We start from the raw sequence: 69,629 nt of genomic DNA on the forward strand, positions 1-69,629 counted from the left end.
GGCATTTACGGGCCCAGGGGGGCAGCTCTGAAAGCTCCAGCTGCTCCCGCCTAACAGGAATTTTACACCAATCAAGGCCTGTCTCACCTTACAGCTCCCGCAGGATGCCGGACCCCGTCTGTGTTTGTTTACGCACTCATTACACTGAGCTCAGAGTGAAATCCACTCCTGTCCTACCATTCCCACACGCGTCCCCTGCACAGCACCGAGGTTTAACCCTGGATCCCCGACTGACACAGCAGCGCACTGCCAGTGTGGACTGAGAAAGTGGTAAATGGAGATTTACTTCATTTTCTGATCCATAAAAATGTCACTGCACACGTCAGCTGATCAGTTGCCCTTTTGACGATCACCCGAGGCTTGCTTATAGAGTGTCAACTCTCACCCAAAACTCTCTCTCTGAGAATTTTCAGGCCACACCTAATGCACGCATGTGAAGAATGCTGGCAACAAGTCCAAACTGCAGCGTGAGGCAGCCCACAGCCCCGATGCCACACAGCCACAAACAGAGGTCAGAGGTCGACCGGGTCTGAGGCGCTGGTGCCAGGAAACCCACGTCGCTCCATCGACCACAACAGGAGAGCCACCAATCACAGACACTTCGGGCTCCGGCTGCACCAATCACAGACATGTCGGACTCCAGCTGCTCTTTAACATGACGGGATTTCCCAGCAGCACCACCCACACGAGCGTCGATGTCACCGTCTCTTCCCAGGCCCTGCTAACACACACACGCCATTTCCTGTCATCTCTCGTCGAGGACTCCGCTCCTCCTCCTCCTCCTCCTCCCTGCTTCCTCTGACCCCATTACCTGCTGGGATGTCTATCCCACAAGCGGCACTATGCCGACACACACAGCCAACAAGGAACAGGAAATCCATGTCAGAGTGTCTTCGATGAAAGAACCGCCTACATTAACTTTGGAAAATGCAGCCAGCCCACCTCAGTGTCCCATTCACACTCATTTACTTTTTATATCACGGCACCTGCTTCCTGAAGAGGGTTGGGGACATTTGGTGAATTCTAATACTCGGTGCACTTCATGACTCCAGAAAGACTGCAGGCCTACTTCAGTAACACTAACATGAGGTTTTTCGTGACAGCAGCCGATACCACCAGCCGAGGCCGAATGAAACATGACCACGAGTGAAATTGCATGAAGGTTTATTTGTCATCTGCCTTGTTAAAGAAACAGTAGTCTCTGGTTCTGGTGTCCTTTTTTCCCCATTCTGACATCAACAATATACAGCCTTTAAAAATCTCACAGTTAGAAAAATATATGCTGATACAAGGAGGAGCTGTAAAATTAAAATTCAGTGTTGTTTATTCGAATAGAAATATTTTTGCATTAAAAATTGTAAAAAGACAAAAGAAACAAACACTTTAAGCATAATTTATCGATAGGGTAGAAGAGGATACGATTCACGAGACCAGCTTCCCTGTTATGTTTGTGACCCCCGAGACCCATCGCTTTAGCTGAGCAGCGAGAGTGTGGCTGTCCTCCCGGACGTGGGGCCAGTCGCTGTCGGCCGACTGCAGTACTTCCTGCTCTCTCCTGGTCATCATGTGCCTCCCATCGAATGGAGGAACTGTCCCAGGGATGGCCTCAAAACCCCCACTCCTATTCATTTATACAAAGTTCTGGACTGTTCACTCCATTGCAGATACAGAGAGGTCTTCAGACTGATGGAGAGAGCTTCTGGGAAAGCACTACAGCAACCTGCCCCACCCTCTGTCCTTAGAGCAAAGGTAGGGACACCTGTGAAGAAGATATCGCCATACACACACAGTCAATCCATACAGCTGCTCCCACTCAAATCTCTCGGTTTCACATTCCCCCGACAGTCCTGATAATTGACCATGCTGATGGGGCTTGAGCCTCTGCTACAGCGTTTCCTGCTTTCCCATAATCCAACTTGCTTTGCCCTCGTCACATCACGTCATCCTCCCACCTTCTCACGACTTTCTCGAGACCCTCCGCCCTGCGCGAGAGGGAGTTCAGTTCCTCTCGATCTGCTCAATGTCCAGCTCGCCCCCCAGCTGGTACATGTCCTTCTGGGTCTTACAGGGCGCCTCCCACAGGGTGTCGCCCTCCTCTCCATTCGCTGTCCCTCCTGTCAAGTCCTCACTGTCCAGCTCCTCATTGGATGAGTCGTCCCTGTTGTCCCCGCCCTCGCCAGGTTTCTGCTGAGGCTCCGCCCCTGCAGTCTCACACTGGCTGTAAGAGGAAGGGGCGTGGCTTGGCTGGCAGCAGTCCGCCCCACTGATCCCAGTACAGCTGAGACTCTGGAAGTTCTGCAGTTTCTGTGAGAGGAGGGGGAGAGAGAGGGGGGGGGGGATGTCAGAGTTTGTTCGGTGCATTTTCTCGCCAGTGAAGGCCAGGCCGCAGAGAGAGAAACCGCAAAGTCACAGGGACACTGTAAATGCTTAGGATCCTCGGCAATGTTTAACTAGGGCAAAACTTCACGAGGCTGGTGTGCGCATGTGAAGTCACTGTCTCCATAGTGATGGTGCAGCTGTGTTGTCAAACACAAACTTCCTGTCTCCTGGCTGTCATTTCAAACAGAGGACACGGCGATTTGATTGACACTGCCATTCCTTTTCCGTAAATAAACCTGCCGCTCCCGGGTGCGAGTCACAGTTCTGCCCAACCGGCCTACATGTATCTGCACGCAGTAAACAAATTAGCAGATGGAAAAAACGACTCAAGGACAACATTTTATTGCTTGTTGGAGCAAGTGGGGGGGGGTGACAAGGTGTTGAGCTGGTTCATGTCAGAAAAAATGCCCAGAAAAAATGCCCAGTTGATATCCTGCTATCGATGCAAACTCTGCTCAAGTGGCCTGAGCCAAAATCTCCTGCCAATGTGTCTAGAACAGCCTGTACACCTGTCTGAGCGCTGATGACACTTCCAAAAGCCTACAGGCAGGAACAGAGCCAGTGAGTCCGGTTTCCACAGGCCTCCACATCTCAGAGCTGCAGCACACAGCAGCCTCATCTGCAATCAAACATGGCCACCCGCATTCTCATTCACTCTCAGAGCTGAGCAAATTCAACCGCATCAGCACACCAGGCAGCCCACCCTATATGTGTGCTCAAGACCTTGTCTTTTTACTGCCATTTCCAGTCTATAGTATAATGACACAAAGGTTTGTGCACACACATCACGTATCTCATGGAGAGTCCACCCCACAATGCCAATACATTTGAGGATTTTCCTAAAGTTTAGATATCCAAATTAAGCAAATCTATGGTAGAGTAACTCTTATGAACCAGGTAGTGAGAATGACACACTAACTTGAGTACAATAGCCTGAAATTCAAAATTATGCAGTGTGAGCAGGCCACTAGAACCTACATGGGAAATGGCATCAATTACTAGAACAACCTTTTTTTCTGCACAGAAATGTTATGTGGGGCTACAGGCAAATGCTTCTGCCTTGTTTACTCAGGCTGGTCTTTTTTCTCGCTTGATTTAAGATGCACTCTGCGGCTGCAGGCAGCTCTGGGTAGGCAAACACACCCAGCATCCACATGGATGTGTGTTTAAACAGCGGTAGAGAACATTAGGCAAAAGTCAAGAGATATTTGAAAAGAAACCCCCAGGGAAAAGGTTTGTTTGGACGCATCAACCCACCAGAGGTACTAATGGGTCAGATTTAGGAAAGCTTTGTTTGAACAACCAAACACTTACCCTGGAATTTATTTTCTCACAGAACAAACCCCAGGCCCTTTAAAGCCGGTCCCGTAAGGCCAGTCTGCACGGGGGAAACCCCCTGGCCAGCATATGAGACTTCTGCACTGCGAAACCCAGCACCTCCCCACTCTCCCATCATGCATCTGTGCTGACCTGGGAACGGAAGTGCCAGCCACTCTGCGCTCAGAGGCCTGGGATTGGTGTCTGTGTGTGTGCGCGTGTGTCCGTGTGTGTGTGCGTGTGTCCGTGTGTGTGCGCGTGTCCGTGTGTGTGTGTGTGTGTGTGTCCGTGTGTGTGCGCGTGTCCGTGTGTGTGTGTGTGTGTGTGTGTGTGTGTGTGTGTGTGTGTGTGTGTGTGCGCACGTGTCCGTGTGTGTGCGCGTGTGTGTGTGTGTGTGCGTGTCCGGGCATGGCAACCAGTGGCAAGGCACCCTACAGGAGATCACATGACTCTGCGGCTTCCTTTGGCTCCTCTCCTGCCTGCCTATCCCACAGTCCCCCACAGTGTCGGCCGGATCCTGTTTTTCCAGACCCCCCACGTACTGCCACCCCTGTTGTGATTAGCGGCCCTTCGGTGCTTCCCTGATGCCCGAGGGGGAGGCTGAGGAGAAGAGCCGCGTTTTGCAGGCTGACCGCAGGGAGCCGTGCGCTGGTGCTGTGCTGCTGCTGACACAGGGAGTGCCCTCCCTCCAGCAGCACACGGTATGCACACTGCAAACAGCGGCAACACATACCCAGCTGCCCACAGCGTGTGTGTGTGTGTGTGTGTGTGTGTGTGTGTGTGTGTGTGTGTGTGAGTGCGTGCGCGTGTGCTGCGCTCGGCGCTAACCTCAGCAGAGCAGGGCATGACCTTCCACAGGTACCCACACCACACCTGCGGCTTGTTCTCGTTTACCTGTCCAGTTCCACGCCAAGCCACGCCCACTCAGTGCACTTTCAGATGGTGCTCGTTTTCCAGCCCCCGAGCGGCTGCTGGGAACGTCTCGGAATATTTCACAGGCTGTCTCCGTCTCTGCGGTCAGAAGACCCGATGACTGACACCGGGAGACGAACAAAACTCACGTTAAAATGTGAGATGCCGTTTGTCACCACGGTACCCACAACGGACACGGAAGTGACATCGTTTCTGTCCCAAGCTGCCACATGTAACCCTTTAGGGCTGTAATTACAGATACACTAAAAAGCCGTAAACTTTTCTCTCACAAATGCTTAACTAGTTTGGAGAGCAGCTGCTGGATAATCTGTGTGTGGGTTAAAATCACAGTGAAAGTCAGCGGTGACAATGCAACAGAAATGAGATTCCTTCGGCCTACCTGCATGCTGCCATGGGGAAGTCTGACTGGGCTAATGGAGTTACTGTCCCTGTTTTGGGAGAGTAAAGCAGCTCTAATTCTCAGCCTTTCACTCCCTTTTTCAGTTTGTTACAGTTTGAGTTTTTCTCCCTGTAATCCTTGCTGCCCTTACTGGGAACTGGCGGGGTTTGTCTCAGCTGAGAAGCTGCAACAGCTGCTGGTGTAAAACACACAGCAGACTTAGAGAAACATCCTCACACACACAGACACACGCGTACGCACAAACACACACAGACACACACGGGTGCGCACACACAGACACACACAGACACACACGGGTGCGCACACACACATGCACACACATGCACACACATGCACACGGGTGCGCACACTCACACTCACACTCACACACAGACACACGCGCGCGCGCACACACACACACACACACAGACACACGCAGGTGCGCACACACACACACCACCGGCTAGGAAGGTGAGTGTTACACACGTGCACACACAGCTATTACCCAAATTCCTGTCATAGCTGTATTTGTTCCCCTGTGTACTTATAGGCATGTGTTTTCAGTGCAGAATGCTGCTGGGTGTTGTGAGATGGAGCGGGGGCTGTGGTGGCGGGAGCTGTGGCGGCAGGGCCGGGGGCGGGGGGGGCGGGACCAGGGGCTGAGCTGACCCCACCCTGACCTCGGAGCGTCCCGCTGCTGGAGACCAGTTGCGGCATGTCCTCCGGCGGCCCCTGGGATCCCGCGGAACGCAGCCGTGCTACGCGCGAAACGGCAGCCATCCTGAGAATGGGGGCGGGGGGCAAAATGCCCATCCTTTACAATCCTGAACCCCTGCCAATCAGGGGGTATTAATAGCCCAGGGAGCTCGACTGTGCCAGTCACCCCCCCAATCAATAAACCCCTGAAATTACCCCACTGAGCCTCGTCCACCCCACCCCCCCGTCCTGCTCAGCGCCAGGGTTATGCATCTCACTGGGGAGAAAGCCGAGGGTCTGCAGCTGGAAAACACTACAGTTACAAACCAAAGTAAACAGCTCACCTTTTCACTGGGGCCTGAGTTAGCCTCTACAGCACTAGCTCAGCGAGTGGCCCCTCGGCCCACAGCAGGGCATTCTGGGAGCCCTGATGGGCATCGCGTGAACACGCATTCACACGCACACACCCACACCCACACCCACACCCACACACACACCCACACACACACACACACACAGTGGGCTGTGAGTAGGGGAGCAGGCTGAGAGTGTCCCTGGCTGCCGCTGTAACCCGCAGAGTGTCCCTGGCTGCCGCTGTAACCTGCAGAGTGTCAGTGCTGCCACTGTAACCCGCAGTGTGTCAGTGCTGCCACTGTAACCCGCAGTGTGTCAGTGCTGCCGCTGTAACCCGCAGAGTGTCAGTGCTGTCGCTGTAACCCGCAGAGTTTCAGTGCTGCTGCTGTAACCCGCAGAGTGTCCCTGGCTGCCGCTCTAGCCCGCAGGGTGTCAGTGCTGCCGCTATAACCCGCAGAGTGTCAGTGCTGCCGCTGTAACCCGCAGAATGTCCGTGCTGCCGCTGTAACCCGCATAGTGTCCCCATAGTGTCCCTGGCTGCCGCTCTAACCCGCAGAGTGTCAGTGCCGCCGCTCTAACCCGCAGAGTGTCAGTGCCGCCGCTCTAACCCGCAGAGTGTCAGTGTTGCGGCCCCATTAACAGCACAGACAGCCGCAGAATTCACACCCCCCCACCACAGCGTTGCCGCGGGATCCTGCTGACCCAAAATCAGCATGGCCCTCACACAGAGGCCGTGACACCCTGCCGAAGCACAGGCTCACTGGCACAGAAGGGCCACTCCAGACAGCCTTTCCAGGGCTAGCTTCTCTCAAAGGAGCTGAGAGGAATTCATACCAAGATTACCTTCTGCAACAAAAGAATTAAATCTTAGTTTCAGGTAGTCAGCCCTCCCGCCATTCAGAAGAACCTTAAACTGATTGAGTAAAACAGCCAGCAGAAACCCAGCATGTTGCTGAAACTGCGGGTCTGCCTCAGTGTGCGTGTGTGTGCGTGTGTGTGCGTGCATGCGTGCGCATGCGTGTGCGTGTGTGTTCTGCCCGTCTCTGCACACTCAACCGGGTAAAGGCTGTGCACAAGCAGGTGGCTCCATTAATCAGTACATTGTTACGAGCAAAAGTTACACAACAGGTTGAGACAGGTGCGTAAACTGTCATGTTTTTGTTTGACGTTTATCTGAGATCAATAGGAATGCACTCCGGTCAGAGAGTTCGGCTGCTCTCCAGCCTACCCCGCTGAGAACACGAGCTGAGGGAGTCCAACGGCCCCCACAAAATCTCATCTGTCCTCAACCACGTCAGACATCCAGACTGCCCCGTGCGGATCGCAGCCAGACTCACATTTCCACAAGGAATTCTGGGATTGTACTCACAGCCGGCCTCAGCTTGTCATCACTTCCCCTCTCCCCTCCTTCCATCCCCAACCTTGAGATTCTATCCTGCTCCGTCAGCACCGTGCGACCTTTCACACCCCCCCGGCCCCCAGCGGAGCAGGCACCACCATCGGGGGGGGTGAGAGAGCACATGAGCACACGCAGGTAGACTGCCTCTCGCTTGATGTGCGTGAGGCCTTTGAAACTGAAGATTCTACCTGTATGACCAATCTGTGTTTACAGTAACGAGAGCAATCAAGCGTGTATAACCACAACACAGCAGCGAAAAAAAAACAGCATGCTTTCAATTTAATACAGGGCATTAACCACCCAAAGATAAACGCAAAGATTCACACATTCCTGCTGACAACTCAGCTGAGAGCAGGAGTACAGGTACTCCCACCAGACGGGATGGCAGCGGCTCTGTTTCATTACTGGCACTCGAAGTGGTAAAACTTTATTACAGGGGACGAGTTCAGCAGGTAGGAGTCTGATAGCCTGTGGTTATTTGTTGAGCGCGATAAGGAGAGGGAGGGCTAGCAGCACTCAGCTGGGTAATGGAGGGAGAGAGGGAGTGAGGGAGAGAGAGACAGAGATCGGGGGGACAGATCAGGGCGATTCATCGGGGGGACGCTCCTCCATCCCCAAGGCAGAAGGCATGAAACTGGAGGCCCACCGGGTCGAGCCCGCGGTCATGCCGATAAAGTGTACCATCTGCTCCTCCAAGCCAAAAGCCGAGCTCTGTGTTCCTGTAGCACACAGAACACTCCCACACTGAACACTTCCAACACTGAACACTTCCAGCACTGAACACTGAGCTTTTCACCATGCAGGCCTCAACATGGATGCAGCTCCGGAAAAAAAGCCTAAGTTTAAAAACTATGTCCACTTACCAAATAAACACGCATCCCCCCACAGGCTGGCGTTAAATGAAGTGTGAGGGTTTACCCTCTCAAACGTTTGTTTAGCCGACTGAGTTAACGAAACGGCTGTCTCAGCACAGCACGCTAGCCCACGGCCATGAGCGCAAAACCGTGCGGCTGAAATTTCGTTAACTATCCCCCCGTCTCATGGGACGCCCCCGCGTTTGCCCTGTCATTCTAAGCAGTGACCCAGAAATCCTAAAATCGGCAAGATTACATTCCCCGGTCCACGGAGACGGAGAGAGAGGCCAAGCAGAGTTTAAGGAGCTCTCGAGCTGCAGCGGGCTTCGCTTGCTTTCAGTGTTTATTTCAGGACGAGGGGGCCAGAATGTCAGTGGGAGGCAGGCTCAGACTGTTCTGGGGTGTAACTGAATGAGCTCAGGAGTGGGGAGACTACACAGGCACAGGATTAATGTTTAACGGCACCGAGACCTGGCGCATTCAGCTCGTCTGGTGCCTGACCACGACCGCGCGGTCAGCACAGTCACACCGTCCTGCTCTGGTAAAGACCAATCCTGCTGAACTCCAGAGAGGATGCAGAAATGAGACACCCCCTTACTTTCCTGTAAACAACTCTAAACAAACCTGTGTCCCAAGAGCAGACTTTAACACCACAGAGCAGGAGTGTCTACAGTGATCGGAGGTAAGGAAGGGTGTTTCCGGCAGGTTGGTGCAGACCCGAGCAGCCTGGCTCAAACACACTCACCTGGGTCATCTTGGCCAGGTCCAGCGAGGGTCTCTGCTCCATGGCGTCCTCTGGCCGCCTCCGCTTCATGCCGATCTTCTTGTCGTTCAGGACGCAGGGTTGCGAGCGGCTCCGGGCCAGCCCCCCCGCCCCCCTGCGCCGGCCCAGCTCCGGGGTGGAGTCGGGTGAGCTGGCGGCCGACGGGCCCCGCAGGGTGCACGGGCTGATCTGCTCATGGGACAGGGAGAGGGATAGAGGGCGGGGGGGCTCGAGGGCGGGGAGGGCAAGGCAGGGCAGGGGTGGGGGCAGGGGCGGGGCGTTGGAGCGCGCAGGGAGGCTGAAGCTGGAGCTGCGCTGCATGGGGGGGTACGATGCCCCCCCGCTGCCCCGCACGCTGCCGCCGCTGTGGCACCTCCGCTTCTCCACCGCCGCCCACACCCGGGAGCCCTGCGGTCGCCACGCCGACCGGCACCCGCCCAGCTCGTCCGGGAAGGACAGCGAGCGGCACTGGCGCTTGCTGGGCGGAGCCGTGGGCGGAGCTTCACTCAGGCTCAGGTCCCGGATCAGGCTGGTGATGGCGCCGGCCGTTCCCGCCTCCTGGCCCCACCCGCGCTCTCTCTGGCACGCCTCCGGCAGGACGTCCCACAGGCTGTCCAGGCTGGCCCCCGCGGGCTCCGCCCGTACCGCGCAGCCCCGCCCCAGCGCACGCCACCTGTCGGCTTCTGCAGAACACACACACACACGTGCCAATCAGCGCCAACCAGCGCCAAACTCACAGAGCTCTGAGTCTGAGCACACGGGAAAACCCATAAAAACCCTTATTAACTATATCATGTACAGTTTAGCAAACCCTCCACCCACAGGCATTTACATTCATACGGCACAACGAGGTCTTGGAAGAAGAAGGAAAACATTCACACAAAGCAGGCAGGAAGCCGGGCTGCGGCCAGGGCCCAACACCTCATGCCTCCAGACTAACTGCCTGTGAAGTGGAGCTGAGGAGTCAGAAACAGCAGCCACGCCCTCGCTGCTCTTAGGAGCCTCCGGACAGCGGCGGTACGCTGCGTTCAGCGGGAGGCCCATGCCCCTGCGGAGCAGCGGGGCAGGAGAAGCCCACCTCAGCACAGGCACAGGAGGCTGCAGAGAGATACAGCTCAATGCAAGGACACCACGGTTAGCAACAGAAGCAAAGCTCAGTGCAAGAGCAGCCATGCTCAGCACAGGGAGCTCAGGAAGAGCACAGCTCAGCACAGGAGACCCACAACAAGGCCTCTGTGCTCTTCACAGACCGGTCAGGGTCTAACGCCACGGCAACAGCTCCGAATATGAGCAACTGCCAAATTAATGATTAAATAAATGCTAAAACTTGCTAACCTAAACATATTTTACTGAAACCATGTTCACTAGCAACCTTTTCAGACTTTCAAAACATACACACTGCTCCAGGTCAGTGAATACTGGCCTACAGAGAGCCCTCACCAACTGAGGCCAAACACACAGCTAGCCGGGCCCCTCAGCTCTGACCAGGGCAACTCCATCCTCACCTGGATTTTCACCTGGATAACTGTCTGATACTCAACAGCAGGCCACCTGTGTGACATGCATGGTGCATGAGAGAAAACAGTGCACGCTCTCAGAATCAGGCAGCGCCCCTGTAGGTTCGGCTGTGTGTCGTGAGGCCTTCAGGAGCACGTGTCTGGCCTCCAGAGCACAGCGCTGAATCCGCCCCTGGGTCCCCTCCGCCCAGGGAACCAGCTCCCAAAATCTGATATAAAATCTCAGCTATGCCCATTACGTAGGTGCGTCACAAAACAATGACACTCTGAATAACACCTACCACAGTGGAAACGGGCGGCCAACGGCCAGCCCAGAACCAGCACAAAACCCTATTGATTTCCGATGGGCCTGTGTGCGCCCCGGCGCTCCTCACATCCAGCCCGAAGAATGCCCTCCACAGCTCTCCCTGCATTGGCTTTGTGCTCATGTGAACAGAATTCATCGTTTCAGCCAATCAAACAATGTGCCCTTGATCCTTCCAGGACATATTTGATTACAAGGGGGCGGGGAACTGATCTGAGAAGAATGCTACACAAAAAAAAAGGAATGAGAAAACCACCCAGCTTTTCTCGAACCCATTCAGCGCTGCACAGGTGCGCGGGTCACTTCCCTTCTCTAAACTGTATGTTTGCGACACCCAGCTAACAACAATAGAACGAATCAGAGTCTGTGAGAAAACCAGGCAGCTCAGTGAGAGAGGCCTCCATATCAGCCACCCTGTGCTGACAGAGTCATCATGCACGTTTTTCATGTCCAGTTCAAAAATGGATCCCAGAGCAACAGCCGCGTCTGACGGCGATGTGGCGTCTCTCCACAGGGACAGCAGACGAGGTGCGAAGACACGCCCCCTCCTCTCTGTCACCCTCCAGTCACATGCTAATGAGTGTGACATTTTCTGTGCCGCTGAAAGGCGCGCCAAAAACTTAATAATAGCCCATTTCCCAGGAGCCCCCACTGCAGAGCACCGTGACACCAGGTGCACACTGTGTGAGTGAGCGAGGGAGAGAGAATGAGTGAAAGAAAAAGGAAGAGAGAGAGTAAGAAAGCGAGAGAGAGAGAGAGAGAGAGAGAGACTTTCCTTTTTATTACTATGGCACGAATATTATATATCAGTTGTCTCACATATTTAGCATCTGGTGACACTACACATAGAAAGGAGAAACTTGAATTGGATTTGTAGGGAAGAAGAGAGAGAGGGGGAGAGAGAGGGGGAGACTTACCCACAGTGCCGCAGGAGAAGAGGGTTGTCCCTTTGCTCATGGTCTGCGGCTCTCGCTGTGGACAGAGAGAGTGTTAGAGGAGCGGCCAGGCAGCCCTGAGGCCGGCAGGCTGCTCAGGGGAAATCACAGCATGAAAAAGGAGCTTTTCTCACACAGCACTCTCACTGTGAGAGCCGAGAGAAAGCCTCAAAGAGCGCTCTCTCCTGCTCTCACAGCCTGCAGGAACAGCTCGCACCTCACAGGCCACTGGCAGCTGCCAGCACGGCTCACAGACAGACATGTTGCAAGACAGGATGTTACAGAAAATGCCCATTTCTCCACGGCTAAAGGTGCTACCTCCTTCCTGACCCTTGCAGCTTCAGAGCAGCCAGAGATCAGACATGAGGATATGAGCAGGACGCTGGAGTGTCACATGTCGAAGGGAAAACTAACAGGCCTTGCACTCTGCTTTAACACGGGAGACAGGCTTTGGAGAAGGTGGGCTGGGGGTTGACCAAACATTACTCGACAGGTAGGTGCTATCGAAGCTGACAGACTGCGATGTGCTCAGTGACACGGAGGAAACAAGACACGCCCCCGCAGTTACAATGAGCAGCAGAGAGCAGCGGTAATGACACCCCGCTGCCAAACGCCCTGTCTGGCTGCTAGCACGCACACGTTCCGGAGCTTTCTGCTGCGCCCCTCACAGGGACTGCAGATGCATGGACAGAGGCAGGGATATCGCTCTGAACATATCCCGGATTCCCCTGTCTAACAGTCCGCCCTCTTCTGTCACAGCTGGGCTGAGTGAAAAGAATGTGTCACTTACACTCGCTCTGAAGCTGGAAATTAAGAAAGCAAGCATCCCGTTGCATAATGGCCAGTGTTTAGCTTGAGCGCAACCAAGAATGAACTACACTATGGCTGCGCTCACAAGGTCAGAGGCACAAGAGGCCCCTTCAACGGTTCCTTTCTGCAGTTTCTGCTCACATTCCTGGAAATGGAAGTTACTGCATAGCGTTAACATACAGGGAGACTGCAGAGCGCGGCTTACAGACAGAGCTGACAGCTGTTACTGGAGCGCTGGCTGTTTTGCAATGCGCTCCTCGCAGTATCAGTGAAAGCCTTACCAGCTCCACGTCTGGCACTCTGGACGTTACATCATCCACACCCTTCTTCTTTTCCAGTGTTTTACTGTAAATGATCACCATGGTAACACACATGTTGGCCCCGGTCGGTTGGAGTGCAGGCAGAGGCCACAGCTAGCCATAATTACTGAGGGCACATGGGGATGGGCGTGGCAGGCTGCAGCGGCTGGCTCCCGTCCGCAGAAGGCCCTCACGCCCTGCTGGAATGCTCTTCACGCGTCCTCCGATCCCTGCAGGAGAGCACAGAGAGGGGCTGTGAGCGAGGTGTGTGTGTGGGAGCAGGGCTCGTAACCGAAAGGTTGCTGGTTCAATTCCCCTGCTGGGGCACAGCTTCTGTACCATCCTGTACTAAGGCAGTTAACCCACAACTGCCTCAGTAAATATCCAGCTATATTAAATGGGTAACATAAAAATTCCAACCTATGTAAGTTGCTCTGGATGAGAGCATCTGCTAAATGACAATAATGTAATGTAAGGTGTGTACGTGCGTGCATGTGTGGTCTGGTGACCTTTGCATCTTGTCCTGGGGTGACACTGATAGGAACCTTTCCGACTGGTCAGACGGGCTCAGGGGTGACACCGTAGGCCCACAGCAGAACCCCCACTTTGCTCACTGGTTCCACATGTGTGGCCCCAAGAACAAAACAACTGGCTGATGAGGCCCTGTGGTTTCACCAGTCACCACGCATCACCAAACACCACAACACAAGCTGTGCACACCATCAACAACGTCTTAAAATACATCATAACTGTTAGAAATTATTTTCATATAAATCACAGACCATAAGCAAATAACTTAACAGGTGTTTTCAGACCTCTCTGCTACCACAGGATCTCAGCCTGGGTTTCAAACTGTGTAGCCTTGTGCACTGCATTCCTTGTATGCCAAATGTGATGATTATTATATCTCCCCATCTGAATATATTTCTACCTGCAGCATACAGAGCAGAGAGAAGTCAAACCCATGTCACAGCATCGCCCGGCTGGACTGGACCAGCTGCCACCTGTGGCTGTAGAAACATGTCTCTCGTCATCAACACTGCCGCACCAGCCATGAGACAGATAATCAGAGGGAACTTTTAAACCAGAAAATCTGCGGCTTCTAACCGAACAGCAAAAAGCACAGGCCTGACCTTTCGAATTACAATAAGGCTTGTCAAGCAAAACATCCATTTCCAATCTCCAAAAGGCACTTGGAGAGAGAGACATGGATCACAAGAAAGAAAGAAAAGAGAAAGATATAAGTGAGAGATATAAGGGAAAGGAGAGGAAGGGAGAGAGGGAGGAAGGAAGAGAGAGAGACAGACTGACAGACGGACATGAAACAAGAGAGAGAAAAAAAGGGAAGGAATAACAGAGAGAGGAGAGAGGGAGAGAGAGGGAGGGCTAACCTAGCCTCTGTTCTGCTATCTGTGAAACAAAGGAGCCTTGTGCTGAGGATCAAACACCGTGGGAGACAAAGAGGTGACATCAGGAAAAGATCACAAGACCCCAGCGGCCGTTCCGAAGGGACGAGAGGCTGGCCCTTCCGCACCGGCGGGGTACAGCCCGGCACGGTTTTAACAGCACGGCTCCACTGGGAGGTGTAATGCAGCCTGCGGTGAGGGACCCGCTGTGAGGGACCTGCTGTCGGGACCCTCCGTGAGGGACCCGCTGAGAGGGACCCGCTGAGAGGGACCCGCTGAGAGGGACCCGCTGAGAGGGACCCGCTGAGAGGGACCCTCTGTGAGGGACCTGCTGTCAGGGACCTGCTGTGAGGGACCCACTGTGAGGGACCTGCTGTCAGGACCCTCTGTGAGGGACCCGCTGTGAGGGACGGGGCCGGCTGGGGGCTCAGGGCTGCTGGAGGCATGATAACCTAATGATCCTGTCTCTAATTACAGAGAGGCAGGAGCTCTCTGGAGCTGAGGGCATCCATTACCCACATTACTGACTATTACAGCTCACTGCTGATCGCCGTGCTTCACTGTCTTCTGACCTCTGAGAATCCCATGACCGCTCACGCAAGGCAGCGGCCTCAGAGCAGGTTTAGCGGGAACTCTGCACCGTACTGCACCGCACTGCGAGTCCTGCACTTCACAATGAGCGAGATTCACAAGGAACAAAGGCTCACGCAACGGCACTGATCTTCTGTAAAACCCTGCTAATGCGCCCGTTCTTCTGCGGAGCGGCAGGGACTTGGGCAGAAACGATGCAGCGTCTTACACCACCACAGACACGATTAAACCAGCGGCTGATCCTATCTGGCAGGCGATATTAAATGTGTTTCTGCTTGAGATTAACTTAAAAAGTGACTCCCCGAACGCAGCCGGGGTGCAGGTATGTGTGAACACACGCAGCGGCGGTAATTAGCGCCTTTATGAACGCCTCCGGGATGCTTTGAAGGAGAGCTGTGCGTTGTGTGTCCAGCTCCAGTGGGTATCAGCCACCCTCTCTCTAATGGCAGCCAGATTCGGTGTCTCAGGATAATAGCGCAGCGTTTCATGTGGGTGATGTGACAATGACTCAGTGTCCCGGCCCCGCCCAGCTCAGGTTAACGAGCACACGGCTCCGCGGGGCTCTCTCTGATTGGACCCTGGTGTTGAGTGTCCCAGACCGAGCGGATCTGGTTACCGCGTTCCTGAGAGTGACGCGCTCGCTGTCACAGCTTTGATCAGGTCTCAGGTGATGCCTGGGAGCACGACTCCAGACCAGGCCGGGGCGGGGATCACCTCCCCGGTAATGTCAGCGCAAACACTCCTGAGCTAAGCTCTTCCGGGACTCTGGCCCCTATGGAAAAACAGGCTTTTCTCTGAATGTGATGCAGTGGGTTCAAACAGAGAAACTTTTCCAGCCATTCTGTGACATAATCAACTCATAAGGCGTGAATAACACTCCCTATCATTTTCTATGAATGTATACAATATGAGCTTTTAAGTTTTCCATAAAAACTGATCAGTAAATCTATGTGAAAGATTATCTCTTTACATAAAAAGACATAAGTGTTTAGCTGAGTGTAGCAGCACAATGCTGATCTGTACACATGACGAACATCCAAGCAAACACTTTCCACGGGTTGTGTTCTCACAGAACAACCACAGACGCCTTTAAAGTTCTGCAGATAAGGCTCTACAAAAACTCCAGTCAGTGCTACCTTTTACACCCCCTATTAACCCCTCCCAACTCCTAAAACTGTAGGCTACAGCCCAAATCTGGTATAACCAGAACTTAAATACTCCTTCATGCTCTCATGGGTACAGATGCACTTAGTGGAAACTCCAGTTGTAAATACGTATGCCAGCCCTCATGTTTTAGGAGTTATGTTTCTAAGCAGTGATAGCTGGCAGGAGTGTAAGCGCTCACACTGCTCTGAGATCCTCGCATGCAGCAGACTGTAAAGGCACACAAGCCTCCCATTAAGGGCAGGGTAACGAAGACGATCGTCTCGGGTTTCCCTGCTGTTTGTTGAAACAGTGTGATTGCAGTGTGGGAGTGGAGCAGCTCTGGGCCTGCAGCTCAGCTCTGGGATTCACCTTGCTTTCAGAGAGCCCCGGGGGAGCGTTCCTGCCATTCAGGGGTGAAAGGAAAGCTCTGCGCTACAATGCGCTCGGCCCGGCTGTGCGGAGCTCGGCAGGGTCAGCGCTTTCTCACAGAGCTACGAGGCGCACTCAGACACGCTCCCCACGCAGCCCCACCTCAACCTTTGCACCAAAAAACGCCAACACACGGCATGCCCCGCTTACGAAATCCAGTCAACCTCCCTCTGAGCCGGCAGGGAACGGTTTCCCTAACGACCACGGTCGCAAACACATTCCTCAAAGATTGGGCTTTATCCTATCTCTGGTTTGTATGAGAAGCATGTTCAAGACTAATGGCTTCTTAATCACCTGAAGCTCTGCATTGGCTGTGACACCACAGGTGGCTGGTTCTGCAGGTGACTGTGCTGGGCTTCCTGTCCCATCAGTGGGAGCGCGGCTGATCCTCCGTCATTATGAAACTCTTCATATTGCACGCTTCCTTTGCGGTCACAAGCCTCTTCACAGTTTACTTCAGGGTGCAAAAAACACTGCAACTGTGGCAGTAAGCTACCGTGTGATAACAAACCCTGGGGGAAATCCATGGAGCCAGACACAGAGAGCAGCACAAAGCTCTCTTTTGAAAAGGTGCAGTACCCCTGTGGACCAGAGCACGCCTGCAGGAAGGGGGAGGAATCTGCTAAAGCTGCGTAATTTCCTCTCCGAAGATTTCGCCTCTGTGTGGAAGAGCTCTGCACAGGCACTGCTCGCCCTCCTCACCCTGCACCACGGTGCCCCCCAAAAACTGCTCTCACCCTGCACCACAGTGCCCCCCGAAAACTGCTCTCACCCTGCACCACGGTGCCCCCCGAAAACTGCTCTCACGCTGCACCACAGTGCCCCCCGAAAACTGCTCTCATGCTGCACCACAGTGCCCCCCGAAAACTGCTCTCACCCTGCACCACAGTGCCCCCCGAAAACTGCTCTCACCCTGCACCACAGTGCCCCCCGAAAACTGCTCTCAGCAGCCAGCAGGAGCAGCAGGAAATCAGTGTCCAAGGCTGGGCTCCCAGTTAAACCTTAACACATCCCTCATACAACATGGCTGCTGAGTCTGGCCAGCCTGCGTCTGCTGCAAAGCAGCACATGGTGGATTCCCATGAACAGAAATGCCCTCTCTGTCCTGACAGATCTACTGAGATTAAGACCAGTTCGGGCAGACATTTGTGATATGGAAAAAGATATCGTGAATAAATACAGTCTAGGTTACTCAACACGTTTATCAGCTACCACCTGCGGAGTCAGTAAATCACCTGACAGGACCCCACCTTTCAGACAGGCATACCGCCCTGGGCTGACCTCTCTGTGCGGGGGGTACCTCCCTGACTCCCCCAGCCCTGTCTGCGGTCTCCCCCGTTCCCATGGCGTCTGCTCGGTGCACATTCACCAGGCTTAATCCTCATGGATGCATTCCATCAGAGCCTCCACGGCTCGCAGCCTGGAAATTACAGTAATCCTCTTTATGGAGCACGATCAAGAGCTCTGTGCAAGCGTCAAGAGTGCGTCATGTAGGTCCGCTAAATCCCGTTTCACCACTTCCTTCCGAGGCACGGAAAATATGTGGCACAAAACATGTAATTTCCAAAAGTCCCACCCCCTGTGCCCCCTCATCACGCAGGGGAATATCCCCATCGCCCAGTACAGGACACCGGCCCCTCGGCCTCCCTTCGATTGGCTCAGCATGAACTTTCACCCTGGTGCACTCCTGCACCTGAAGGAGGCTGGAGTGCTGAGGCTCATGGGATACCCCTCCTGCCTGAGAGTTTCTGCCCACCCTTCTCTCACGCTGAGGGCTGTCTGACAGAGACGTTAACCTGGAGGGGTGAAATGCCAGTGGCAGATTTATGAGGCCTGAGAGCACCGCAGTGAAGAATGCACACAAATCTCCCGCAACATGAAGGACCTCCTCCTCATTAGGCACTGATTCTGGGACAGTTTGACTGTTAGGATGCTGTTTCTCTCAGGAGAGGGAGCTGGGTGAGAAATCGCTGTGCTGCCTTCCGGGCCTCGAGCACTCGGTGAGGAGGGTTCACTCTGAAACTCAGTGCAGACCACAGAAGAAGGGGGGGGGGGGAGCACTGCAGTTCGATGAAGCAAACAGGGTTCACCTTATGCTACGTAAGCATGTCTGTGCCGTGCTTCAGTGGAAACATCCAGGAAGTGGAGCAGAGGGACTACGCTCAGTACTGAATCAACAGCACAGGGAAAAGAGAACAAAACAAGAATGATTCAGACAGGAGATATCCATAGTCATTACGAAGGGGGGGCATGGAAAAATTAGCTGAAGAATAGCTCTTTGTCATTCCTAACACAAGCCTTGTGATGTTAAAAGAAAAGCAAAACCGTGATGTCATCTCTGTTAAGGTCTCCAGTCGTTTCCAGGGCATGCCTGAGGTACATCCTTTCCACCACAAAACTTACAGACCGCTCACCTGAAGGGGGGCTCTCCATTACAAACTCCTATCATCTTTTGCTATCTCATGCTACAGTGGAGTACATTCAGTGTCCAAAGCTGTACATCACTGTTCATCAGACATGATCTAGATAGCTGCAAAGAAGGCATGCCACTTGCCCAGCCTAGATACACTGTGAAGATAGGGCATGTTTTTTGCCTTCTTAAAGCATTTTTTGTTTTGCTCTGATTGGCTGTGCGCCGGCAGAACGCTCCCAGGCAGAACAGAACTCCGCGCACCTTCAGCACGCTGAGTGACAGCAATTAGAGTTGGCCCTCAGGCGGTCTCCTCATGCTGGTCATATACATGCCACTCTGCTACCATGATAAATCCTCCATCTTCAGCAGCAGTCTGAGGGGATTCTGCAGAATGAGCAGCTGGAGCAGGAAAGGTACACCGCAGAACGCTGTATACAGCAACATCTCCCAGAATAGCCCTGCTGCAAGCGAGGGCGCTTCACCTGCTGAAGTCCTCACCGAAAAACAGCACCGGGCGTACCTGCAGCCTCCATCATTGTCTTCACTGTATTATCCAATCAAATCACTGAGGGGGCAGAGTTACACAGAATATCCCTGGCTGGTATGAAAAGACTCCCAAAATCCGATAACTGGGCCACTCACATGTCATTCAGTTTTATGGGTGTTGACACATCACGGTTACAGAAGTAGCATGTAAATTAGCGGTGACACGGAGCAACCGGAGCACCACACAGGGGGAAGAGCCACCTTTGCGCACGCAATCTGCTGCGCATTCAACGCTGAGCAATACCAAAGCACAACAGACATGGCTGTGTGTCAGGCAGGAGAAAAAGGGCCTTGTTAAAATGACAGGGAGGTGTGGGAGAACAGAGGCGTGGAGGAGCACAGCTAACGGCTGCGTTCAAGGCCCTGCTCAGAGTTCGGGGCCCGGGGGCTGGGGGCTTGCAGCCTGGGGCCCCGGGGTCTGGGAGAGAGAGTGGGATCTGCCACAGTTCCAGGGCACGCAGCTGCCTGCTCAGAATGAGCAGGGCCAGTTTACCATAAACACAAAGGCCCCTCCAGCCTGCACATCTTAAACACTGAGCAGCCAGTCGGCTCTCCTTTTTTAAAACAACCCATGTTTAATTACTCCATAAATTCAAGAACAAAAAAGAGAAAAAAAGCTTATTTGGATCCTGTGTTTTCTGAAGAGACTGGAGGCTTGGTGAAGAAGCAGGGCCTTCATAGAGGGGTGCTTGCCAGGGGAACGGACATTTCCATATCAATAGCGAGGCACTCGTTCTCATTATAACTGAGTGTTATGATGTGGCCTGATCTGCATGCGTACTGGAGCTGCCTCTCAGTCAGCAGTATGAGTGCTGTCCTGCACTGAGCGCGCTCAAACTGCTGTCACACAGCCTGCTCATGCAAGGTCAATTCCACAGAGCTTTGTGCCGAACTTTGACCCCATTCCCCCAAGAAAGACGCTGTTGTGAAAGGCTTGTTGTGTCAGCTGAACGCAGCGTACATGAACACCTTCGGACTGCACCGGCCTCTTACTCAACACACCTGCCCTTGACACAACATACCCAACAAGCTCACACGCTGTGGCATTTTTGGAATTCGTTCTAAATCACCTGTGTGTGCAAATATGATCTATAAAAAAGTAATAATTGGAAGCCACACAGCACTCATGTAGGCACAACACCTTTGTGCCTAACATAGTCTGCACTTTAAAACGTGGGTGTAATTCAGTTGGAACATTAAATTGCTTGTTGCCAGTACAAACTAATAAATCTTGTTCCCCTTTTCCTGTGGATTGTACAGAATATTTACTCTCAAAATATTTAGGTTCTGCAGACAGAATTGAAGTCATCATCATAATAATCTAAGCAATTGCTGAAAGTCCTAGAGATTCTGCACCATGTCAGAGATCCAGGCTTTTTTAAGTGTCTTTCTTTCATTTTGTCTCATGTTCTACTCTGGAAAGCATGTCCTGCTTAGTCATGGACTACAAAGAGATCAGGTTTTGCTGACCATCAAAAATTAAGGTCTTTAGAATTTCAAAGATGATCCATTCACTCATGTGAACAATTCTGATGATGCAGTTCTATTTGTGACCTCCAAAAATAAGTATTTTAAAAGAAGTTTGAAAAACCATCTGATCCATCCTTTTGGAAATACATTGATAACATTGTGATATCAACACTGCACTGGAATTAAAATAAATTTAAGTAGGGTTACAAAAGTAACTTAACTGAAAACAAAGTACAAGTACATAAAACTTACTATTTAAATAGAAAAGTCAAAACAAAACAACTCACAAAAAAAAAAAATCACAAAGCACAGATCTGGCCATTAACTTGCACTGAAAGCAAAACACATGCAAATGCAAGTAACACTTGGCCTAGCCCAGGTCTTTCCCCCTCCTGTAAGATGATCCTGGGGCTCCTGTAACTCTCAGCACCGCTGTTTTCCTAGTCAGATGCTGGTAGCATTATGTGTACCTCGGTTCTGCTTTGTTTGCAAAATGTCCCAGAAGCAGTAAATTGCTATAATCAGGTTTTCTAGCACACGCTAATGAGAAAACGGACAGCAGCAGGAGGGACCATACTCAACACACTTCACATGATGTTCAGAAAAAAAGTCGCACTACTGACATTTCCGAGAAATTTCAGTTGCTTAGAGCAAAACCTGTTCAGCATGTTTTTGTTGCCTTACATCCGAGGAGAATAATACCTAAATAGGCCACACTAACCAGTAAAACCATTCACTGAGATCACTTACCCAGTCTGGAAGAGGAAATGATCTTGGCAAGCAGACAAGGGTTTGGGTGTCTTATGTAATGTTACTGTTTTAGGAAAAGTACACACAGCGATTTGCCTAGAACCACTCAGTCTTCTGACAAATTGTCCCAACCAAAGAACGAGTACCAATAAACCACAAAAAAACTCAGTAACGTCTTTTTAAAGAACCTCCTCACTATATCTTGCACCTTCCAGCACAGGGACATGTTTCCAAGCACTGAAAGTGGGTCCCGCATTGTGCAGAACTTGGCTGCTAAGATGGAAGCTCCTTCCTAAAGGTAGCCCATAGATGTTGGCAAATTGAGCCGTGACACAGAAACCCGGCTCTGCGTGCCAAGCTTGGCACCACATGCAGTAATCGCAACGCCATGCGGAGATCCAGCGGCCAGGTCGCACTTCTACAGCAACATGCTGGAGAGTCTTAAATTCACTTTTTTCCCCCCTCTTTCATGTGATGCAGCTTCCTCTAAAGGCATTAACAAAGTGGCATATTGTGCAGGCAGGTTTTTCCCCCCACAGTCCATACAAACCAGATCCTACATGGCTAGTGAAACTCATAACTTAGCCTGCATGCATATTATTCTTGAGATGAATGAATGGGCCTCTTCCAACCTCAACATAGCAAGAACAAAGCACGCATAATTCCATACTGCGTGCATTAGGGGCCCCTTTCTCCTTGAATAACTGAAGCGAGGATTGTTAATCACGCTGCATTATAGCTAATGATAGCGATAAGGAGTGGTACTATATTTCAAAGCTGGACCGTAGCGAGCAGCCGCGGTTAAGACGAACCGCAGTGTGTGTGGTCTCGGGATATCACTGTCGCTCTGCTGTGATTCAGGCGGACGGCGAAAATCACGATCGGTCTCCAAGTGCGCTGTGATGAGCGAGACTGGGACCCGGGACCCGGGACTGCACGGGACTGGAGGGCGACGTTCCCCTCTAACAGATGCGAGGAAGCCGCGCGCAGGCATAATTACACACATAAATCATCAAAAACGCAAGCTGCAATGCATTAGCCGACAGATCCCCCTACAACACAGTACACACTATTATTCTCCTTCACACTTTGTATTTGCTAGTTTAAAGGCACGAGAAAGAGAAAGAAACTTAATCCCCCACCTGGCTTTCTTAGTTATTCAAGACCCAGGAATCTTAAACACAGCAAAGTTTCGGTCCGATCTGCTGTTGAAAAAGTCGATAACAAAGCAAATGATCTCTCCATCAGCTCCTCTACAGCCGGCCATCCGCAGTCGGTGCTCTCTCTACAGGCCAGCTGGGACCGTTCAGCATAGCCTGAAACACGGCACAGCACTCAGCATTGGCTACTCCTTTTACAAGCACTTCTCTCGCTAGCAAACTTATCCACAAAAAAAAAGAAAGAACAGAGGAGTTCCCAAAAAGTGTAGCTGTTTACTCAGCGAAGTGTAAACTCGCGTGAGACAGGTCAATGAAGTCCGTTTACTGTATTCACAGAATGATCGCATAGCGCACTGACGCGGTTCCTCAATATTTGCGGATGTTTGCTCGGTTTAACTAGAAAACACGCGTCGGTGGGAAAGCCGATCCCCATCTACCCCACGAGCCTGGCGAAATGTAATTAAGTAAGCTTTCAAACAATAAGGGTTCGGTACATACAAAATAAAGTCAGGTCATTTTCTGCTACCCAGTTAATTCACCTTTTAGCAGAGATCGCTTAGACCCTATGTGCTTTTCAACACAAACAACGTTAGCTTGATAGCACCACATACAGAACCAAAACTTTTAAGGCACAACTGTAATTTAATAACTTTGCTCACTAACAAGCAAGACACTGTTTGCAATACACTACATCTGACAGTAAAATAACTTATCAAGACAACTGTCTAGCTGACTTACGAACAGTTCACTACAATGACCCGTCTATCTATTTTATTTCAATATACAGAATACTCACAGGAATGAGCATATTGACGAACTGCTGATCAGAGGGAATACATTTTCAGGATCAATGCCTGACTACCTGGCCAACTGTCTTGTCTAGTGAAGTTAGGTCATCTTCAATCTTTGCAACAAAAGAGCAGAAAAACGTGGGAGCCCTTAGCGTGCGCGTCCACGCCGCACTCAGCCTGCGTTACTGTACAGCCGAACTGCACAGCGTGCAGTGCCAGGCTCTTTACTGAAACATTGTAACTATATCCGCACACAGCCCTACCATTCCTCTGCGGGAGGGGAGTTCGCAGAATATGTAACCCTAAAAAGCGACGATTACAACTTTCTCCATGTACATGACTGTGCAAAGTCCGGATCAGTGGTTATCCTCACAATTACGATAGCTCAACGACTTGACACCACAGTTTAGCCAACTTGAAGAGTTTCACGAAGTATGTCTTACCCTGCACGTTTGGAGTCGCCCATCACGGTATTCGGTATTGGTCCTGAACAGAAATTCTCAACCAAAAAGCATAGTTCGGAAGTACGCACGTGCCAGACTCTGTGCCGTGTACAACATAATTTATTCACTCAGTAAAAGAAACATTTTTTTAAGTCGTTTAGCTGGGGTTCCGTTATTTACACGAAACTGCTGGTTTTTGCATTAACAGTGTATCAATTTGCCTGTCATTTTCTGGCACTAATGTATATTTACACTGAGAAGACGTATGACCATATGTGCCTACCTGCCTTTGTCCAGTACAACGTAGTGCTGAGGCTACATAAAAACGCACAGTACATAATTCATGCACATTAATTCACAATAAATCACTCAATAAGATGCAGAAGTAAACCGCATACTCACTGGTCCTGTATCTGTCAGGCAGACAGAGAGCGGGTTGTGGTGTTTTTCCCCTTGCTGAGAGAGGCCAGTTGAAATGCGGTTGCGATTTTTTCTCCCCCGCTTCCACATCGCTCCCAACCCTGGAACACTGCACAGCAGCTTGTGCGAGTAATTCAATCAGTCCTCGAAAATCGTATTAAGACATTTCAAACAGTTTCCCTGGATACCGAATGGAAAACATAAATATTTGCTGTATCACACTTGAGAATGAAAAGAAAGCCCTGTATTCAGTGCGCTTGAGCTCGCTGCAGACTGAAGCATCGGATCTTGTAACTTTCAATTACCATTATGGGTGGTATAAAGTGCGGCTTCACACAAATGCCGACTGGGCCTCTGAAATCGTTCAAAAAATATACATTAACTGTATGTTATTACATTGTGGTAGATGAAGCCGTCATATATTTTGCAAGCATTCACATTTTTTACAAGATTTCATTGCTTAATACGGGAGCCAGGCTGCTGTTGCCTGGATGCATATTACACAAAACATTCTTTGCTAAGTTAACTGCAAGAACCCTTAAATTAAATAAACATCTTGAAATTGAGTCGTAAAAAGTAATATTAGCAGATGCATGATTACAATGAAAAAGAGATGCTTAAGTAACATCATACACAAGGCCTCAGTTGTCGGAAACCAGTGTAACATGTGCTGCCTTGGGTGGGAAAGTCCAGAGGATGCTCTTACGCCACAGAGTCGCAGATGTATTTGCAGATTACACCTCTTTAAATTAAAACCCATCAGTTCAACCACTTCTGTGTCAACAGATGTTACTCCTAGGCACATAAACACTAGCACATCATCTGGCTAGCATGTGTTCTATCATTTACAGTGAGTTCTGCAAGCCATTCAGTGCATTTTTTCCATACCTCTGCCTTTCATATCTTTTTCATCTTCACAAGCCCTTTAAGAGTATGCAGTGCAAGACTGGATAGATACTGTTCAAGATAAATGGCAAAGTAAAAACCTAATACTTTAGAGGGAATGTTGTATATTAGCTGGCTTGATTCACCATGAAATAGGTAACAGATCTGTGGTACCTCTCTAATTCCTGTATTTACATCACCCTTTCAAAGTGGCTTCTTCATCTGAGGGACATGGGTGGGGAGGGACTCCTCCTCTGATTAAAAAAGTCATGGCACAAAGTCTCAGATAGACAGAGCAAGCAAATATATGCAACAGGGAATATACTTCTAGTTTATAGCTGCAGAGAACTAAAAGGCATTGACAGCATTAGGTCTGGAAGTCTCTTTCCTTGTCTACTTGCACAATGTCTGCTGGTCGAACCAAGAGAGTGTGCAACTGCATGAACCGTCCAGAGTCAGCTGACCTCCAGTGGAATTTCTGTATTGCCTACTGTCTCACAACCAGGCTGGAGAATTCTGTAACTTGTAAATTTCCAGTAACACTCTAAGCATACTGTGTGTGTTTATTCAAAAGCAAGTCTCTGCAAAGGAGGTTCTCACTGGGCCATAAGCCCAGATTCCTCTATTGGGTTGAGGTTGAGTGATTAATAACAAATTCACAAAAGAAACCCCATGCTATTCCACATCATTACTGCTATTCAATAATAAAAAAAAAGATGTCAGTACACTCCCACTAATGCTCACATGAATATGCCTTAACACAGCAAGGCCTATGCAAACATTGGGTATAATTTAACCTAAAGCAGCCTGGAAGCTTGCTTTTAAAGCAGGTCAAAATTGTATTTACCAGCCAACGGTCTTGGGGTCAACTCATTTCTGATTATGCTAATTTGATTGCAGCTGGCAGCTTCCACACTGCGCAGTACTGTGCCACAAAACAGGGATCATGCAAACAACAAAGACTGAGACAAAGCAGCAGCATAAGATAAAAAATAGGCCAAGAGTGTTGCATGCAGAGTATTAGATTGTAAGTTCCTTATGGCCAACAGTATCAAGACTTAGCTATTCAACATTCAATGGCAAAAGTTACTTGTTTATTCATCTGTAGTCTGAATGTAAAATGCAGCAATTGCCATAATTTGTGGAAATATTTCCTGAAATTAGTTAATAAAATTACAGCACAGCATTTTAATATTTTTTCCATTTTCTAGAACTACAGTGCAACTTGCTGTCTGCTGACGTATTGGTGTAGAATGCCAAGGATGAAAAACATGCCAAATAGACTAATTTATCCTTTATTTTTACAAAAAAAGATTCACAAAGATGTCAAATCACAACACATTCTCCTACTTGCAGAAAAGTTTTTGACCTCAGTGAAGACTGCACAGACTTTCCTTTAAAGTTCTGAATCATTTCAATACACTAGTTTAGGAGAAAAAAACACCTTCACTTCTTTATGTATTTCAGCTCATTCATTCTGAGATGCACAAAGTCACTGGGTGTTCTCTCAGGCACCAAAATCACAATGCTTCCAGGATGGCTCCATGGTGTACATTTCACAGAACAGAAGGGTAGGGGTCATTTCTGGAACTAGGATCTGTACAATCGGACCCTTTCATGCCTGCTTCAGAATCCTACTCAGCACACTGTCCTTGAGCTCAGAGCAGTAGGGTGTTGAAGGGTGTTGGTTCTTGAGGTATCACATACTTGTGACAACCCTTGGACATAGTACGCAGTACATGTTGGAAAAAAAAGTCAAACTGCTGGATTCCTCTGAATGGCAATGCTGCAAAAGTATTCAATTCATGTGTTGGTGGTTTATTTTTAAACAGACATGTGATTGTGTTTAAAAATAAAGCCCTAAATCATTCTTTGCCATTTTAGTCATGTGAGAAACCCCTTTCTTACCCATGCCAATCCATTCCTCACTTACAGCAGCTTATAGGCTGTTATCTCTTGAGGAAAGAGGCCTGCAGGATTTTCAGCACAGTCAATCACAAAAAGGAAGTAAAAAAAGGAAGTTTGGGAAGCATCACCAGTGACAGAATAATGTAAAACCTTTGCCACAGCAGAATCAAAACAGGAAGACTGAGATGCTGTTAACTGCAAAGAGCTTGCCTTCTTACACTACTGCAACAAGAAGGATGGAACACAACATGGAAGTCAACACTACCACCTACTGTCCCAGCACAGCTGTCCCCTGCTCAAGCACCGTCCCTGCCCGGCTGGCTACTGCAGGCAGCAGAGGCTGAGGGCGTAGCTTTGATAAGATCTTCCCAAGACCTGTAAAGGGATACCTGGTAGTATTGCCTCCTGAGTCATCACTGACACTGCTGGTGCTTTTTAAGACACAACAAGAGAGCACAATTACAGAGAGAGAGAGTTTCTTCTCACTCCATGGGTGTTTCAACGTATATTCCCGGTTCGGCAGTGATCGGCCTCTCTCTGTGTGGTTCTCAGCTGAGCAGGGGGCATTTTCAGGTGCAGACAGTCACACTGTTCAGTAATATTAAGTCTTGCTGAGAACACCTACTCGGTTACTTAAATTTGCATTTTGATTAAATCACTCAAGCAGGATAGTGTTACCACACACAACACCAGCATACTGCTAGAAGTATGCTGGTTCCCCTACTAAAAAACATATCAATTCGTAAAGATACAGATTACAAATGGCAGTCAGACAGTAGAAATATATCTAAAGTGATTGTTCATGATGTGGATCTAAATTTCAATCAGCCTGTTAGTGACTGGACACACCATGAGTTTTTTTTTTACCACAACAGATGCTCATGAAAAAAAAAGAGAGAGAAAGAGTTTGGGTGGCTTCGGTCAGGGTGACTGTTCAGCTGTTCCTGAGTGAATGAGTGCCTCTGATTTCTTCACTTAGGCTTTGTTACTCAGAAACCCATGGAAACGGCTGACGGCTGTGACACAGGGATTTGGTGGTCAGTGCACACGCTTCAGGACCAGCGCAGTCACACTGTTTCCAGTTCTGCCTCCAAACTGGAAACTGGGAGTGGGCAGCTCTCGCAGAAACTCGAACCCTGTGGGACAGAGCGGACCAATCACCACGGGCGCAAACAAACGGAAGAAGCCTCAAAGCAACATCTGGCTTCACAACATATTTAGTCATTCTCTGGCTCTGTACTGAAAAGTTTGTCATTTTTACAAACTTTTCCACATTAAGGAGCCCAGTATGTAAAAGCACCACATCCATTTCACTTACCTGTGAACCCTTCACAAAGAGAGACACTCAGGCTGACAGACCGAGTTCATCTGGTCTTTTGCAGCTGAACCTTGCTCTGTTGTCACACTATGACCCAGAATATTTCCTGGATATTTCAGCTTGCTCAGGAGAGCATCGAGATTAGGCAGGTGTAGCACACACTGTTAAATATGACATAACAGTACTCTGTCCTTTAAGTAAGGAATTAATAAGTAAGTGCTACAAATACATGCTGTTCTTATACTAGCATATAACACTGGGGTCACTGGGGTCCATTTGGGTAATATAGCCACTGCTTCAGTGATAAGCTCCACTGACTACTGCATGTTGTTTTCAAAAATGAATGTGGCCAGGGGTAAAAAAACCCCAGATTTTTCCCCACGTTGCCACTCACCCTGGCTGAACATGTGCAGAAGCTGATCCTTGGTCCAGTTACAGGAAGTGATGATGAAGAGCCCTCCCTCTCGGAGCGCCCCCTTCAGGGCATTCAGGTAGTGCGCTTTCGCCCCCGCAGCATCCTCTGGGTTCAGGCTGATGGCATCGAATGTGCCCTTGTCAATGCACAAGTCAAACCCTGTCAGGTCCACAGCCGGGCTCAGAAAGTCCACCACCTGAAACCACAAAAATCAGGCAGACAATAATTACATTTCATTTCCATTGTTTTCATTCATGAACCACTGCTCACAGAGACAGGGCCAACATGCTGTCATGCACTGCCAAACCTGCCTGAGTCAAACAGAATGAGTGAATTCTTTAAAAACCAAGACTTCCTGAAGAAGGCGCACACTTAAAAAGCCTTTGTTATGGCATAACCATTATGTAATGCTAAACTGTAAAAAAGAAAGACCTACAGAACACAGACCTTTCACGTTCACTCAACCTACACGAGACAGTATCCACATGAGGCTGCAATCAGCCCTCTACAGAGTATGATATCCTTGGTTCCAAAAGAGTACCTCTTAACTTTCACTGTTAACCATATATTCTTTGTCTCTGAGTGTTCTAGACTGTCACTGGGTGCTTCTGTGCTTTTTGTATGTTTTGAATAGTGTAGATGTGATAGGTAAAACAACCTGCACCATTTATGAAGTTGTTGGGGGATAAAAAGTCGGGATATGTGAGGCCCAATCAGAATGCTGGTGAACATCAGCACTTCCTCATCTGCAGCCAGAAAAGCATTTCTCCTCTTTACTCCCTGCTCTCCTTCTCCTCATTGCACTGGCAGAAAGAATTATCCAATGAAAGGAGTCCTTTATCCTGCTGCATCTCAGATAGCCACGATCTCCGGTGTGCTTGCGGCTCTGACCAACACCAGCCATACTCACTGGTCTGCAACATGATCATTTCACTTTTAAGAGGTCAAACACTCATTTCATGTGACAGGAAACACACACAGTTGGATGGGAGGGGAGCACATTGCATGTCCTTGGACACTATATTACATTATTGTCATTTAGCAGACGCTCTTACCCAGACGAACTTACATACTACATCTTACATCTGCCATATGAACACGCAGCAGGTTACAGTTTTATCCATTTATACAACTGAATATTTACAGAGGCAGTTCTGTGTTAAGTACCTTGCCCGACTGTACAACAGCAATCAAACCAGCAACCTTTCGGTTACAAGCCCTGCTCCTTACCACTATACTACACTGCCGCCCCCTTATCAGACATAGGCGAACTGATAAGGACCCCTACTCCTGCTACAATCTGACTGGGAGGCTTTGATGATGGACTGCAACAGCCAATCACACAGGAGTCAGGGTGCTCCTGACACCCCCCCAGGAACCCCATGCCACGCCTCCTCCCTGACACATTTACAGTGCGGTTCTGAAGGCGATGCCGCACACTGGGGCCCTGTGTTCTGCCCCGCTGGGAGAGCCATGTGTCAGAACGCCAACTCTCCACAGCGCACACTCCGCCAGGCCGGCCGCCAGACCTCCGTCAATATTTACCTCATTACCGCGCTACCGGCCTCGACAGCGGTTCCTGCAGGGGGGTGACCGTGCTCGGGGGGGGGTGTCTCCCGTGAGCATGGAGCACATGCACACGTGCACGAGAGTGACAGAGGAGGACGCTGTGTCCGAAAAAACACACGCTCAAAGAAAAACAGCGGAGGGGGGTCCAATCTGCGACTCGACACGCCAACCCAATACAGCTTTTAACACCTTTCACCCCCCCACAGGGTACACACAGCAGCGCTTCCTCACGGCTTCAGACCCAGTGAATGGAGGCACAGTTCACTGAAAGCTGGACTGTGGTACTGGCTGCACAGACCACTTCAGATGGAGCAACTGGTCAAAGGTTTGGTTTATAGCCGGGCTCTAAAAGGCCCAAATGAGCATGAATATTAATTAAGACTGGCCCAGTTCAAAAATGAAAGACAGTGACATTTTTTAATGTTTTCAAACAAAGTTTCAAGCGTGTTTTGAAAATATAAAAACTTCTTTATGCCTCTGAAACCTTGATTAAACCAGGGTCATTCATCTTTGAACTACAGTATCTCTGCAGGCTGCAGATCTGCAGTTAATAGGTTCCAAATAGACCTCATTACGCATCTTGGAAAGGTTCAGCAATTTTCACATTCTCATAAATCAACCAGTTTACCCACTTTACACATGTATATCCAAACTCTGCAATCAATTACTCATACTGATCCAGTAACCACAGTGTCTTGATGCAAGTTTACAAGGACACAGACTTGTAAGAAGACTGAAGCACATTTACTGTAATATTTGTAATCTATAACCTGCATCTTCTAGAGAAAAGAATGGGCTCTGGGGTAGATGAAAATCTGCAAAAAACCACTAAAAACAGCTGTATCCTCTCTTACTACACTCTGGGTATAGTCAGTAACAGTGTAATACCAGTACCAGATATAAAACTCTGAAAATGAGTACTACAAACAGTTCTCAGGCAGGACTAAGACTGCCACCAACTGTTAACTTGTAGAACTTTGCCCTCAGGATTCAGCTGCTTCACTGGGTGGGCACTGCAAAACTTGCAGGTCTCGCATGTTTTTGGGTGGTATGTCAGTGTTTTGCAAGCATCCTATTGTCACACAAACATAGTCATGCCAACAGACATGCCGAGTGCGTGGCAGCAGTGAAACATGGTCCTACCTCGACCTTCACGTTGGACACACCCTCCTGCTCCAGTACATTTCTCGCAAGTTCCACTGCAGCTGCAGAGTAATCTATTCCAGTAAGGTTTGTGAATCCACATCTGGCCTGTGAAGAAAGCCACACCAAATCATGCCTAAATCAAGGCTAAATATCAAAACAGTACAGTGCTGGGAATTGACGAGCAGTAAGTATTAAGATGTGAGCACCCGCATGTAATAGTACTACAACATCATTTACAATTATGAAATGCACTGTGAACTCATTTGCATTGATTACAATTTACTATGTTTGTAACAAAAATGTACCAATTCGACAAGAAGAACGCCATTTCCCGTTCCAATATCAAGTATGGCAGCATCTGCCGGGACGTTTTCTTTCTCCAGGCACTTGATCACACGACCCATGCTCTCTTCGCCAAACCTGCGAAAGCAGCATCACTCATGCTGGAGGTACTGTGGTGGCTAGAACTAACAATATCAGGAAAATGTTCAAAGTTTTTAAATTTTAAATCTGCTCATTTTATCAGTTTATTTTATTTCACATCCACCTCTCAATGCATATTAAATGGTTAAAGTTTTTATGAGCAACACTTGTTGTCTGTATTTATTTAAAATAATCACCGACTATTCAGTAATCAGGATTTGAAGATATTAGTAATTCAGTATCTTACTAGCCCGTAATATTTAGTCATGTTTAACAAACAACAATTGACTACCATATCTCACCAACATCCCCGATGTCTTTGAAGGTCTCCAGCTCTCTTTGGTAGGCAACATCCCAGCTAGTAGAGCAGGACAAACGCATGTTGATTCCAAAACAATTCTCTAGCCAGCAAGAAAGTAAACTAAACTGACACTAGTCAAGCTAGCTACAATTCCATGCACATCTGTGTACAAAGTGAAAAACAACGCTCCTTTTACTTCGGACTGAGGTCCACGAAGGACCTAGCTATCGCTGCTACTACAAGAACATAAACGACACTTTCATATAAGATTAACTAGAAAGCTATTTAAAGGCGGAATACACAAAACTCGAAAGATGACCGGGTACGAGGTTAGCTGACGTTAGCTAGCCAGCTAAAATTGTGCTGAAGCTTCAGCAAGCTTGCCCACCTTAGCTGGCTAACTTACATAGATGGGTAAGCAATGTCATTACACTGTAGCCAAATACTCACTATTCCTTCGTTCCAAGTTTTGAGGGTGTTACGTCGTCGTCCAGCTCCGATTCTTGGTCGTTTTTGGTCGTGTTGTGACAGCCACGTGTGGCCCCGCTAGGATCCATGCCGCTGGAAGCCGCAGGAAGCAGACCGCCATGCGCAAATGCACTAATCTGTATCTTACATGGATCTATCCTTGTACGGGCAGCGCCGGTTGATCTTATATACACATCCGTGAACTTGCGCAGCTTCAGCTCACGGACAAGCCTGCAGCATTTTCACCATGAAGTGACTCCGCTCACATTTAAAACAGACAGACATATGACATTTTTTTATCGTCATAAAAAGCACGTTCTCATTTTATTACTGTACAAAGCCCATGTGATACGTTTGGACAAGTGCATTTATGTGTGCAAAGTGAAAAACAACGCTCCTTTTAATGCTTAGCTAGTTAAATATTGCTAAAAAGACTAAAATAACAAAATGTGGGGATCAGCTCGTGTAATCCACCCATAAGGTGTATTTGCACAACATATTTGTGACACCCGGACTTTGTAACACCCTGGATATAATTTCTCCCACCGACTGCACTTCCCACTGCACTCAGCCGGTCAGTGCAAACACCGGATGTGACGCAGGAGATCGTGCGGCCGCAGGGGATTGTGGGACAAGTGGGGGATGTTTCCATCATGGCGGCTTCCATTTCGGGTTATACTTTCAGTTCTGTGTGTTATCACAGCGCAAACAGCAACTCCGATCACGTAAGTACCCAAAACACCTGACAGAAACAGGGAAGACTGTGTACCATCGCTTGTTTCATTTGATAGCTCCAGCGGTCACAGCTGAAGATAGGCAAGTTTCCCCGGTGTCATCTTCCTGTAGCTACCTAGCAGGCTAGCTACCTGACAGTGACAGAGCTGCTAGCTTGCTAGCTAACTAGACGAGAGATCAAGATATCCTGTCGGGGTTGCCGGTCTTGGGTGTGACGCTATTTCGTTTAGCTGGTTATTTATTGTAAGAAGTACAGTGAGTTTCTTCTGTTTGTAGTTTGCAAGCTCTATGGAGTCTTGGCAAAATCATATATAAGATTTCAACAAGAAGTCAACAACATATTGAAGTGCCGATCATTCTAGTTAGCTGGCTTGCTAGCTAGTCTGGGTAGCAGCTAGGTTATGCAAGGTTAGATCCTGTTAAATTATAACTAACGTTAGCTTGGTGGCTAGATGCTTGATAGCCGGATGAGATGAGCGGCTAAAGTGCCGGTAGATTTTTAAATTTGTCTTGATTGGAGAATTGGGTAAAGCTAGCTGCCTGACGTTGCACATTCTAATCAGAAAGTGTATGTTTTATGTCTATAGGTAGCTATACATAAGCAACACACCAGTTAACGCCACATAGGACAGGATTTAGCTAGTTATAAATGTCGTTGCTGAACGTGGGCTGAACCCACGTCCTGTGGCGTGTCCACATTCCTTTCATAGGAAAAAAACTTTGCGACTGTCAGTGATCTATTAGATGGCTCCACCTGACTCAGCTACATATTTGAACTTGTTTTGTTGTGTGCAGTACCCGAAAATAAATACTTTAAATGTAATTATTGAGTTAGTTTAAACTTAAATACGCTGAGTTTGGTACCTAGCTAACTCACAGTATGAGTAACAGCTACACATGTATCAAAGTGGCTTAATGATAATATGAATGCAGTCGTCTTTACTTTAAAGAAAGTGTTTGCTTGAAAATGCATCAAGGGTACAAAAGCAAACGTACTTAAAAGTGTACTGATGCTAATGTTAGATGTAAAATAAAGCTGAATGATAAGTGTCTGTTACTGAAATGCGGAGATTTCCCGAATTCTCTTTTCACCGTATGTGTTGGTCATTATATAATCGCTACATTCATTTTCTTTGCAATAACTAAATCAGTTTTAGGTATTTTCTTCTTAGCACTGAATGGAAAATTTGTATGGTTTACGGAAGTGACATGGTAAAGGAGAAGCAAAATGAAGGTCCACTTTTTATGGCGCTGAAACGTGGCGCAGACGGTGTCAGCGTTGACATAAAAGCAAAAATGACAGCAGGGCCGACTGTTCTCCCAGGGTGGGACGGCCATTGACTGTGGCCCACACAGCAATTGGTATTATTGCCCTAACATTTATATGCTGCCTGAGTTAGCCAAAAGCCCAAAATCTACACTGATTCGATCTCTTGGTGGTTTATAACATTGTATAATTAATTCCACCTTCTGTGTGAACCACAGTGTCGAATCTAATGAATCGTGTTCATTGGACAAATGTGAAATCATTGACAGCTAAGGATAACATGAATGTGGGTAAGGTAGACCTGCTTCACACCCACAATGAGAGAGAAAGACAGAGTAAATATACTGTAAATAAATCTTTGCCACATCATTTCAGTGGTAGTGGAGTATTTGCTAGCATTTTGGTGGGGACAAATGGCAAGAGAACGATGATTTAGACTTGATTTCAGAGTCGGAATGTCATCAGCTGCTGGCCTGGCAAATGTGGGAGGCGGTAGCTGAAATGCCTGTTTGCCTTTGACAGGTGTTCAGACCCATTCTCATTGTCCCCTCACCTCTTACTGTAAAGGTGATGGAGGCCTTGTGCATGTACCATGTGTACCACAATAATATGTAAACTAACATGTATGTTTTTTCCACAAAGTTTTTTTTTTTTACAGATTTTAACAAAAAAAAATCAATACAATCATAATTATTTTTCCTGTTATTAGCATAAACATTCAACAGTTGGGTCATTCTTTCTTGTCTTTCATATGCTGCTGTCTGCTGTGCTTGTGGCAAAGCCTGTCACACTAAGTGTTGGTCATTGCTGGTAAAGTGCCAGTGTAGCATGACACTAACACAAACAGACTTTCAAAGGGAATGTGGCTGCATCCTGATTGGTCATTCCATGGTCACTGTTGCCTCACACCTCCAGTTCTCTGACATGCTTTTCCCAGCCTGCTTATCTGCTGCTTGTGCTGGTGTCTGTTGTCAAAACAACACAGTTGTGGCAGCTTCAACTCTTTGGAGCTGTGCCTGGCTTGTGCATTTGAGTTTGAGAACTGTGTTTATGCTGTCAGTCCTGCCCCTAGCGAGCAAAATGGCCTTTTACCAACTCCTACAAATCCTGCAGAATACAAAAATTAACATCAAAGCAGTAAACAAAATGCATATTACACTACAGCATGCGGATGTAGGAAGCACATTCAGTCTGTGGACATACTGAATTCACAATGGAATGTTCAGGTTTTTTTTTGGGGGGGGGGGGGGGGGGGGGTTGATTTATCCTCATGAAAATTAGGCGTCAGGATTTCAGATCATATCCTCAGAGGTGATGCATCATGGTAGGAACATTTTAAATATACTATATTATTGTAAGGCATGGCATACTATGTGCCTTGTAATGGAAAAAAATGATGAAGCTGAATGTTGTAAACACATGAAATGCAGACTCCTTTGTGAAAATTGGATGAGAATATTCCATATGGATCACCGAAAAATCTGGGTAGCCATCTGTCCTGAATTAAGTGTCTGCTGTCTTAAGTTTGTACCATTATTTCCTCAGGGTTTTTTAAAAAAACATTTTTTGAACGGACACAGCGTTAAGTTACCTAAGTCTTCCTTTTACAGACCACATCCAGTTCCACATCTTAGTTGATGCCTAGTTTGGCACACTTTTTTCCCTTGGAATGAAAATAATGGTTGCACATCTGGGAAAGCATGTAATAATGTCTCTTTCACAACATTTTTGATGAATTACTGCAAAGAAAATTGGCCTTTGGTCCTGTTGTTGAGAAATTACCATTTCTAAAGTACTTAAGTATTCCAATCTTCTATTAAGAGTAAAATACCTTTTTGTGTCTTTGAAGAATGAACTGCTCCAAACTACCAAAGATGTGTCCACTGTTAGTGTAGTGTGCAATGTTATTATGCATGTTTGATCAATACCTACATTTGATATGCAGCCAGATCTAAGCAGTGTTGTTCTTATTATTCATAGGAAGGCTTTCTGTTGGGAGAAGTGAGACAAGAAGAGGCTTTCAGCATCAGTGATTCACAGATCAGCAACACAGAATTTCTACAAGTTGTAGGTAAGCTCTACAACTCTGCACGCGTTGTTTCGGTATAACTGTTATGTTTTCTTTTTTGGAGAGCTTTGTGCAGCTGTAGAGTAAGAGGCACTGTTTTTAATGGTCAGTCTGAGATCTCAGCCTGCTGCGTGACAGAAGTCGCACTCCATCTCTAGGTGGGTGCAGAAGCTTGAGTGAAACTGCGAACATCATGTGAACATCTGCTACATCTGCTAGAGAGCAGACCTCACCCCCCAGAGCCACAGTCAGACTGCAGTTCGTTCCCCTAGCTGGGCCCTGCAGCTTATGTGTTGTGTCGAGCAGAACTCGCGGGCGGCGGTTTGAGACCCCCAGTAGGCCTAATCTGTTTCATATCGTCTCAAAGGTTTTAAAGACATTTTCCTGTTGCACTGTTCTGTTCAGAAAGATTGGATTACTTTTTTCTGTAACATGTGGTGACTCTGTACAATGCCTTGGTAACACTGCTCATCCCTTTTAACACAAGTTATCCAAGGTACTGAAGTTCAACAGCAACATTTTAAATTTCACCTGTAAAAATTCATTCACACCCACATTATCCAGAAATTTATTTGACTGTATCACTGACAATTTCACAGATAGCTTAAAAAATTTTGATGTCAGACATTCTAATTGCTTAAATTGTGAAAGTATCCCAAATGGAAGGTAACTGTCAAATAGTAAGCAAGCACCAACCAAATTAAACCAATTCTGATTGAAAAATTGATGTGATTGAATATAAAAATTCTAATATTAGTATACAGCAACAACTTGAACACCTAGCTACAGCCAAAAATGCATCAGTTTTTAGTTCAGTTTCTACTCAGAAATTAGCAGTTTTCTGAGTATTTTCGTCAGAAACTAAGTGTGCAAGCTTAATGTTTTTAATGGGCTGAGCTGATCCAAATGAAATCAGGTTGTGGCTTGCTGTCACCACGGGCACCTGTAACTCCACCTGTTTCCTGTAGCTGAGCAGCAGCTGACTCACTGTGGGGTTTTCTTTTCGCGAGGCATGCTGCTTCCAGCACTGACCCTGAGTCAGGGCTGCACAGCCAGCCTCAGTGCTGCTTTCACTGTTTCTCACTCTGCAGGCAGGTCTGGGAACACTGCCAGTCAGCTAGCTAGGAGTGATATCTGCTGGATGTTTGGCGCTCTGTGTCTGTCGGTGAAACTCATCATATTTAGCAGCAGTGTGGCGTCGTAGTAAGGGGCTGGGCTCGTAACCAAAAGGTTTCTGGTTCGATTCTCCCACTGGGGCACTCTGGTTGTACCCTTGGGAAAGGTACTTAACCCAGAATTGCCTCAGTAAATATCCAGCTGTATAAATGGATATAATTGTAACCAATGTAAGTCGCTCTGGGTAAGAGCATCTGCTAAATGACAATAGTGTGATGTATTTAGAGTCATCAATGAAGTGTGTGCATTTCCAACAGCTGGCAAGTTTAAGTTCAGGAGACAGGCATTAGGTATGGAAGCTCGATGGACCTGTTGTCATTTGTTGAAAATGTCCACTCAGCAGGTGGCTTGCTGGCGGTTGAGGTTGTTGGTTTGAAACTGCGCTGTTCTGAAAGGGTGTCCCAGGTATAACAGAGGGCTGAGGTCATCCAGCATCGGCCCCACACAGGCTGGATCCAGCTCTCTCAGCTTTTTCCATTGATCTCTGTCACCAGGCGGTGCTCTGTGAATCTACTGTAGGTTCATCTGGAGGCTTAGAGGCCTTTGTGTGCCTTTCATCTTGCATCAAAGCCTTTCCCCTGACGTCCGGCACCGTCAGTGTGGAGGGATGTGAAGGGCTTGAGCAAAACCGTACAGCATCTCTAAAGTGTGTGTGACGCAGCCCCTCTCTCTGCCTGGATACAGCAGTGCTGACTGAAATAAGGAAAACCCATACAGAATGCGATATGGAAAGAGCAGAAGTCAAATGGCAGTTTAAATCCCTACGGAATATAATGTACAAATGAAAAATGATCATCCATATTATTCACTTACTCTGGTGCAGGGCCTACTGTCGGAGTGTCTTCCATGGCATTCAGAAGGGTGTGGGTTTAAATCTCTACCCAAGAAATACTTTAAAAACCAGACAATACCCTGTAACTGTGATTAGCAATTAGCATGACAGGAAAAAACTGTGGTGTGAGTGTGTGTGTCTGTGTGAATTGGGACTGATTGTTAGTATGTACATTTGGTATGTGAAGAACACACCACTGAAGGCAAATGAAGGGCGTTGACCTCTGTGAGCAGAGGCAGAGTCCGTGCTGTTTTTGCTCCAGCTCCCCTGGCCCATTGCGCTGTGAGTTTGGCTCTGTGATATTTTCCTCCCATGCCTCATTCTGCATTTCTCACAGCTGTGTCTGAGGCCGCAGGTGTCATTTCAAAATGGCTTCAAAGCCACCAATTTTTTTGCATTGTGTAAAATACATTCTTTTCAAGTAGGTCAATAAGCAACTTTTATTTTACTGCAAAGATCAGAAGGTGTTTGTGGTCAGGCCAATCTAATATTTTCTGAATGTGTGTAATAAACTTGTTTAACTTGTAACTTTTTTTTTTTTACAGAAATCCATAACCATGAGCCTTGTGCACAACTATTTAGGTAAGAAAGCATTTTACCTGTAGAGTATCCCCCTTAAGTGAGTTCAGCGTTCTTCACGTTCTTTATCAGCTACAAGCTGCTTCAGCTCTCAGTGTGAAAACTACACAGTCAGAAAGCCTTGCTTTCCTCACATCTGATTTCAGTCCATTAGTTGCTTAATTCCTTTTCAAAGTCAACCTTCTGTAATATTTACATTTACATTTACATTTATTTATTTAGCAGACGCTTTTATCCAAAGCGACTTACAAAAGTGCATACAGTATATCTTGGTATGTGAAGAACACACATTGAGTGGTTTTCTCTAACTCAGGTGCAAAGGATCTTATCCAGCGTTGTAAAAGGCTGTAAAAGGCTGATCACTTCTATCGAACTGATAAATCATTCAGACAGGCAGTGGTTTGGAGAGCAGTACCTTAAACCTGTGAGTTCCTTTAACAATAGAACACAGTGATTTATGATGTAAGACAAGGCAGATGGGGGCTTTGCACAATCAGAATTTGAGAGAATAATCAATCAGAATATTCACTTTGGTTTCTTTTGTTTCAGCTTTTATGACTACGCAGGTAAAGTCAATGAAGAGAATCTCAACAGAATCCTCAAAGAAAGAAGAAAAGTAAGTCTGCCCTCTCCCTGGGTGTTGCTCAGCCCCAGTGTCCCGTCCTGTGCCATGTGTTTTGAGCTTCTGTGCTCTGTGTGATGGCTTGATTGGTGTGATTCGGTGCTGGTGAGCTTTTCTTGATATGTGTGAGGAGTTGGCTTGAAGCACGCTCCCTCACGGTGCCTGGTTCCTGGCTCCCGCAGAATGTCATTGGCTGGTACCGGTTCCGACGGAACACACAGCAACAGATGTCGTTCAGGGAGCAGATCATCCACAAGCAGCTGACCCAAATCCTGGGCGTACCCGACCTCGTCTTCCTCCTCTTCAGTTTCATCTCCACCGCCAACAACTCCACACACGCACTGGAGTACGTGCTCTTCAGGCCAAACAGAAGGTAGGCCGCAGCGAGCAGCCTTAATAAGACTCATTAAAAGACACGGCCCAGCATCATCACTGAAGACTAATCAATAACATTGAGTGGTGCTTGTGTAGGCAGTTCCAGTGTGTATTCGTACAGTTTAGGTAAACTGATTTCTTTTCACTCTGGCATTGATAGATGGACTTTGACTTTGTTATCGTTATGGTCGTTAGTAGTGTTAAGTCATTAGTAGTATGTTGTTATCTCACTCAGTATCATTGGATAGATTAGAGAAAACCGCATTGATCCCATCATGTCAGTCTACCCTCTGTTTGATGCTTATAGATTTTTTTAAAAAACTTTTTTTTATTAAGGTTATTGCAAATAATGATTTTAGTGGCAAAATAGCAGGCAGTCGTGCATATTTAGCAGTGGAGTGAGTGATCAGTGCGTTTCACTGCCGAGGCTGGGACATGCTGACCTACAATGCACTGCTCTCACCAGGACAGAACAAACTGTAATTTTCCTGTCTGCCTCTTAGCAGGCCTGTTTAACAGGAGACTGCTCTTTTGGGATGTTTGCCTGAGAGATTAAGCGCAGGGGGTCTGTCTGTCAGGCACTGGCTATGTGCCTTCACTGTGATGTGAGGGATTAGAATGAGGATCTGCTGAGTGTTCTGCACCTCAGCCGTTACAGCGGGAGAGCCAGGTCACGCTTGTTTATGTCCCCGCGTCCCCACACCAGGAGACCAGCCGTGCTCAGAGAATTAAAGTGTTATAGCACCTTAGTAATGGCATATGAATCTGATTTTAAGAATTATGAATGGCATGTTTAATTCAAATGACTGGAATGACCCTCTCAGATTTACCCAAAAATTTATGCACGCACACATGATGCATTTCTGCTGTGGGGGTAACCAGTGCCCAGAGTGAGTCTGATCTCACAGGGAGAGACCTGCAGCCCTGGTCCTCTCATCGGTGGTGAAGTTGTGAGCTGGTAACATTCATTTAGCAAACGAAAAACAATAATGTTTCCCATCCATGACTATGTTATTGCATCCATGATTTAATATGGAACTGGTTCTGGCAGTTACAAATACTGGACTGTCAGTGTGGCTGTACTATAGGATTCCTTAAGTGCAGTAATGGCAGTAATGGTTGATTCTTTCGCAGGTGTGACAGCTAGCTTGAGTTCTGTCTCTCTCCAGCAGGTATAATCAGCGGGTTCCCCTCAGCATCCCAAACCTGGGAAACACCAGCCAGCAGGAGTACAAGGTGTCCTCTGTGCCAAACACATCCTGCAACTACGCCAAGGTGATCAAGGAGCACGGGTGAGTGAGTCAGCGAGTCACATGCCCTCCAGAGCCTGCGATTCCCGTGCCCGTATTAAACATGGGTCTGCACAGGCCTCTGATCCAGGCCAAACGCAGGCGACGGAATCCCAGCTAATGTCTCCACATTGTTGGCAGGTCATATAAAGTAGTGACATGAAGCACAGTGGTGTGTAACCGAGAGTAGATCTGGGGATCAGAGCTCCTGTGGCTCATTGCTCCTGTTCCTGGCCTCACCCCGGGCCGGGCCAGCTCAGTCCAGCTCAGTCCAGCTCAGTCCAGCTCAGTCCAGCCCAGTCCAGCCCAGTCCAGCCCAGTCCAGCCCAGTCCAGCTCAGTCCAGCTCAGTCCAGCTCAGTCTAGCCCAGCCCACAGCCTGTGGGAACCTCCTCACTGAGCCTCAGATGACATCATCTGACATAGTTTTTGGCAGAAGCTAACTGGGCTGGTTGTGCTATTAGGCCGTGAGGGCAGTTATTTGCAGTGGCATTTTTATATGTCGTTTATGGTGTTTATGAAAAGCAGATTTTAAGGTTAGAAACAGTCAGGATGCATTCTTTTTTAGCGTGATTTTGATTTTCTGTTTGCATCATTTGTGTCTCTGCCACCACTCGTTTGTAGGAGTAAATGGAAGTGACAGTGGAAAGGAAATGAGTGGAGAAGTGTCTCAGTGTCTTAGTTCAGATTGACTACCACGGGGCAAAGCCGTGTTTAATGCCACTGAGAGTGCAGCAAGGGCCGTGTGTGAAGCTGAGTGGTTTGTTATCGTTTAATATGCATTAATAATCATGAATAATTTATCAATATGAATGTTTCAGGGCTGAGTTCTTTGACAAGGATGGGGTGATGAAGGATATCAGGACAATCTTCCAGCTGTACAGCGCGCTGCAGGAAAAGGTTCAGGTAAGCTGGACATAGTTATTATTGAATGTTTTGTCTCAGTGGTCTCTCTACAGTATGCAGTGTGTGATGTTCTGTGAGGTCTCTGTGGGGTCTCTCTGAGGTCTCTGTGAGGTCTCTGTGGGGTCTCTCTGAGGTCTCTGGGGTCTCTGTGGGGTCTGTACAAGGTCTCTGTGTTGTCTCTGTGAGGTCTGTTCAAGGTCTCTGTGAGGTCTCTGTGAGGTCTCTGTAGGGTCTCTGCGAGGTCTGTGCGAGGTCTCTGCGGGGTCTCTGTGAGGTCTCTGCGTGGTCTCTGCGTGGTCTCTGTGGGTTCTCTGTGAGGTCTGTACGAGGTCTCTGTGTGGTCTCTGTGAGGTCGTTACGAGTCTCTGCATGGTCTCTGTTGCTGCAGGCCGTCTGTGGGGAGGTGGAGCAGAGTGAGCGCGTGAAAGAAAAAGTCCAGGAAGAAGTGAACAAACTCAAACAGCAAATCGCCCTCAGGAAAAGAAAGAGTGTGGAGGAGGAGAGAAGTGAGTGTTTCCCAACTGTTTCAGCAAATCTGTACTGTACTGTTTAAAGCGTGTGTAAACCAGCGCAGTCCCCCCAGTCCCTGCTGTGCCCTGTGTCTGTGTGTGATGTTAGCGGTTTGCATCGTATCTGAGCTGCTCCTGTTCTCTGCTCTTTCAGGACTCCAGGAAGCAGCAGCAGCAGCAGCCGAGGAGAGGCCATCTCAGACGGAGGACTCAAACCCCTCTCTGGCGTCCAGGGTGGCCTTCCACAGGGACGGGCCGAGCCCGGAGAGACCCACCCCTTCAGACCTGCCTCCCCTGTACGCCGACGTGGTGGCCGGGGACTCCCCAGAGGAGCCCTGCCCCGAGCCCAGCACCATGCTCCTGCCCCGGCCCCAGGCAGTGGGGTCGCCCGGCCACCCCGCCCCGAGCCTGGGACTCAGCGGCGCCCCCTACCTGGGGGACGGCGACGGGTCCAGCACTGACTCCTTAGACAGACACGCTGCAGGGCAGGAGGACGGCGACGAGGACGAGGAGGAGGAGGACGAGGACGAAGAGGACAGCAGCGAGTATGAGAACCTAGAGAGCATGCCCTCGCAGCTGCGCTCCCCTGAAGCGCTGGCGGTGTCCCGCCCCGCTGCTCTGAGACCGGACGGCGACGCCCGCAGGTCACAGGCCTCTTAAACCCCAGCGGAGGCGGTGTGGCGGGGACGCGGTCAGAGCGGGATGCCCGCGGGAGACAGGAAAGAGAGCACAGGAAGAGGAGGTGCTGCCCTCCGCAGGAAAGACACAGGGAGGCGGATCTGCCGTTGGCTCGTTCGGTTTTGCTTTTGTTTTTTCTGTCTGTCTTGGTTTTAGCTCCACTGGGAAGGCCAGGTCCTGAGAGCTGCCCTTACAGCCACGCAGCCGGGCTGGCAGGCAACATTTGCCTGAATGGAGGAAATCTGAAGAAAAAAATTATTTTTGTTTTGCTTTGTTTTTGTTTTCCAGAGAGGAATCTTTAGATATCGGAGTAAACTTTCTATCGGTGCCACATTTTGTAAGGTTTGGTCACACCAGTGTAGCACTCGGTATGGCCAGACTCAAACCCTCTCTGGATCGGTCTGCGTGTGACATCAGCTACCAACTTAGGTCATCGAATCGAACCATTACCTCTTGCACTATTTTGCCTTGTTTTAACGTTTATTTAAGAGAAAAGGGAAAAGGACATTTTCTGCGGCCTTCAAAGTTTTATTTTATTGAGCCAAATCAATGGTTATCAAGTGATTTTTTTTTTTCCAACCTAATCATGACAAGAAAAGATATATATAAATATATATATATTATGATTGCTTTAGCTTGCACGTATATCTGACACTTGACTAAGGACTGTCATTCGCAGATTTTCCTTTAAGTATCGATTAGTCTTACATTCATGTGTTTGCCTCTTCCTTTAATGGACAAAGTAAAATTCCACTTTGCTACAATAAGAAGTGCTTACTTTATTTTCATGATAACAAAATATGATGGTGGTTGATACCATGGCACAATGTCCATTACTCATTTTTTCTTAAATAACACTGTCATTGTATGTTCTTTGCTGCATTTAAATTTGCTGAATTCTTATATTGTGCTTTACCGGTACTGTTTAGGTGTGCCACAGAGTAGAATGCTTTTAACCGTTGGAGCCGCCAAGCTTGACTGTTGTGGATTGTTTGTAATTTACAGAACAAGCACTATGTAGCTCACTAACAAGAAGCTCTAGGCAGCAGTCTGTTGAAACAAGGAAAGCTAGCACTTAACAAGAGAATACACATCCCCTTCTTGTGGTGCTACTGCTACTACTATTACTACTGTTAACTGCTACCACTACTACTGATCGTGACATTAGCTTATCCCTCATAGGATTAAGAGTTTCTGCTCTGTATGTGGACTGCAAGAGGGAAGCTCTTTGCAGGCCTCCAGCTTTTGAACCAGTGAACAGCTTTTCCTTAATAATGAATAGACCTCATAGACTTAAGAGTGGTGTATCAGCGCTCCAAACGAAACGAGCAGGATAAATGACCTTACACAGCTTCGGTGCCTTCAACTTCCTCTGCTGTATCGCCAGCTCCTGACAGAGGGGAGGTCAGGCGCCAGAAAGACTGATACGTAGAGGTGCTCGACACCAGACAACAGCACTGAATGGCTCAGAGAGAGGCTTGCGGCCGCTGGAAACTGGAAGACGGGCTCAGATTGAAAACGGGCGTCGCACACAGGATGCAGAGTGAATTTGCCGATTTACCGAGGAGGGGGAGGGGAAGCCAAGGACATGCTCCCGATGGGCAGGTGAAGAGTCCGCAGCTCCTCTATGTCTTTAATGGACTCTCCCCTTCACAGGGGAAAGCCACCCAAAGCTATCTACGTATAGGTACTAAGTTAAAGATAGTGAAAAAAACTTGCAGTTAAAATTAGCCGTGTCTGAACACAGAATGTCTTTCATGCTGGGGGAAAAAAAGAATGTAAGGAATTCCATCCATTTCTAACCATAAGAGCCGGATTGGCTGGTACTTATTTGTTCTGAGTTTCTGTGATTCAGACTGGCAGTGGACCTCTGCTTCTGTACAGCACCATCGCTCCATTTGTTCCCGGTGTGACCCGCCCCGCTGGGCCGGCTGTGTTCCCAAGCACAACGCTGCACCACACTTTATGCCACCGTTTACTCCCACCATCTGTAACTAAGGCTGAAAGGGGGCAGGTGCTGGCTGCTTTAAAATAACTGGAACGCCTCTCCAGATACTTCACTTCAGTCTTAACCTGGATTGTACGGGGTAATAAAGTAAACATGATTATTTGGTTTCAGAGTCAGTTCTGATCATTTCCCCTGTCATCTTAATAATGTGATTTGATAAATGGCATGATTGTAACGGTCAGGAACTGGACGTGGCAGAGTAGTGGGATTTATTCTGTGAATAGGCTCTGGGTCTTGTAAGATTGGGTCTTCATGCAAACATTCTTTAAGGGCCTTGACTGTATACCAAAATATATTTTATACATTGTCATTGCTTTGAAGTACAGTAGTACTTAAAATGGTATACCATTCATTCACTATCTTTTAAAAAAATTATAGATTTTTTTTTATTTAAATTGTTTTGTTTTGAGTTGCCCACGGTTTGAAAGACATTAAATGAAATGAATAATCAATACTGATATTTCATTGTATTTTATGTGCATGTATGAATTGCCCAAATGTTATTTGTGTTGTTTTTGAAATGGCACAACACTCACACATGCGCACACGCACAAGCTGCTGCCCATGGCCTTAGTATGTCTGATTGATGTTTAATGTGTTACCATAGACAATAAAAAGAATATTGCTTTAGAAGACCAAAGTAATTAAAATTATGGCACCTTAATGAATATAGACAGGCTAACCCAGAGAATTATAAAATATGTGTGCATGTGTGTGTTTGTGTGCATATATACATATATTCCCTTCTCTTAACTAGACAGTTACTGGCATTTACTGTATTTAAAAGTTTTACATATTGAAAGAATAGAATATGGTTTTATGGATTTTAATACAGTAATTTAAATACATTATTTAGTTTTTGTGTTTATATTTGAATGATTGTTCATTTTGCATAATTACATCAACAAATGTGAGACAGCCGGGACAGTGACACAGTGCAGTGAACGCATTAGAGTCCCGAGACTGAAGTCCAGCCAATACAGCCCTGGCTGTCCCTCTGAAGTCCAGCCAATACAGCCCTGGCTGTCCCTCTGAAGTCCAGCCGATGCAGCCCTGGCTGTCCCTCTGAAGTCCAGCCGATGCAGCCCTGGCTGCCCCTCTGTCCACTCTGCCATAGGCAAGTGGCTATAAGGCAGCAGGCACTCTCCACTATCTGACCCACGCTGCGTTTGGGCATACTATCAGCCTGTTTTGTCGTATACACACAAATGAATGTTTTGTTCTAATTTGTTCTAGTTCTAATGAACTTAAATTTGAGTAAATATTCTTTGTAAATAGTAACAGGATATGAAGCTCTTACATACATTGTAGATTGAGATGTCTGCTCCTTCCATGGTTAAATCAGATGTTCCTTCATGACCTGTTTTGTACAGCTACTTAAACATAGACCAGAACTCCTCAGCTGAGACAGGAAGGAGGAGGGGTGCAGTGAAAACAGCTCTCTGGCTTTTGATTGTTACTTAATGACGGTGGTCAGCTGTGTTCAACAGGAAGTGATGCCAATGTGAACGGAGCACCAAACAGGCTTAACAGTTACTAGGAGCATCCACTAATTTATATATACACGTATGTATAAGGTAATGTCACATATTTTTCTCGAGTAGTTTTACCTGTGATTTTCTAGTGGTCATCCTGTAAAAATTCTGCCGTGGGCTGATTTTATTTTATTTTTTTTTATATATATTTTTTCAGCCTGACCAAGTACAGGCAGTACTTTTTGTACAGTTGTACCTGAAAGCTGTTACAAATCCTTTCAATTAAGGAGAGCTTTTGCATTTAATTGCATTGAAGGAGCTTCTTGACCAGATTCTGCCTTTCCAGACACAAATTCTAAGTCTTGGCTTAGAGTTTTGAAAAATTTGATTGCATTGGTCTTTCTTTTGTACAGCTGATATTTTGGATGTCAAGGTCTCCACATTAATTGTACCCAAATACTCCCAGAACAGTGTCATAGCTTCTCGGGTTTTGCCACGGTGTTGGTCTTTGATAGTGGACAGTCCCAAGCTCACACTGTCCGAGTTTATGAATAATTTCAAACATTTTTTCTTTTCACTGCAGACCCACTGCTGCAGCAGTATCTCAGCAATGACATCATCCTATCGCTTCTGACAATCACCGAGTGTATGACTCTAACGCCATTGTGGCTCTCTTGATGGTCTACATGTCTCATTTGCAAGGTAACCTTTTGAGCCAAGACGGCGAACAAGGCCTGTAGTTTCCTATTTGCTTCTGATCGTAAACTACTGCGAAGAAGCCACAATACCATTGGTAACGACCAAAATTGTATATTATTGGTCATTAAGAGGCGCACATAAAAAAACATCCAATCGGCGTTGTTCGTTGAGTCATGTGGCAGCCCCGCCCCCGTCCCTTCGGTATGGTTTATTTTGTCTTCTACCGTCTCCCCATCGCCGCCATTAGAGATAAAGGTAGAACGGGCGGAATGGAAAAGGGGGATTAAAATGATTTAAAACCGTGGAGAGAAGGAGGCGGATCGGGGGGATTCCTTCTCAGGCACGGACCTTGATGTTGTGTTTGTCCAGGACAAAGAACGGGAAACATGTAATCAAAGAGGGGTTTGGAAATAAACGGAGTGGAATTGGGATTTTGCCTGTAGAAGCTGGAGAGGACGGGGCTGGTCTGCTCAGCTCCGGGAGGGTTTGTTCTCCGGGAGGGCTTGTTCTTCGGGAGGGTTTGCTCTTGCGATCGAGTGCCAAACACAGGAAAAGGTAAGGCCTGATGTCGCTTGGATGCCAGACAGCTCACAGCTTCATGAAACTGGCTGCAAATTATGTTGGTTAACTAGTACGCAAGTTCCCCAGCTGATCCTCGTGGATGCTTTTGCTTGTGTATGTTTTAATATTTTTGTGAATCAATGGGAACAGCTGACTCCCAGCGAAAGGAACGGTAACTTGTTAGTTGCATGGACGCCAGTTAGCAGGTTTGCAAAACTAGCCTGGTCAGTCCTGTTATTTGAACAGTAGGTAGCTAGCTAATGACAACTGACAAGACCCCAGTATCTAACTAGTCTAATAGTAACAGATCTGCCAGATATACTGAATTTCGATCGAAGTAGCTAGCGTTAGTTTGCTAACATGTTATCTATTTAGCTTGTTTTAGATCACTCGGCGTTTTTCTCAGCTGTCTAGGTTATAATGACATTAGTTGCTGTATTATCTGAGCACTGCTACCTTGACCTGTAGCTAGCTGATGTGGCTAACTTGCTATGTTGTTGACATCGTCCACACGGTGATTCAAAGTAAAGTCTAACTTAAATTGTTCGCTCTTCTCTATCTAGGTAGCAAGTAACCTTGTATAGGAAGCAGATGCCAATGCAATTTCCGCTATTTGTTGCACAGGAGTACTTCTTAAGCAATTAAAATATCTGCGACTGGCGCACAGCGGCACTGATTGATCTTGAGGAGTTGGCTTGTTTGCCTGTTTGCAAAACTATCTGAGCTGACACACCCGATCAAACAGCTGTACAGTATGTTTTACATTCAGTAGTGTTACTCGGTTTTAAGTGTGTTTAATATTTTTACCCGATCAGAGAGCTGTACAGTGAATTTTTACATTCAGTAATGTTATTCAGCGTCAAGTTTGATTAATGTGTTAAAGACGCTGCACAGAGCAATGTTAACGTAGAGTCTAGATGGGAATGGGGTAGATGGCTGACGTTAGTTGCTCTGCAAAGTTTGACGGTGAGGTTGAGAACTGTTGGTAGTTGTACATATTTAAGTACTTCTAAATCTTTATGTCATAAGTCATTGTTGTCAAAAGATGCGCCATAATTTTACATTTACACAGGAGAGATCTGTAGGAAGAGTTCACATTGAATGTCTTTCACGAACCCTGTCTTCAAGATCTTACAACATTGCAGCAGACATTTCTCAACATAAATTATTAAATAAATAAAGTATGTATGCAAATAAAGTGAATGGGAGTGTGCGCACACGTGAAGTGGGGAATTTGCCTACTCAGTCTTATATAGCTGTGTATTTTGCGGTTTTGCAGAAGGCCACTGTTTACACCTGCTTTGACATCAGGGCGGTAGAGTGGTTGAGTGCATGGATTTGGCCTTCTAAATTTGAAGTATACATAACCAAGGGCGTAACTTTGGGTTGAACATTGGGGGGGGGGGGGGGGGTGGGTGGGGTTGAGGACTCCCTGTCCACCCCGTAATTTACGCCCATGTACATGACATTACATTACAAGTGTAATTAAAGTGGGTTACCATCTGGAGAAATAAAACATGTATTTTGCCCAGCTGAGAGGATTCGTTACTTTATAGATAAAATAGCAGAGAAAAATGTGGAATGAGTAGAGGGCAAAGTTGACATTTTCACCAGGCCACTTGCATGCATGTCTCACTGACACGTGCTATGATTGCGACAGTAACACTCACAGGACTGTATTTTGTAATGACCTTAATGCAGGAAATGCCTTGTGATGAGGTGGTAACATTCCTTTTGAAGGTCAGGAAACCGAGTTTGGTGGCTGTGCTTATGTTTGTGTTCATATTATACAAACTACTGCTGCTTTGCATGAAACTATGAACTACAGCTTATGTTTGTAGTGTACTTCAAGTTGGTAAAACATAGTTGAAATAATGTGGTGGTGGTATATGGAACAAGAATGAAACGTCAGCCAGTGTGAGGTGTGTAGTCCTGTTTTTTTTTTTTGCCCCAGTAACACAGATTTGCTGAAGATCAGTTGTGCTTACCCCTTTGGCTGTGTTTAAAACGACAGATTTGGGAGTCAGAAGAGAGTGGGATTTTGGCTTTTTCTACCTCATGCACAGACTGCACTTTGGGTATTTTTCAGGCTTTGCTTTGATGCAGATTAGTGTTTGGTCTAATTTCACTGGAATTATAAGAATGCAGCTTGACTTTTTAAAATGGGACCTTTTAATAAATTTAATCCTTTTCCCATTCAGATACCACTGCTTTCATCTAGATTTTGCTTTCAACACTATATGATTTTACAATGTGTGCATGGTTCTCATTGCACATGTGTTCCTGTTAGTCATGCATATGGTTCCATGCTGTTTATTAGGCTGTGCTTTCAAATACTTTTCCCCTGGGGCCAGATATTTATGTGGAGCGATTCCACCATCTGAGTTTGTCTGTCTGGTTTCTCTTGCTTTTACACTCTTTCTTCCTAGTATGGCCTTGCCTGTTGCGGAGATTGAAAATCACTGATACATGCATCCATAAAAGGCACATAAGACTTTTTTTTTAACTGCCTGTAGCTGGGTGTGTTGTGAAGTTGACATGCACTGCCATAACGATTAAGCAATTACAATTGATTGACAGAACAATGCAGCAAAACGAGCAAGCTTATAATGTCTTGCTTGCTGTATTGTTCCTGTTCATTGTACCTCATACAGCCAGCTATGTTGCTAGGGGTGATGTAGTTAAATATGCACATATTTCATGTGTAGATGATACAGCTTGGTTATCTAAACAGGAAAAAATAACCTATTCTGGTAATTTGCTTTTGTAAAATTAGGGTTGTTGTCGTATCAAACCTAGTTGTTGAGTCAGCAGCAAACTGCAGTTTTAGTGTCATGACCAGTACTCTGAAACTGGACTACCTTCATGAAGTGATGCAGTGGTCCAGGTTAATACGGCTGGGCCTGTAAAGCCAACTACCCCAAGGTAATTTGTTTGTAGTGTGACGGCACCTTCAGTAAATGCTGCACAGCTCTTAATGGTGTTTTGTGACTGACTGAATACGAACAGAAGTAGAACAGATCAGTGGACTTCCACAGTTTCAATGAACCTCAGTGCAGCTGGTCATTTGGTTTGGAGGCCAAGTTCCTGTTGGAAGTGCTGAATCGGGGCTGGGTGAGTTTATGTGAAGCAGCTGCTGGCTGTGTAGCTGCGGTGTTCTTCATGTTTATTCATTTGAGGACCATGTAAAATGTGTGTTTAATGTGCTCTTCAGCTCTGAAGGTAGTGGTTGGACTAGGTGTGTCTAGTGTCTTTCAGAAAAGAGTTAGCTTAAGTCTACCTGAATTTGACACTGTGCTGTTGATTTGGCTTCTCTCTTTATTTTTTGGAAATGTGTCAGAGCATTAGCTGCTTGTGAGTCTGCCTCCCGTGAAGTCAGGTCCCTTTTTAAAGGGTTTGTTTTGGTTGTGACTGATGTGTGTTTTGCACAGTGGTAGGTGTGAAAGCAGAATGTGATGAAACTGTGTGTGCATTTCTGCAGCAGCCTCTTCTCCTGGGGCAGGGAGAGCCATCCAGGATGACGGAGCTGGGGGTGAAGTGGGCCTGTGAGTACTGCACCTACGAGAACTGGCCATCCGCCATCAAGTGCACCATGTGCCGGGCGCCGCGGCCCAGCGGCACCATCATCACGGAGGAGCCCTTTAAGAGCAGCTCCAGGCTGGATGGGCAGCACGACTGGGACCCGCCCGGCACCGAGGGGGGCGGCAGCGGCCTCCTGATCTGCCCGGATTCCAGCGCCAGGCCCCGGGTCAGGGTGGCCAGCGTGAGCGAGACCAGCAGCAAGTGGTCCTGCCACATGTGCACCTACCTGAACTGGCCCCGCGCCATCCGCTGCACGCAGTGCCTGTGCCAGCGGCAGCGAACCCGCAGCCCCACGGACTCCCCGCACACCTCGGGCTCCGGCAGCCGGCCGGCCCCGCCGCCTCAGGACCCCTGCGAGGAGTACAACGACCGCAACCGGCTCAACACCCGCGCCCAGCACTGGACCTGTGCCGCCTGCACCTATGAGAACTGGCCCAAGACCAGGAAGTGCGTGGTGTGCGACCATCCCAGGCCGAGCGGCCAGGAGGCCATCGAGCTGGCCGAGCCCGAGAGCCCCTCCTCCACCATCAACGAGCAGGACCGCGCCCGGGGGACGAGGAGGTCCCCTCCAACCTCCAAGAGGGAGTCCGAGGTCAACATGGACTTCCAGAGGATCGAGCTGGCGGCAGGAGCCGCTGGCAGCAAGGAGGAGCTGGAGGCGGACTTCAAGAAGCTGAAGCAGATCAAAAACCGAATGAGGAAAACGGACTGGCTGTTCCTGAATGCATGCGCAGGTGAGTGGCCTCGCCCCCCCCCCCCCCCCCCCCCCCCCGTCCACACACCCACAGTGCACCTGTGTCCTACTCCTGTAAACACAGACAGGGCAGAATCTAAACCGCATGCTGACTCCACACTTCCCACTGGGCTCTTACTGTTGGTCTCCATAGCTGCAGGAAAAAAGGACGCAACAGCGTGATTTCACTGAAGATTATTTGCACTCTTGTCTTCAGAAAAACCAACCCAGATTTCTGCACCTCCTAAGAGCTGCATCAGGCAGGCTTTGCACTCATATTTAACACCAGTTTAGTTCACCTTTGCACACGGTGTTGCTCCTTGCTGTGGGTGTGATCAGACTCGGGATATTCTGCGTTTGAGCCTGTGTTAGCTGTGAGTGTGATCAGACTCAGATATTCTGCGTTTGAGCCTGTGTTAGCTGTGAGTGTGATCAGACTCAGATATTCTGCGTTTGAGCCTGTGTTAGCTGTGAGTGTGATCAGACTCGGATATTCTGCGTTTGAGCCTGTGTTAGCTGTGAGTGTGATCAGACTCAGATATTCTGCGTTTGAGCCTGTGTTAGCTGTGAGTGTGATCAGACTCGGATATTCTGCGTTTGAGCCTGTGTTAGCTGTGAGTGTGATCAATGGAGCAGCAGCTCATCCGGCTGAATGTGCCTGCCACCAGACTCAGCAAGCATCAGTGAAACCCCAGCCTGTTTAATGACCAAACCATAACTGCCAGAAAGGAGTGGACTGTGAGCGTACAGCTTGTGGTGGAACCCCATTCAGAGATTACGGTCAGCAGTAGTGTCCATTCAGAGATTACTGTTAGTGAAAGCATCCAGGTGCTGTTTGGCTTGCTGAGGCTGGTGACAAAACAGTTGCTGTGGGTGCAGGATTGGGTGAATTGTTTGATTGACCTGTGCTCTAGGTGAGTGCGGGAGTGAGTGAATGGGCTTGCTTGATTGGTCCATGTTCTGGCTGTTTGATTGGTCCATGTTCTGGCTGTTTGATTGGTCCATGTTCTGGCTGTTTGATTGGTCCGCGTTCTGTGGTTAGGGAGGGAAATGGGGCTGGGGTACTAGCGTGGGCATGTGGCGCTGGTGAAAGCACGCCGCTCAGAAACGGGGCTGGTGAAAGCATGCCGCTCAGACGCTAGTCCTCCCGTTGCACGAGCCAGCAGCAGTCAGAAATAACCCGCTGTGAACGCGGGGCCCCGACCTTCTTCCTGACACAGCCAGGGATGTGTGCATTCCAGGGCTAGGGCAGGGTGTGTGTGGCTGGTGTGCAGGCCTTTCTCCCCTCCCCACTGTAAACAAGCGGCTCTTTTTATGACCCATGAATGGATATATCTATCTCTTCCCCTCTCCCTCCCTCCCTCCCCACTTACTCACCCGCTTGCTCTCAATGAAAGAGACATTTACTTACACACACACACACAGAGTATGCATATGTACTCATATATGTATGGACCAGGATGGTAATTGAATGTAACAATTAATCAACATGTAACAGTACATTTAATTAATTAGTTCAAAGACCCTCTGTCTCTCTCCAGCCCCACCTCACCCTGCTGTTTCTCTCATGTGTAAGACTAGCACAGGGGCCTGACTCTGTGCTTTCCCTCTCAGTCTCTGAGTGAATGATCGTCCTGCTGAAATGAGAGGCATTCCTTTATTTGACAAGCAGTAATGAGGCCGTGCAGTTTCCCCTGCCCAGGGGAGTATCATCTTACCAAACTGCACTTTGGTGTCAGAGGAGATTATTCAGTCCTTTCCTCATCTTTACTGTAAAAGGGGGTTTGTTTTGAGTGTTTCTGTAGTACAGTACAGAGAGGGGATCTGGGAGGTATTAGCTCAGCTCCTCTGGAATATGGCACATCTGCTTGCATGCAAGAAGGAATATGGGGTTGTGTAAAATGCTGCGAACAGTCAGAGGGAGTTTGCATTTCTCTGTGCAACAGCGTCTGATGGGTTACATGTGTTAATGTTAAAGTATTTATGTAATGTTGGGTAATGTGTGTGATGTCCAGATTTTTAAAACTGTAAACTTAAAACAGCTCTGTAAAATGCACAAATCAATACATCGGCTTGGCATTTGCTAACATTTGCAGCTTATGCTGCATTCCAATAAAATGCTAAGCTCCAGATCTTTCTTACTCTGGCTGAAATAATTTCTTAGAACAGCTTATTGGAAAACCATTTCATTAAAATGGGAACCGGAACGGAGGCGTTCCGCACAATCATAGCATTTAAACGTTTCACATTTACTTTTCATAGATACTGCGCCTATGATTAGCTAGATTTGCCTTTCAGATAATCTTAGTTCAATGAGCGGGAGTCTGATTCACAGGAGAAAGATCCTTAAAGAGATGAAACCACCTGTGATTCAAACATTCTGCCAGCTTTTTAACACAACTGAACATCTGCAAATGCATGAAAATGACTAACAAAGAGTAAAGCGTGTGTGCGTGCGTGTGTGTGTGCGTGTGTGCATGCGTGTGTGTGTGCGTGTGTGCATGCGTGTGTGCATGCGTGTGTGCGTGCGTGCGTGCGTGTGTGCGTGCGTGTGTGCGTGCGTGCGCGCGTGTGTGTGTGCGTGTGTGTGTGCGTGTGTGCGTGTGTGCGTGCGTGTGTGCGTGCGTGTGTGCGTGCGTGCGCGCGTGCGTGCGTGCGTGCGTGCGTGTGTGCGCGCGTGCGTGTGTGCGTGCGTGCGTGTGTGCGTGCGTGCGCGCGTGTGTGTGTGCGTGCGTGCGTGTGTGCGTGCGTGCGCGCGCACGATTGAATGAATGAAAGTGTCAAAACTCAGACATTTTCTGCTGCTACCGTTCTCCGGTCCCCGGACATTCTGTGGTTGTTCGACCCTTCTTTTTTTTTTTAAACATTCAACTTTATATTCTGAAGAATACCATGCTGACATAACGTGCACGATTTCACTGAATGTGAAGGGGGAAGATGTGGTGTATACAGTGTTCCCCTGTTTCACTGATTACAGGAGCTCCCTGTTCACTCAAAGCAGCTGTAATGGAATCTGTCCCTCAGCAATGGAACAGGTCCTTTTAGAAAACATTTGAACCAGTTCCTCATATCTCCAGTTTGCCAAGTCAGATTGTTTTAAAAGCAATTATAGTGGCATGAGCTAAAGGGCCTGTCCCAGGGCTAATGCCTGTATTCCTCTGCAGCGTAGGCCAGGGGAGTCTCTGCAGCGTAGGCCAGGGGAGTCTCTGCAGCGTAGACCAGGAGAGTCTCTGCAGCGTAGACCAGGAGAGTCTCTGCAGCGTAGACCAGGAGAGTCTCTGCAGCGTAGACCAGGAGAGTCTCTGCAGCGTAGGCCAGGAGAGTCTCTGCAGCGTAGGCCAGGAGAGTCCCGTACAGTTTGGCCCCTCCTGCCTGCTCGGCTGAGTTCAGTAGTCTTAGCACTTTGGACTAACTCAGTGTCTTACTGACCTCTTTTGATACTTCTCGATAACTACTCTTAGGATAGTGATGCACTTATTTGGAAGTCTCTGCAGGTAAGAGCACCTGCTAAATGACGTAATCCAGGCTGTCTGAGCCCAGGCCGAGGCTTGCAGAGAAAGGAGGACACAGGAGGCTCTCTGATGGACTGGAAGCCTGGACCTCTCAAGCCGGTCAGGTCTTCTGTGTCCCGCTCATAGGGGTGACCACTTACCCCAGGGGTTCCTTTTTAAAGACCACGTCTATCACTCCAGAAGTGAGATTAGGAGACTAGGAGAGAGCAGCCACAGGGGAAAGAGTCATCATTACTCTGCACAAGGTTTTACACAGTCTAACCCTGCAATGAGTCATTGTGAAGGTGTTTCTCAGTGTCTGGTGCGTGTGTCAACTGTCTGGTCAGAGCAGGCTTATAGTGATGAGAATACTGTCAGTGGCTAAAAAAAGGTCCAGTTATGACTGACTCTGCTTGACCATTAGGCCTGTACCTGTGACCGAGAACCCTGCTGTATGTGTGGGCTTTTGATCTGTAGGAATCATTGGGCAAATTCTCACTTAGTAAGGCCAATATTCTTATTGATAGTCAGAAGGATTTACTCTAAGTAAAAGATGGCATGCTGTGTATTGTGTTCGCAGTAATGGGGCACATAGGACTGTTCTGTTTGACACAGGCGTATAAGCGCAGTTTTAATGTTCCGTTATCTGGGAAAACATGGAAAATGTACCTTAGTTAAAGTGTAGCCCGGGGGCACCACGTGATCATAAAACAGATGTTTTCTAAACGCTTGCTAATGGCACATCCAGCCAGCCTCTTTGCATTGGTTTCATTTTTCTCTCAGAAACCTAGATGCTTTTCAGCCGCAGAGATGTGATACTTGGATCAGGTCCAAAGACTATTCATTCAGTGGGCACAACTGTGAATGGCGTGTATTTTAAACTCTGAAGTGTTCCTATCTAACCATGATGTTTGAGGAGGGTGGTCTGGGGCAGGGTGAGGTGGGGGTGTGTGTGTTTGTGTGAGTGTGTAAATCAACCTGCCCTCACCTCTTCATTGAAAGTGAGGGCCAGGTTTCTGTCTAAATAAGAGTATTTAACTTCAGTGTGAAAAGGGGTGATATTCATGGCAGTTACAGGACTGATAACACTGTAGTCTGAAAGTCAGCACCTCCACAGCCCCCCCGCCCCCCAAAGTGCTTTCCCATCATGCCTTTGGTACTTTCACGTGTCGCTGCCCTGGACCCACAGCTCCAAGCATAGTGCAGCCCTTGTGCTCATGTGCTTGAATAATGTTCAGTTTAATTCATTTTTGTTTGTTTAGCGATTTTTACAAAGAGCTTTTGTCACAAAGCAGTTTGACAGAGATCCTGCACCTAAAGAATAGCTTTCCAGTATTTAACTATGGTACCTAGCTTGGAAGATTTATACCACATAATACTAGAGGATGTTACTGAAATGGTGGCCTGCAGTTCACGTTTTCTTTTTTTTGCTAAACAATTTGCACATCTTTTTATTCAGTTTGCTGGCAGTTTAATAACTCAATAATTCAAATGTTTGTATACATATGGATTGTGGGTGTGGCTCATTCTGCTGTCTGTGCGTGTGTCTTACAGAACTGTGTGGGTGTGGTTTATGGATCTGTGGGTGTGGTTTATGGTGAATTCTTGGGGAGGGGGAGTGGTCACTGCAAACTGATTGTGGGATCATTTAAACATAAACGGCACAGATGTTTTACCTGACCCCCCCCCCCCGCGCAGGTGTGGTGGAGGGGGATCTGGCTGCTGTGGAAGCCTACAAATCCTCAGGGGGGGACATTGCTCGGCAGCTCACAGCGGACGAGGTGCGTCTGCTCAACCGGCCCTCCGCCTTCGACGACGGCTTCACCCTGGTGCACCTGGCCATCCGCTTCCAGAGGCAGGACATGCTGGCCGTGCTCCTCACAGAGGTAAGGCTCACCTGAGCTCAGGTAAAGACGTGCACCTACACAGGCTGGAAGGTGTCACATGGAGGATAAATGCAGTGATGAGATAGTCAGGCTCTCCTAACCCCAGAACGCCTGCAACTGACGTGTAAACAGCACATCAGTCACAGTGTTTTAATATGGAGAGCGATGTCTCATGATTGTTAGCTCCACCTATTATGGGATTCATGAGGTCTACCTCTCCAGTTACCAGCTAAAGAATGAAAAAGGGTGATGTTTGAGTTAAGGCATTGAAGACTTTTCTAGAAGAAGGAGTGTTGTAGTGGTAAGCAGTGGGAGTGTTTGGGAGGTCTGCACCGTGCGTTCCTGGAACAGAAGGCCTGTGTGGAAGTTCGTGCCAGAGGGAGTGTGCTACCTGAGTTACCGGTAAATAAAGGATTACGCAAATAATAGCTTTGCTTCTGGCCCATGGGAGGTGCAGAGTCACAGGGCTGGTAAGTCCTGGTTTGCAAGATACTGATAGACACCTGAAGGCCACATTTAAGAATAACTGTTAAAAAAAAATCTGTTTTTCTAATATTCCATGTGAAATGAAAGTGTTTACATACAGCAGGGCTTCCCAAACTCGGTTCTGGGAACCCCCTTTGTGAATTGCTGGTTCTCAATCTAACTAAAGCTTTAATTCCCCAAGTTTAATGAGCTGTTAATGGGTCTCTAGCCTGACTCAACCATTTCCAATAATCTGCCTTCTAAGGCCACGTTATGTCAGGCATGGATGCGTGCCACAAGGAGTGAATATCCAGTGTTCAGACTCGCTAATTGATCAGATCATTACCTAGACAACGGCTGCGTTTGTTTCCCATAATGCACTGTGTAAACAGGGGGGCTGTGTTAGTGAGATTGGATAGATGTGTCAGTGAAATTCCACTGCACTGAATGGCATCTGCTGCTGAAACCAAACACCTGCGTGTGGACGGGAAGGCATTCAGAAGGAGGCTCGTGCACTGAAGCTGAATGAAGTGGAAAATGATGGTATCGGAGCAGTCACCTCTGCCGTTTCTGGATACCTGAGAGCGCAGTTCCTGCTGTGGTCCCAGATTGCGTGCACTCCGCCTTCCACACTGACAGGCCATTTTCTCTGGGCTTAGAGAGATAAGATCCATGTTCCCTGTCAGGGGTATCCTGAGCACCCCCTCCCCCCAAGTCATCGCCCAGCATAGTGTGATTTTTGTCGTGCTGTTTGTTGATTCCTACAGGGTAAGTACACAGCAGTAGCCTTGTGGATCAGCGGTCTTGGCTGTCATGTATGAATTGTCGGTGGCGCACATTTGGTACCTGCTGCTCTAATCTGAAGGTCAAGGAGAGTCTAAACCGCTGTTTTAAAGGCTCAACAAACGCCGTCAAGCCAAGATTTCTCCTCTCTTCAGTGTGCTGTACGTGTGGGGTGGGAGGCAGGAGAGAGGAGAGAGGAGAGAGGAGAGAGGAGAGGAGAGTTTGGTGGCCTGTAGCTCAGTGTGGGGAGGGAGGCAGGGGGTTTGGTGGCCTGTAGCTCAGTGTGGGGAGGAGGAGGCAGGGGGTTTGGTGGCCTGTAGCTCAGTGTGGGGAGGGAGGCAGGGGGTTTGGTGGCCTGTAGCTCAGTGTGGGGAGGGAGGCAGGGGGTTTGGTGGTCTGTAGCTCAGTGTGGGGAGGAGGCAGGGGGTTTGGTGGCCTGTAGCTCAGTGTGGGGAGGGAGGCAGGGGGTTTGGTGGCCTGTAGCTCAGTGTGGGGAGGGAGGCAGGGGGTTTGGTGGCCTGTAGCTCAGTGTGGGAAGGGAGGCAGGGGGTTTGGTGGCCTGTAGCTCAGTGTGGGGAGGGAGGCAGGGGGTTTGGTGGCCTGTAGCTCAGTGTGGGGAGGAGGCAGGGGGTTTGGTGGCCTGTAGCTCAGTGTGGGGAGGGAGGCAGGGGGTTTGGTGGCCTGTAGCTCAGTGTGGGGAGGGAGGCAGGGGGTTTGGTGGCCTGTAGCTCAGTGTGGGAAGGGAGGCAGGGGGTTTGGTGGCCTGTAGCTCAGTGTGGGGAGGGAGGCAGGGGGTTTGGTGGCCTGTAGCTCAGTGTGGGGAGGGAGGCAGGGGGTTTGGTGGCCTGTATTTCACCCCGCTCCTTGTTTCTCTGTAGGTGTCACAGCAGGCAGCTAAGTGCATCCCGGCCATGGTGTGTCCCGAGCTGACGGAGCAGATCCGCAGGGAGGTGGCAGCCTCCCTGCACCAGCGAAAGGGCGACTTCGCCTGCTACTTCCTCACTGACCTCGTCACCTTCACCTTACCAGCAGGTACACTGTCCTCCCGGCTCTCCACACACTCAGGCCTGGCCTCACTCTGCTCAGCTGCTCAGCTCTGAGGCTGAGATCCAGTCTGATTCTGCACTGATCATTATTTATCATACTCTTTTCCCTAAATTAAATATGACTCTTTAGAGCCACGTACATGTGGAAAAGGCTGGCAGCACACGGGTTGTCTGTTTGGCCAAACATTTTTCTAGACTGGGTCATAACAAGATTGACGGATATGATACAGTTTTTGGTTAAAAGGATAATAAGTGTATTCATTTGCAATGCTGTCATGAGAAATGATGACATTGGGTCCGGCTTTAGGTTTGAAAGAAGCATCTTACAATGTGCCAAGTTTTTTTCTTGCACGCAAAACTTGTTTGCAGGCCACTACAATGGATTTCTGTTCAACAAAGTGAAAGCTTTCATTATTCAGCTATTATAATGGGCGCCAGTCTTCCGCAGCACTCTGTGTACAATGCACAGCTGCTGCTAGCATGTCTGACGTGGTTTCTTTTCTCCCAGTAATATATCTAATTTGCCACTGAAAAAGCTGGCTTTTGAAATTATGGTGGAATTGTTTGATTTTTGTGTTATATTTTTATTTTTTAAAGGGGCTTGGGCAGTTTGCAGTAATCTCCACATGTGAATGTAGTGCAAAGCTGATAAGAGAATCATTAATTTTGGTTATTTAAAAACATTGATTTTTGCATGAATTTGGTCAAGTGTTTGGTCAGTTGGAATCGCCATCTGGATCACCCGTTTGCGTAGAAGTGGTGCCGTTTCCCTGTGATTTCAGATGAGTTGAGGATGTAGCTGATAGTGTGGATTCTCGCTGCGTGTGTGCGTGCCCGGTTGCATGTGTGTGTGTGCCCACTCACGTGTATGTGTGTGCGTGCCCGGTTGCGTGTGTGCGCGCTGAAAGTCCGCGGCCTGCACAGGTCAGTCAGGCCTGGACACGAGTAAGCGCGCTTACCTTGCAAATGCACTGTGTTTTGTGTACATGTGTTTTCTTACGAAAGCCATTGTGTTTGCAGATATCGAGGACCTTCCCCCTGCAGTACAGGAGAAGGTCTTCGATGAGGTGCTAGACAGAGACGTACAGAAAGGTAAAGGAACCACCAAAATGTGTTGTAACTTCACAAGCAGTTGCATACCTTCTAACAAGTATTGGCCACAAGACCCAAGCATGCAAATTCAAATGACTAATTTCTTCACAGATTATGCCAATACAAAGGAGGTCCTGTAGTTTAGTATAATCGGGGAAGAAACTGCGGTCACAGAACCGTGAGGAAGTGACAGCGTAGCTTTAACTCATATTCTTGCTTGTTAGCCCATTTGCTTCACGGTCCAAATAGGTTAATTGACTTCACGGTTTTCCATCACTTTTTTGACGGCACTTCCTCCCGGGAAGGTGGTGTTTGAGTCTCCAGCCTCCCGTGCTGCGGGTCTCAGCGGGGCCTCGTGACCTGCTTGCTTATGTAAAGTAGGTTGCAGGGAAGTGTGCTCGTTTGCGGGGGGATTAACGGTGACTGAGGAATGCGGCCTCTCCTGGGTTCCCCTGTAGAGCTGGAGGAGGAGTCCCCCATCATAAACTGGTCTCTGGAGCTGGGGACGCGGCTGGACAGCCGGCTGTACGCACTGTGGAACCGCACCGCCGGGGACTGTCTGCTGGACTCCGTGCTGCAGGCCACCTGGGGCATCTACGACAAGGACTCTGTCCTGCGCAAAACACTGCATGACAGCCTGCACGACTGCTCTCACTGGTAAGAGAGGGTACAGCCCGCATGATCTGTAATTAAGGGCACAATGACTCAGCCAAGATACAACAGAAGGTTTGGATGGAGGTGTCAGGCTGCAGTTGGTTTTGGCAACCATCAGGATGTGTGTCATTGGCTGTGTGTGGCATCAGGCAGCGTGTGATTGGCTGTGGCAGTTTCTGAGCAGCGTGTGTGCCTGGTTGCAGGTTCTACACGCGCTGGAAGGAGTGGGAGTCGTGGTACTCGCAGAGTTTTGGCCTGCATTTCTCCCTGAGGGAGGAGCAGTGGCAGGAGGACTGGGCCTTCATCCTGTCCCTGGCCAGCCAGGTACTGACGTACACACACACACACACACACACACACACACACACACATACCGACACTCCCTCACACACACATACCGACACTCCCTCACATACACACGCACACACACACCGACACTCCCTCTCTCTCTCTCTCTCTCTCACACACACACACACACACACACACACACACACACACACACACGCACACACACACACACACACACACTCAGTCACACACACACAGGCGCACACACACTCATACACACCACTGTAGTGATAGATTGTAAATGTGTAGAAAGAGAAGTTTTCCACTGTGATAAAAACAAAGCATTTGTTAACTAATTGGTTTGTTGTTAGTCTATCAAAACAAATGAGAGCAGCGATCAGTATAACGCAGGATGTGTGGCTCTCCTGTGCTTCTAGCTCTGCATCGTCAACATGGTAAAGTCACAAAGCCTCATTCTTCATGCTGGGAAGCTCATTACGCAATTACTGATGAATCCAGAGGCTTTCTGGTACTCCAATGCTCTCTGTATCTGTCATTAGTTCCGTAGATTATCCCAGCCTCAGTGCTGCGGTCCTCGGACATTCACCAGGAAATGATATTGTCTGTTTATATCTATTGATCTATGGGTACATGTGTGTCTGTATAGGTCAAGCATGTATAAGGTCATATTAGTCTGACTGTGCATGTATTTTTCAGTGGTGTGTGGGTTTTTTTTCCCAGCATGCAGTTCTGTGTTGATCCCATGCTAAAATGCCTGTTTGTTCTCCTCTTCCTCCCATGCAGCCAGGAGCCAGTCTGGAACAGACTCATATTTTCGTTCTTGCACATATTCTTCGTAGACCGATCATAGTTTACGGAGTGAAGTATTATAAGAGTTTCCGTGGTGAAACGCTGGGGTACACTCGTTTTCAAGGTGAGCTCTTTTCTGTGAAGCTAAATCTAAAAATATAAAGCTGATGTCTGATGTGCTTCACTGTGTAAACACTTTCTGTTGTGGCTAATTGTGTGCATGTTCCCCTTCAGTGGATATTGCCTTTAGCATGTGTAATTCCCAGTGGCATTGCAGAAGTGTTTTTAACTCAGAGAAATCTCCTGTGAGGAGGATCAGAGGAGTGCTGTTTGCTGCATGCGGTCAGAGCTGGATGTGGATGTGGACCTGGATGTGGATGTGGATGTGGATGTGGATGTGGACCTGGATGTGGACCTGGATGTGGACCTGGATGTGGACCTGGATGTGGACCTGGATGTGGACCTGGATGTGGACCTGGATGTGGATGTGGATGTGGATGTGGATGTGGATGGGTGCCTGGACTCCGGGCGCGTTTGCGTCTGACCTGTGTGCTTCTGCAGGGGCTGTAATGAGAGGCACCTGGTGCTGCCAGCGCAGCGTCTGAGTGCGGGACGAGGGCTGTAATTACGCTCTGCAGCGCTGCCCGGCCTCGTAAATTACCCCCTGTAAGAAAACCGTTAGTGTGCAGAGCTGAAGCGGAGAGCAGGAGGCCCGGGAGGGAGATCACACTGCCGCTATTGTTCCTGGAGAGGGACGGGGGCGTGGCTGACAGGACACTCCCCCGAAAGAGGAGCCCTTACTGAGCCCTTCCAGCTCAAAGCCCTGCTGATTCCGCCTCTTTGTGTGCATTGCTGGTTTCAGATCATTCCAGCAGACACTGTGAGCATTTGAATATGTGAGGAATCGTTACTAACCATTTTGCCTTGTGTGCGTGACAGTGGAAAGGAGAGGTACAAGACAGATGATGATGTCATGCAGCAAAGAGCAGCGTTACAGAAAAGCACGGAGGCCCTGAGATTCACTGTGAATAGGGCCACTCCATCCTGGTCTGTTGTAAAAACAATCTGGTTGTAATTTGAGGTGATGCAGGGTGGTGATGTGAGCCCGTAGCAGCAGGGAGAGGCTGGTGAATGGAGAGGCCTGGCAGTGCACACTGCCGCAGTGAGGAGAAGCCTGGCAGTGGAGTGAGGAGAGGGGAGAGGCCTGACGGTGCATTTGCCCCCCCCCCCAGGCGTATACCTGCCTCTGCTGTGGGAGCAGAGCTTCTGCTGGAAGAGCCCCATCGCCCTGGGCTACACCAGGGGCCATTTCTCCGCACTAGTGGCCATGGAGAACGACGGCTACGACAATCGCGGCGCGGGCGCCAACCTCAACACGGACGACGACGTCACCGTCACCTTCCTGCCACTGGTGGACAGCGAGAGGAAGTTACTACACATACACTTCCTGTCAGCACAGGAGGTGAGCGCTGCCATAAAGCCCGGGTGTATATGGGTATGGATGGCCATGGGGGGGGTGTATGTGGGTGTAGAGCCCCTCGGTGAGGGTGTATATGTGTGTAGAGCCCCTCGGTGAGGGTGTATATGTGTGTATACGGGTGTAGAGCCCCTCGGTGAGGGTGTATATGTGTGTATATGGGTGTAGAGCCCCTCGGTGAGGGTGTATGCAGTGTGGGTGTCAGTGTGGCTCACAGGCACATCGTCTCTCTCCCTCAGATGGGCACAGAGGAGCAGCAGGAGAAGCTGCTCCGTGATTGGCTGGACTGCTGTGTGACAGAGGGCGGGGTCCTGGTGGCTCTACAGAAGAGCTCACGCCGCCGGAACCACCCGCTCGTCACGCAGATGGTGGAGAAATGGCTGGACGGCTACCGCCAAATCCGGCCCTGCACCTCGCTGTCCGATGGAGAGGAAGACGAGGACGACGACGATGAGTGAGCCTCCCGCCTCAGGACACGCCCATGCCCCTCCCCACAGAAGGGGCTCATGGGAGAAATCGCCTCCCGTCACCCAGAAGCACTGAAGGGAAGCTCTGCAGACCCCACACACGTCTCCCGCTCAAAGGACAAGAGGACGACCAACAGGCCTGCTTTGCTGCAAAACACGACTTCAAGTAAAGGACTCCGCTTACAGAGATGCTATTACAAATATTTAACAATACCCCTTGAAAAGAGAAAAAAATGCTAAACCTTTATCCATAAATATAATGCATGTGGTTATTAAAGAATTTAATAGGAAAATACCAGCATCAAAAAAAAGGAATCTTTGTATTAGTTCATTATGGGCACTTGCAAAAAAAAGCACATTTTCTAAATTGCTTTCTTTAGATTTTGTAAATCGTTCCTGTTTTAAGTTGAAGATTGTCAACCGACTCACTTTTTGGAGGAATAATCCAGCACCACACCCACGGATCACGTTACTCTGAGATCCTGATAGAAAACAATATCATTACGGACACTCTTACTGTTAGTACTGCACATTTATTAAGAGATTTATATAAAAGATGTATTACTGTCTACGTCAAATGGACATTTATGAAGTTAAGAAGAGGAATATCCCATTTCAACATTAAGGTAGCGTCATTTTATTTAGGGATTAAGATCACTCTGTTCCCTGATTGTTGACCCTGTTTTCTGGCAAGCTGTTTTTTTTTTTTCTTTTTTCTAATTCCGTTTCTGAATTTTCCATATTTATTTGTTCGAGTGCAGAAGTGTAGAGGATGAGCTCTACTGTCCATCAATGTTCACTTTTTTTTTCTTCTTTCTGTGGTTTTTGTTCATTGCTAATCCTGGTGAAGAGATTTATGTTGCACAGAAACACATTCTTGCTGTGAGGAAGTTTACCTGCGTTATTCATGTGTGATTTAGTACCTCATTTTGATGTTACAAACTTGGTGCTTACTTTGTGGGGAATGGGGAGTCACCACACATTCTACATTCAAGCATTCATTAACATTAAATTATAATCTCTCTATAATCTCTGGCCTGCTGTCCTCTCTGCTCCTCTTCCTGTGTGTGTGGTCAGATATACCAGTGACATTTTAATATCGATTAGTTTTCTTTTTGCCTTAGATCTCCACCTTTTTCAGATTGATTCCAGACGGACAAAGGTAAAATGGAAACAATCCCGGTGTTGTATGTGGGTATTGGGTTATATTGTAGTCATAGATAGAACTGTAGATGCATTGTTCTTTGATCCAGCCAGTCAGTTTGAATACTACTTGCATGTCACTTTAGATGAAAGTTTTTGAAATTCATTGTATACATGTACATCAGTACCTGCTGGATCGAATGTATATAAAACAATAAGTTAAAATGAAGCCATACGGGTTAGTATGAAGACTTTTAATATTTTAACGATAAGTAAAAAAACTGCTGTTGAGGTATGGGGGGGAAGCCGTTGCCTTGAACATGTGGAGCAGCTGAAAGCCTGTGGCTCTGGGATCTTTCTTCTTTGGTGTTATTGTCTCTCGGCAGCATTGGCTGGTTCTGCTTGTTTGCCAGACTGCTGGCACACTCCATTTCCCTGGGTCCCAGGCCGTGCCCAATGCCCGCTACATTCTGCTCATTAATCAGCCCGGGGCTGCATGGACACGCACACAGCGCCTCCAGTTTGCCAAGGGTTCGAACGCTGTCTGAAACCACCCGGAACATCAGTGAGTATGACTGCATTTACAGTTGTGTAGCAGATGCAATGTGTTAGATGCTCTTTTCCACAGTAAGAGCACAGAGTCCCAAGGACAACAGGACAGAACACATCTGAACCTGTACCAGCAGCCAAACCGAAGACAGGGGCATTGTGCCACCAGGCAAGCCCCAGTCTGTTGGTTGCTATGACAACACCACGCCCACTTTTTCCATCATGTGAAAACTTTTGAAAAGAGACTGAAACCCAGCACCTGCAGAGAGCTGGAGTGGGCGTGTCTCACCTGCGTCTGCAGGAAAGCGCATCATCACTCTGAGCCTCCTCTTCGTACTTACTGAATCTGTTCTATTTTCCCTCTTACAGTTCTGTCATTCCAGGGTGATTATATTTGATCAGCTGCCCTCGTTGTCCTGTCAGCTGCAGTTTGAGGTCATTTCCTTTGACCCATTTGTTGTCGATTACAATGAGAAACCAATTTGGTGAGCAGTCTGAGAACAAAAAGGATCAGCAATTTCCTCTGCTGCTGCTGCTTGTTATCAGGTGGGAATAAAAATGCTTTTATTGTATTGCAAGATGATGCAAACTAATACAATTTCTTAGCACTCCCTTGTGGACATGAAAGCGCCTACAACAAATGAACACCATGGCAAAGGTAAATTCTGTCTCGTTTCACAGTACTGCACAGTAGTCGAACAGGTGTTCGTACAGTAATATCCATGACCATTTCTGAGGCGCAGATTACCTCAAAGTTACTTACAATGTAAAAAGCTGACAGTAATATTTTACATTAAAACTCCAGATTTTCTATCAGAAGGATCACTAAAATGTTCACTCATGTTCAGTTAACAGTGAAATTAAATCAAGGAATTACGCAAAGATCAGCAGAACACAATTTCAGAAGTGTATTTTTTTATTTGAACTGCACTGAATGCTAAATGTTCACCTTGTACAAGAAACAAATACAAATACTCACACTAAAAACCAAACATACTGCTGGCAGGCTCCTCTCGCTATAGTTGGGACACTAGAAGGATTATGCTATTTCTCACAGAGTACACAACGCCCCCAAGAGCTCCAACTGGCTTTCATTAGAACAAAACAGAAGGGGTGCTTCACATAAGACTATGGTTATAAGAACAATTTAGTCAATACAAATCTAGCAGGACTGCAAAACTTTAAACACCAGAAACATGGGATGTTTAGTATATAAAAATACCACAATGGGAAACCAGGGGTAGGAGAGAAAATATTCAGACCTTTTTCTTTCTCAGACAATATTTGGGAAAAAATTATCTGCAAAAAGTGTTTTCCTGAGTCAGTAAGAAATAAACTTTGCTTTAACCCTTTCCTGTCTGCAAGGATTTGACTGGAATAGTTTATATTTATAAACAATTTCAAAGATAAGTTGCTTATAGCCCAGGTTGCACTACTGACTGCAGAGATATGGGCAATCCGATGTTTCACACACTGGGAAATTTACTGAAAACTCTCAAAAGGCTGGTGTTTCTCATTCCTACAGTCACCTCCTGCACTGATTACTGTTCACAGAGAAATACAGAGTGCACGACCTTTTTAACAGTGTTCAGATTCACACTTTTCTGTGATACTCATGTACTTTATCAGTTTATCATGTATTAGTGTTGGATAGATACAAAAAACTGAGTGTGGAGGAATCTGCTGGCTACCAAATAGCGTTAAAGAAGCATGGTCCACCTCCAAGAGCGCCCCCTACTGGAGACCGCACCTTCAGAGAACTGCATGGCAAGATTCATCAAGGACAAGCATCTGACCAGGAAAGGGTTAAAGTCCACACCATCGATTGCTGCTGCCAAGGGCAATCTTTTCCTTTTCTGTTGTCTGATAAATATAAATATTTTATAATCTTTTTTTTATTTTTGATTTTAGCTTTTTTTCACATTGAAGAACAAAAGACAAATATTTAGTTTTTGGGATATAAAACAGAGTAAACTAAGAAGGTAAAGAAACACATTAACTGAAACGGGTGAGAGAGCAGGCTAGAAGAGAGGGGGCGGGGCTGAGAGTGGGCGGGGTCTTGAGCAGTAACACAGGATGACCTCGTTCTGCAGAGCTCTCTGGTTGGTTCTTCAGAAAGCAATCCTTCGGAGGAGGTGAGGGGTGGGTGAGGCTGAGGCTACCAGTGGCTCACAAAGCGTCCTCACCCACCCAAATGGTGTCAGCACTGCCAAAGGAAATATACACTAAACCAAAAAGAGAACAATTGCAATTGGAGATTGCAAACCTCTGTCCATTTGATACAACCTTGACCTCTAGTGGTGAAACGTTGTTACTGCGCCCCTTTGATGGATGCAGATAGACAGACAGGCAGAGACAGAGACAGACAGACAAACATACATACATACGGAGCCAAATGCATTACCCTCGAGGCGAGGGTAAAAATTGTTTTAAAAAGAACCAAAATGG

General features: G+C 47.8%; 5 protein-coding genes across 10 annotated transcripts in view; 2 read left to right on the top strand and 3 right to left on the bottom strand.

Annotated features, from left to right (window-relative positions):
• Window positions 1-1,147: 1,147 nt before the first annotated feature.
• LOC118789651 (protein FAM53B-like) lies at window positions 1,148-23,841 on the bottom strand. Of its 3 annotated transcripts, none has more exons than XM_036546142.1 (5): window positions 23,713-23,841; window positions 12,922-13,169; window positions 11,813-11,867; window positions 9,057-9,757; window positions 1,148-2,304 (listed from the first exon to the last, which is right to left on the bottom strand). In XM_036546142.1, the coding sequence occupies exons 2-5, from the start codon at window positions 13,012-13,014 to the stop codon at window positions 1,999-2,001; spliced, it is 1,155 nt and encodes a 384-aa protein (XP_036402035.1). In that variant the 5' UTR covers window positions 13,015-13,169; window positions 23,713-23,841; the 3' UTR covers window positions 1,148-1,998. The 3 variants fall into 3 exon arrangements, with proteins under 3 accessions (XP_036402035.1, XP_036402034.1, XP_036402036.1); XM_036546141.1 differs by having other exon boundaries at window positions 23,647-23,841; XM_036546143.1 differs by lacking the exon at window positions 23,713-23,841 and adding an exon at window positions 22,833-22,909.
• A 3,021-nt stretch (window positions 23,842-26,862) lies between these two features.
• eef1akmt2 (EEF1A lysine methyltransferase 2) lies at window positions 26,863-33,069 on the bottom strand. Of its 2 annotated transcripts, none has more exons than XM_036546995.1 (6): window positions 32,920-33,069; window positions 32,461-32,526; window positions 32,051-32,165; window positions 31,743-31,850; window positions 29,010-29,226; window positions 26,863-28,433 (listed from the first exon to the last, which is right to left on the bottom strand). In XM_036546995.1, exons 1-6 carry the CDS (start codon window positions 33,024-33,026, stop codon window positions 28,336-28,338), a joined length of 711 nt encoding a protein of 236 aa, XP_036402888.1. In that variant the 5' UTR covers window positions 33,027-33,069; the 3' UTR covers window positions 26,863-28,335. The 2 variants fall into 2 exon arrangements, with proteins under 2 accessions (XP_036402888.1, XP_036402889.1); XM_036546996.1 differs by having other exon boundaries at window positions 32,471-32,526; window positions 32,920-32,934.
• A 497-nt stretch (window positions 33,070-33,566) lies between these two features.
• On the top strand, window positions 33,567-44,485 carry abraxas2 (abraxas 2, BRISC complex subunit). Of its 2 annotated transcripts, none has more exons than XM_036546936.1 (9): window positions 33,567-33,662; window positions 36,920-37,010; window positions 39,561-39,597; window positions 40,144-40,210; window positions 40,399-40,589; window positions 41,764-41,883; window positions 42,701-42,785; window positions 43,174-43,291; window positions 43,449-44,485. In XM_036546936.1, exons 1-9 carry the CDS (start codon window positions 33,591-33,593, stop codon window positions 43,952-43,954), a joined length of 1,287 nt encoding a protein of 428 aa, XP_036402829.1. In that variant the 5' UTR covers window positions 33,567-33,590; the 3' UTR covers window positions 43,955-44,485. The 2 variants fall into 2 exon arrangements, with proteins under 2 accessions (XP_036402829.1, XP_036402828.1); XM_036546935.1 differs by having other exon boundaries at window positions 33,584-33,662; window positions 41,761-41,883.
• A 3,904-nt stretch (window positions 44,486-48,389) lies between these two features.
• On the top strand, window positions 48,390-66,506 carry zranb1b (zinc finger, RAN-binding domain containing 1b). 2 transcript variants are annotated; one of them, XM_036547089.1, is made up of 10 exons: window positions 48,390-48,709; window positions 52,197-53,031; window positions 58,220-58,407; window positions 60,534-60,687; window positions 61,722-61,793; window positions 62,252-62,450; window positions 62,651-62,771; window positions 63,540-63,669; window positions 64,778-65,007; window positions 65,262-66,506. In XM_036547089.1, exons 2-10 carry the CDS (start codon window positions 52,233-52,235, stop codon window positions 65,478-65,480), a joined length of 2,112 nt encoding a protein of 703 aa, XP_036402982.1. In that variant the 5' UTR covers window positions 48,390-48,709; window positions 52,197-52,232; the 3' UTR covers window positions 65,481-66,506. The 2 variants fall into 2 exon arrangements, with proteins under 2 accessions (XP_036402982.1, XP_036402983.1); XM_036547090.1 differs by having other exon boundaries at window positions 52,200-53,031.
• Window positions 66,507-68,071: 1,565 nt separating this feature from the next.
• LOC118790261 overlaps window positions 68,072-69,629 on the bottom strand; it is a 39,673-nt gene continuing 38,115 nt past the window's right edge. Inside the window, exon 9 of the mRNA XM_036547165.1 lies at window positions 68,072-69,629. This exon is cut by the window's right edge and continues 291 nt beyond it. The gene's annotated coding sequence lies outside the window, so the exon portion shown is untranslated.

This window comes from Megalops cyprinoides, chromosome 15 (genome assembly GCF_013368585.1).
Source record: "Megalops cyprinoides isolate fMegCyp1 chromosome 15, fMegCyp1.pri, whole genome shotgun sequence".
Lineage (NCBI taxonomy): Eukaryota > Metazoa > Chordata > Actinopteri > Elopiformes > Megalopidae > Megalops > Megalops cyprinoides.

Bases quoted from the DNA above. Each gene is read 5' to 3' on its own strand.
- LOC118789651 (XM_036546142.1), bottom strand. From the start codon at position 13,014: ATGTGTGTTACCATGGTGATCATTTACAGTAAAACACTGGAAAAGAAG. The intron at 11,868-12,921 runs GTAAGGCTTTCA...CTCTGTCCACAG, and splicing joins GAGTGCCAGACGTGGAGCTG to CGAGAGCCGCAGACCATGAG. The intron at 9,758-11,812 runs GTAAGTCTCCCC...TGTGTTCTGCAG, and splicing joins CTTCTCCTGCGGCACTGTGG to AAGCCGACAGGTGGCGTGCG.
- eef1akmt2 (XM_036546995.1), bottom strand. From the start codon at position 33,026: ATGGATCCTAGCGGGGCCACACGTGGCTGTCACAACACGACCAAAAAC. The intron at 32,166-32,460 runs GTAGTCAATTGT...CTGCTTTCGCAG, and splicing joins GGGGATGTTGGTGAGATATG to GTTTGGCGAAGAGAGCATGG. The intron at 31,851-32,050 runs GTACATTTTTGT...CTTTCTTCACAG, and splicing joins GCGTTCTTCTTGTCGAATTG to GCCAGATGTGGATTCACAAA.
- abraxas2 (XM_036546935.1), top strand. From the start codon at position 33,591: ATGGCGGCTTCCATTTCGGGTTATACTTTCAGTTCTGTGTGTTATCAC. The intron at 37,011-39,560 runs GTAAGCTCTACA...TTTTTTTTACAG, and splicing joins AGAATTTCTACAAGTTGTAG to AAATCCATAACCATGAGCCT. The intron at 40,590-41,760 runs GTAGGCCGCAGC...GTCTCTCTCCAG, and splicing joins CTCTTCAGGCCAAACAGAAG to CAGGTATAATCAGCGGGTTC.
- zranb1b (XM_036547089.1), top strand. From the start codon at position 52,233: ATGACGGAGCTGGGGGTGAAGTGGGCCTGTGAGTACTGCACCTACGAG. The intron at 60,688-61,721 runs GTACACTGTCCT...TTGTGTTTGCAG, and splicing joins CACCTTCACCTTACCAGCAG to ATATCGAGGACCTTCCCCCT. The intron at 62,451-62,650 runs GTAAGAGAGGGT...GCCTGGTTGCAG, and splicing joins CTGCACGACTGCTCTCACTG to GTTCTACACGCGCTGGAAGG.